General features: G+C 40.7%; 1 pseudogene across 1 annotated transcript; it reads left to right on the top strand.

Annotated features, from left to right (window-relative positions):
* Positions 1–24,788: 24,788 nt before the first annotated feature.
* On the top strand, positions 24,789–41,838 carry LOC147430869 (beta-glucosidase 25-like; annotated as a pseudogene). The gene is made up of 7 exons (XR_015185652.1): positions 24,789–26,157; positions 26,263–26,524; positions 26,622–26,737; positions 39,803–40,023; positions 40,127–40,168; positions 40,241–40,554; positions 40,901–41,838. The product of XR_015185652.1 is annotated as a beta-glucosidase 25-like (transcript).
* The last annotated feature ends 30,251 nt before the right edge of the window (positions 41,839–72,089 follow it).

The raw sequence follows: 72,089 nt of genomic DNA, 5'->3' as shown, positions 1-72,089 counted from the left end.
TATTGTGATAGTCAAAGCGCTATACAATTGGCTCGCAATCCAGTTTATCACTCAAAGACAAAGCATGTGGATGTGAAGTATCATTTCATCAGGGAAATGCTCGAGGATAAGCAACTTCAGCTTGTCAAAGTTCACACCACAGAAAATTCTGATGATCTACTTACAAAAGGACTTCCCTCAGAGAGCTTTGCGCATTTTTGCAAGCAGTTAGGTGTAGGGTAGTACATCACTTCTCTACATCTCTTGTATATTAGCTTGTATAGTAGCTTCTCTCACACTTAAAGTACCACATTGGACTTTAAGTGGGAGGTTGTTGGGGTATAAAGCCCAATGCGGTCGCCCAGGTAAGTGGGCGGGCCGCCAGGTATGTACACATATTCTTTTGTAAAAACCTAATAAGAACTCACTGTGCTCTACACATTACAGAAGAGCGAGTTCACCATATCGTCGTGCTCTTCTTCTCGCACTCTCTCTCGCGTCGCACTTCCGCTCGTACTCCTTCAACTCTGTCAGGCAGCAGGAGAATCCTTCATGTCCAAGCTCTCTGTCTAGAGAGCCTCTACTCGCTCTCTGAGTACAGAGTCCAGCAAGACCCTCTCAGGATATGAAGCATCGTGCTCCCCCTCCTCTGCCTATCTGCCCCACTGTGAGGATGATTGGTACATGGTCCAAGAAGGAGGTCCCTGCCAGAATGCCAGCTGTACCACCCAAGTCATAGAAATAGTCACTAGTGTAGAAGCGATCTATCCGCGATAGATTCACTCCTCCCACTCTACGGTCCGAGCGAGAGAAGGCCAAGCTGTCTAGGGGCCTCACAAAGCTAGAGTGTTGCCACACATCCGAAACCCTCAGAGTCATACAAAACCTCTCCCAAGCTGCCAGCTCAACTCCATGCACAGTAGCATGGCTACCACCAATCCTGTTAGAAGGTTCCTCCAACATGTTGAAGTCACCCCCTATGCACCACTGCTCTACCTACAGTAGAGACTCAACAATCTGTGACCAAAACTCTGCTCGTGCACTCGCCACATTGGGCGCATATATGCTCAGGAAGCCCACAAGGCAACCCTGAACCTGCATAGTGATCCACTCAGCCCTGCTTGGCACAATAATCCCTCTGCCACAATGGCTTGCTGTAAAGAATCCGCAATAGTCATACACACCCCACCCTAGATACCTCCAGGTCCAAAAGCAATTGACCAAAAAGTATCATATCATCCACGCAAGAGCTGACCACATCGTCTAATGCGGCTCTCACATAAGCATAAGGAGATCAATCTCTCCTCCCACAAGGCAATGTTGAAGCTCTTGATGCAATCGGCCCCTTTGACGCTGAAACTGGGGCCCACCTAATCCCTGCACGTTCCATGAGACGATCCTCATGGAGAGCGAGAGAGAACAAATGCTACTGTAGCAGCTAAACGTGCTATCTTCGAGGCTGGCTTGGATGGGGAGTAATCCGCATCCAAGCGTCCTCTAGATAGGTGTGACTGTAGAGAGTGCTTGGCCCGAGCCCAAGTAGACCGAGCCGTACGTAAACCAACCTCCTCTGTCCAAGAGTCCTCATGAATGTGTACATAGCGTGGCGAGCACTGTGTATCAGCAAAGAAATGAACCACAAAGAAAGTAACGACATCTTCCACCTCACTTGGAAAGCTCTGTCCCCTTTGGCCACTTCAGCAGCATCCTCCTGCGTCGCCGAATCTTCGCGCGACCTTTTGTTCAATGATAGTGCACAAAGGATTGTCGCTAGGTCTTTTTCCACCTGCGTCTTTCTTTGTTTCAGTTCCTCCTTACTCAGATTAGTAAGGGAGATTTGACCCGCTATTATCGGTGCCCGGTTTCGCAAAGTCGCCTGTCGGCTCAATAGCCTTCAGAGCGTCAGGCTGCTCTTTGCCTGCCCCACTGCTTCGTCGTAGAGCCACTTTTTTAAAATAGATAATATGATTTATATTAAAACACAACAAAAATTCCATGTGATTATAGGCACTTATTTTAACTTACTCTCCCCCATCCCCCTTAACTTATCAAGCCTTTGTGCCTCTTCACCTTGTTAGGCGCCTTGATTTCAACCCATCGGATGCAATTTTGTGAGAGCACCCTTTATGGGTACATTTCTCTACGACAACAAACAATAATACAAGGAGACAATTTTTACAAACAGTAGAAGTGGTTTATAAAAGGTCCTTGCAATTAATTTTGAAGATTTGTTTTAGTTATGTCTAGTACTTTTTTTTCACGTTCTAAAAAAAGGACACAAGTGTTTTATTTTGGTACAAGACTAGTGATGATGAGATGGACCCATATGAAGCTCTTAAACGAAAGAATTTTTTTACAAACCAGAATATCATAGGAGATGTCTTCTCCGTCCTACTCGAGCGACACAATGGGGGTTGGGGGGGGGGGGGGGGGGGGGGCGCTTTGGGCGGGTTGTTTAAAGACTTGGTGCTTTGCTCAAGAAGGGATCTAGACGAACTGTAGGTCCAGGAGCTACTGAGGAGGGGTTTGCTTGGCAAGGGGACATGAGCACTTCGGGGATGGGGCTTTTGGCTATCCTCTCCCTCCTTGGTAGCAAGAGTCGGTTCAGCTTCAACCCCATTTCTGGCACTGCGGTTTGGCGGTTGGCTGCCCTCTTCTCGAGGGGAAATCGCTTGCTTGGATCTATTTGGGAGCTGCAATGGGTGGATCTTCTGTTTGGTGCTGGGTCGGCACTTTCAATTTCGGTTGGTGGAGTGGCATGATACTCCTTGGATGAGGCTTGTCTCCCCTACAAAGCCTGCTCTTGATGCGTGATATCCTACCTTGGTTCCAGTCCATCATGCTGCTATGGTAGTCTGATTTTTGCTATGGATGGTGTTTTGACTTTGGTTTCTTCTCCGGTGATGGGGAATATGGGCCCCACCTGTGATGCGGCTATGATATTTGTTTTGGTATGCTCTCTTCTTTTCCTGTTTGGGGGTGTTCTGGTCTTGTGGTAGGGGTCATGATGCCTGTGGCAACCACGCGGGATAATTTAAAGTTTGTGATGTTTATTGTATGTGAGGGTTGGCCTCCCTTGTTCGGGTGTAGGGTATGTTTCGATTACCGGTTGTTGGTATGGGGGAACTATACTATTTTCTCTTTTTGATGTCGATGACACCCTGGCTTGTGTGTGAGCAGGGTTACTTCTGTATTTTTTTGAGGTTCTAGTTTAATTTATCACTCACAGATTGTGAGTTTTGCAAAAGATAAAAATAAACAAGTGAAAGAATCATGGTGGCTTTCTAAAACAATTAAAACGTGATAAAATCATTAAGTTGAGTTTAAGTAGAATCAATGTTCAAAAAAGGATTGCCTCAGCTTAGCCTTGAGTAGGTTGAAAATGGAGACTAACTAGTTGCAAACGATGGTAAAGGGAAGAAAAACTGATGAAATATGTGAGAAAATAGTTCAAAAGTCTTGCACCTTTTAAATTTATGCTAGTTTTTTCGGTTAGCTTCTTCGTGGGGAGGAAACTCACCTGACAGTCGCTTAATAAAAGAGACTTTCCGAAACATTGACTAAAATTAAGTTACAGAATGTAAGAAAAATCAAGCCATGTGAGGTTGTAAAATTACAAAAAACTCATTAATATATATGTGTGTGTATCCATAGGATTTATTAGAATTATAGAAGTGAAATTTCACTTTAACATTCGAAAACAAAATAAATTATAGAATGCAAGAAAAGCCAAGACATGTGTCATGATATGAAATGAAAGTGAAATAAAAAGATCCATTTACTATTTTAAAATTGAAATAACTTTTAATGTAAGTCTCAATGATGGCACTGAAAACAGAAAACATTTAAAGTATGTAATCAAACTCAACTCTAAGACTTCTTTTATAAAGCAAAAATACTTCACATCAAATGTGTATGAGTAACTTCTTTATTCACTAAGGCTTGTTGGCCCTCATAAGGCCATAGGGTGTGGTGCATATTTAAAACCGTTGGATCAAACCAAGCTAGTGAGGACATGTGTGCATTTGAGTCATTTCATTAAATGGGTGCATTTCACTAAAGTTCTTATTGGCCTCTAAAGGCCTTAGTACCCAAGGGGCCAAAGTTCAAATTTGCTTGTTTGACAAGTGTCCCTATGGAGTTTAAAAGTCTTTTTTTTTGTACAAAATTCACAATTGTGAGTGGATAATATTAAGAACATCAGAAATATACACCAACCTCAAGCTCAGATTGAGCCTTGAGGGTCAAAGGGTTATAAGTTTTCTGCTTGATAGAGAAACCACAACTACTCCTAGGCTTTACTTATTACAAGATGTCATCATGACATGTATTGTTCTAAACCAGTCCTCTGAGGTTTGTTTGCCTCCGATCATGTGGATCGTCACTCTGCTCTCTTGTATGATTTCACAAAAGCTTGCCATAGCCAGATCATCCTCAAACACGCAACGGTTCCTTGCTTGCCAAATATGGTGAAAGAAGTAGTACCTGATTATTTGAGTGCAGACAAGAAGAGCAGGACTTCCCAACCTGTTACTACCAAAGAACAAATCATACTTGAAGAACTTAATTTGCCATGTCCTTTGAATCCACTTGCATATTTTCCCTGCCATGCCACTGATTGCCTGGCATCCCACGAAAAAAGGTGGGTTAGGTCTTCACTAGCTATTCTGCACCCCGAGCAACGATCGGACCCGATTCCTCTTTCTTGTATCTTTACGCCCGTCGGCAGAGCACCCCACACCACTTTCCATAGAAATATCTTCATATACTGAGTAGAAAGAGATCCTCGCCTTTTAAATGCTATTCTCCAAAATTCTAAAAGTGCATTCATTATTTGGCTTGTTGCTTGACAAAGGTTTTTAGAGAAGAAATGAATTTATAAGAGTTTGATCCCATGAGGTTTTGATAAAAAGTCCTTTTATTTAAGGTTTCCAAAAAATTATTTTATTAATTTCTATGCTTATCAAATTAACTTTTTTAATAAAAAATATTTGAAAAAAATTGTTTAGATTTTTTTTAAAGAAACTTATTGGAAAGATTAACATTAAAATATTTTTTTGTTTTGATTTTTTTTCCAAGAAACTTATTGAAAAGACTAACAAAAAATTATACCGTACCTTTTTTTTTTGTCAAACTTACAATTGTGAGTGTATTGTCATGAAAAAATGTACACGAGCATCAAACTCATGTCGAGCCTTGAGGGGTTGTTTGAGACATAAAAAGTCTTACATAGTGCCAAGTAATGTTGACTCATTAGCCACGCACCCTTACTCATTGCAAGAGGTAATGACCACTGAAGATGCCTAGCTCCACTCGTTTGAATTCTTCTTTTAACCCATGGAAATAATGAATTCAATGCTTTCGTTGATGTCCTTGAAGCTAGCTACCATGGTGTCATTCTCAAAAATTCGACGGTTCTTGGCTTTCCACATGTGTTGAAATAGCAAAATCTAACAGTTTGAGTACATATCAACAGTGCTTGGCTTTCAATTACAATTGAGAGGCTCAATTTTTACCTTTTTAAAATAGATTTTTAACTCTTACGACTCTTCGATAGTCACTTTTTTGCCTTTTGAAGGCCCTCATGAAGACTTCAGCTTGTTATTTTCTATACTCTATGTTAATTAGACTTACTTTTTGGCCTAAGAAGGCCACATAGGACTGGTGGAGAAAACGTGCAAATCTCTCACCATCAAAAGTATCACTATCACATTAAATGTAATATAACCTTTATTTGCACTTTAGTCTTAAATCTATCACCATCAAAAGTTTCACTATTACATTAAATGTAATATAGCCTTTATTTGCACTTTATTCTTAAATCTATCACCATCAAAAGTTTCACTATCACATTAAACATTACCTTTATTTGCACTTTAGTCTTTTTATTACCATATGATTACCATATGATTAGATACAATATGATTTTCTTCATTTAGTGTTTTTTAAGGTGTCTCTATATTGGTGCTAATGTGAGGCATTAAAAATGTATAAAGAATATCCTCTTCCTCTCCCTCCCTCCGCGGCTAGAAAAATAAATTCTCCCTAACCAGTGAAAACAAGGGTAAACTTGAATTTCTTTTGATTTTTAGGTCAAAATTTGAAGCTTTTGTTGGTAATAACACAAATTTGTGTAAATTTCTCAGTTTTCTTAAAGGCAAGCTCAAAATCTAACCAAGATTTTACAATTTTAGCTGGTTAAAATACATTGGACCTTGGGGGTTTTTTAACACTACCTCCCTCTCTCTCTCTCTCTCTCTCTCTCTCTCTCTCACTCACACTCACACACACACACACACACACACGTGTTCGCAAAAAGTGTGCCTCAGCTTAGCCTTGAGCCGGTTGAAAATCAAAATGAGCCGCCTAAAGGGAAGGGGAGAAGGAGAAAATATGCTTGAAAATTTTATAAAAATAGAATAAAATTGCAAAAAATGCCAATTATTTTGTAAAATTTTCGCTTTGAATCTACTCCAATGGAATTCTTGTATGTTTTTGAAAGTGACTTTTTTCGAATATTGATGTCACACACACACACACACACACAATTTATTACAGCTAAAAATATTGCCTTCTTGAGGCCACCGTAAAAACTTTACCTTGTTTAGATTTTTAAAAAAGGCCTTAAAGAACAAGGGATTAACAACTCAAAGAGTGCATTCACACCAGTTTAATCCATGATATAAAGTATTGACTCAATGAAAATTTCTTTAATATTTTAATTTGTAAAAGAATTTCATTAAATTGTTTTATTATATAATATGCTTATTTGAGCAACATTTTCTTATGAAAACAATAAAATAATATTTTGTTTCAATTTGTCAATGAGTCTCTTTATTTTATTGTTTTTATTTTACTTCCCTTTCATTGTGATTTGTTTTAAAATGCCAAATTGGGTCTTTCACCTTGTTGAGAAAGGGGAAAGAATTATGTGTGTATAATGGACAATACAATTTTATATAAAAACATCACAAAAATGACATGTCATTGTAGGCACTCATTTAGACCTTAGTTCCCTTAACTGTCAACCCCCTTAACTTTAGGAGGCCTTTGTGATTTGTCACCCTGTTGTTACTTGTATCTTTAGAAAAGTTTAGATCGTTTTGGATTTTTGGCCTTCTAAAGGCCCTCGTGTAGTATGAGTGAAGGTCGTACAATTTTTGGGCTTTCAACACCTATCACGATTTGTCAAGTATTTGATTTTCCTTGCCATAAAGGACTTTCTTGTAGGCACATACTGGTAAGTGCCAAAAGAAATTCATTTGCTGGAAGATTCCATAGAATCTTCCTCCACATTCCCATGGTCCCCACCCTAATCCATCCACCTTCTCTACGCCCATCTCCTCGACCCTCTGTACCAACCTCCACCAATCCCTACTTCCTTCCTTTCTACCAACACAGACGCATAGCATGCCTTCCCTTGCCCCTGCAAATTTGACACACACACATACACACACACACACAAAGACACACACACACACACACACACACACACACAGAGAGAGAGAGAGAGAGAGAGAGAGAGAGAGAGAGAGAGAGGGATGTCTTCGTAGACCAAGCCAGCTCTTGTGCATGCGTGCCGCACACACATGCGCGCGCGCACGCACACACACACAGAGCTCTGCGTCTTTACAACAGGACCTGAGTGGCGATATTCCCGCCCACCTACTGTACACAGAGAGAGAAAAGGAAAGCTTGTTTGAGACAGCAGTCTAAACTTTGAGCCATGTAGACTCTAGAGGCCACGAATGTATTAGTGAAGGGAATCTTTTTGACTTATGCAGACTCCAAGAGAATCTATGTTGATTCTGCTTTTCTTTTTATTTTCCAAAATCGTTGGTACATACTCGTAAGCAAGAGATGATTCAATGCAGTGTTCGGGAAAAATCATTTTCCCAAACATACAAAATGCCTTTCCTTGAATTTGCCAAGAGGAAAATTTAGAAAATCAGGTTACTTTTCAATGTTTACTCACTTCTCCATTATTATTGTGCATCGTCGTCCACATGTGTGCTGTCGTACATGCTTATTCCGCTGCACATGATTACTAGCTTCCCCATTTATTGATGCCACCATCCTCATTCAATGCGATTTTACTTTCCATGTGTGCTTATTCCCCATGCATTGTGTGTTGGGCACACAAGACTACAGATGGGCCATGGATGTCTACGCGGCTGCTCGTGGTTCTTTGTACTTGCATTTGTCGATTCCATCTGCCACAAGAGCATTTTAATTCACAATGTTCAATTAAAACAATTTTCCTGGCCATGTTTTTTAAAGGTTTGTGAGAAACAAGGCCAAACAAACTTACGAATGGGATTTTTCATTCCCAACCAGGAAAATTACAATGCAAACCAGGATATGTGATTTCTAACCTAAAAAAAATATTGTATATTTGTTGGAAATCATAACCACTTTTAAAATTTAGGGCTAATGGATTTACTGGCATTTTCAAGTATGTTTTTAAAGGCTTGTAGTTTTTAGATTTGCCTTGAAAATCAAGGCCCAAATTCAATCAAGATTTTCCATTTCCAACTAGGAAAATTACAACACAAACTAGAGCATGTGAGCATTGACCTCAAGAAAAACCATGTCCTTGGCACCGTTTCCCGAAGGCAAGGCGAAATCAAAATCGAGGATATTCGCTGAGAATACAACAGAAAATGCTTTTAATTTGAAAATCAAGGTCCAATGGATTTACAAGCGAGATTTTCCATTTTGAAGCAGGGAAATTACACTATAAAGTGGACGGGCAAGCATACACAAATTCTTCTTTAGGTTTTGAATTTGAAGGTGAGGAAGCCTATAAAATGTAGAGAGCTTGAGTATAACTTAGTTTAGTATACAAAACCTCTAAATTTGCTTGGTTTACTCTGTTGGTGGGCTTGCTAAATTGTGTTTTTAAAAAGCTTGTCTTGAAGAAGGCCATCAATGTTTTACACGTTTTAGTGTAAATATTAGCAAATGCCTTAATATTCTACCTAAAAAGCTAAAAGGCTTTTAAATTTGCCCTTATTTTACTTTATAAGGGAAAATGATTTTGGTGAGCCGTGATTTTGATGTATGAACTGGCCCCTTGGATGTTATTTGACTCACAAAGAATTAAAAACTTTGTTTAAATTTTTTAGTGAGCCCGCAAAATATCTCTTGAAAACTTGGTCCTTTGTCTTTCTCGATGGACTAGAAAGAAACTTCAAAGTTGAGAGCATGTAAAATGCTAATTCCTTGTTTAGCCTTAATTTTTCAATAAATTTCTATTTTTTGTTTTTCTCAAATTATTTTGTTTTAACATGCCAATGTGATCCTTTTACCTTGTTGTTTAAAGTGGGTTGGCCTATAAGGCATTTGTGATCATGTGTGTATTTGGACAATATAAATTTATATTACAACACAACAAAAGTGACATGTAATTGGAAGCACTCATCAAAACTTATTATCCATAGCGCTACCAAGCCACTGTTTGGTTGGGATGGTGTTTCTTGGGTGTACTCATTGGTATTCTTTTCAATGGGGTTTCCCTTGCATTGGCTTGGTGGGCAAGGGGATTGTTGTGGTAGGGCTCTCTCCTTAGTGGCAACCCCAAGCCAACCTCGGCTTTATGTTCTCATGTGTTCTGGGTGTCTCCCATAACAGTTGAACGCTTTGTATCCTTCATCAGAATGGTGCCCTTCATTAGCTAATGTATCTCGCTGTGTGGAATGTGGATGGTGAGAGATGCCATGGCTCATTGGGAGCATGGCTACCATTGTAACTTTTTTGGTTTTCTTAATGTATTTATCCACTCACTATTGTGAGTTTGGCAAAAAAATAAAAAGACTTACTCTAGATAACTCTTGTCCCCCCTTGACTTCAACATGTCTTCGTGACTCTTCACCTCTTTAAAGCGAAGAAGAGAGTTAAGCATACATTTGTTGTAACTTATTGATTAATTGAAAATTTCTTTGATAAAAAAGTCCTTTGATTTAAGAACCTTATATGGTTCTATTTCATTAAATTATATTACTTCATCTTGTTTATGATTTCATGTTTTTTTTTGTTTTTGAAGCATAAGAGTCTCCTCACTTCTCACTTGGTGCAACGGTTTTACATAGGGGGTTAATAAGCATACATATGCTGTGATTAATTGATTTTTAAATATTTAATTAGTATTATATTTTAATAAAAAAACTGGCATGGGTTCATATGATTAAATCTACTTAACATAATATGGTGGAGGGGAGTCTCCTTTACACGTGGCACAAGCTGCGAGATGAAGGTTAGATTTCAAAAGAGAGAGAGAGAGAAAAGGAGAGAGGACACGTGATAAAGAGAGAGAGAGAAAAAGAAAGAGGTCGTCTAAGACGATGGACTGTACTAGTGTTTTAAAATGCCAACGTGATCCTTGTTTATTTATTTTGTACCCCCTTTCCTAAGGCTCGGGAAATAATTTTTTGTGAACCCGGCCTTGGAACCTTTTCAGATGCATAGTACGGCCAGTCGCCTTCGGCGGCCTCTCTCTCTCTCCCCCTCTCTCCCTCTTTATCGTGTGCAAAGGGGCTTGTTTTTGTTTTGAACTTTAACCTTCAAGTCACAGATTGCGATACGTGTAAAAAGCTCCCCCTTCCGCCATATTATGTTAGTAGATATGAGCAAGCTAACACTAAATTTGAGAGGGATAATCACACTAGCATTCCATATAGTGAACGGACTTGAGAACCTTCTTGCAAAATTTGAACTGGCCAAATTTCATTTTGAAGAGGCTTTGGATAAAGCAAATCTATCTTTTCGGCTTTGGACTATCCTCCCCGGCTCCTTCTCCCAAGACGGTCACTTCTCGACTGGTGCAGCACCAGCATGGCGCCTTCCTGCGTAAAGCATTTGTTGAGCCCTTGTTGCTCTGGTTTCCAACAGCGAGCGCTTACTCAAATTCGTCGCAATGACTTCCCTCCCAACTTTGTGTTTGGAGTGGCGACTTCCGCTTATCAGGTGCCGAATTTTATGTATGTGAGAGAGAGAGAGAGAGAGAGAGAGAGAGAGCAGCCTGTCGCAAGGAGGAAGAGCAGCTTGTTGCGCGCCTAGCTGCCTGCTGTGTGCCCTGCCTTCACTTGCCGCGCACCCGAGCCTCCAAGCACCTGCTTTTAAGGGGTGGCCATGGGTGTCTTCATTGCTAGCAATTGTGCCGTCTATTGGTCTTGGCCCTTGCAGCTCTGCTGACTACCGTCAACGGTGGCGCTCTGCTTCACCTCGCCTCCTGCTGCTGCCTTTGTAACCTTCCACATCCAGTTTTGTTTTGCGGTTCTATGTTTTGCTTTATCCTTGTTTGTTGTTTCTTTCTTGTTTTGTGCTGCTGAATCGTACTTGTATGCTGATCGTGTGTGTGTGTGTGTGTTTTAGCATGCAGCTTGTGTTGTTTTTTGTTTCATTTGTCTCCTTTCTTCTGGTTTTCCCATTTTCTTATGTTGCATAAGGGTTAAGTGAGTGTGTGCCTATGTGCGAGATTTTTCTTTTCCATCATTCACCCTCCTATGTAGTACGTCTTTTGATGTTGCCTATGACTTTCTAGTTATGTCCCTTAGCTCCTTGGGGTAGTTTTCCTCTTCACAACAGTTTGGAAGTTCCTATCATCTAGAGGCTTTGGTGGTTACACCTCTCCCTTTTCTTTCTTCTTCCTACAATAGTTTCCATGACACATTTTACCCTCGCTGAGGGGTTTTCTTTCTTGGTGTCTTTTCCAATTTGAGGCTTTAAGCCATTGGTTATCATTTGTAATGTGCAGCGGAAGTGAAAGTGATTTATGGTGAATGCATACTCAAGGTTCCTTTTATTTCATGAGAGAGATGTGCAAAGACGAAGAGAGAAAATAGAGATACTGAGAGCGAAAGTTTTGCGAGTGAGAGAGATAGAGAGAGAAAAGAGACTAACACTAGATGGGGTCTCAAACCCCTCTCCAAGGGCCCCCCTCTCTATCACCAAAGAGGTATTTGCTTTAGATTGCACAAATGTTGATACAATGGTCTTAGATGTTGATGGGATCTTGAAAAAGATGCTTGGATCTGAGAGGCTAAGGGCAAAAATGCAAAACTGCTAGTGGAAGTTTTGGGATCTACAACGGTTGATGGGGCTATGGCTTATTTGCTTTGGCCGACGTCGAGGGTGAGCTGAAAATTGAGAAACATTAAGTGATTCAAGGGTTGAATCTGAAAATGTTGGTGTGAATGTTGGATTTGTGACGGTACGATGAGGTTTTGGGTGAAAATTGTAAACGATAAGGTTAATCTGGTATTGTGCAATGTACATAATGCATCGAACTTGACAACTTATGGATTTCCTTGGGTCATATGCATGAGCCTACACATCTCTTACATCCCAACGAGCTTGCTTAGCCGTAGGCAAAACAATTCTAATAGCAGCAATCCTTGCATCATCCTCAACATTGCTAGTATCCTCAGAACCAAGATTTACATCAATGCCTTGCACAATGTTTCAAATGGCCTTTGACACAAGGACATGTTTGGATCATGTAAGCCCACATAGGGTAATTGTCTCCATCCAATCTATCCTCAGCAATACATGTTATGTCCTGCTCACAGGAGAGGGGATCTAGCCCAGATGCCGTCGGGATGGGCGTCCAGTGTCCGGGCGGACGTAGTGTGAACTGGCCAGTGTGGCCGGCCATTATTATAAAAGAGAGGCCAAGGCCTCATTTGTAGTTATCGACCCCACTGGCAGAGTGCCAGTGGTTAGCCCGCGAGGCTAGGAGTGCGCGAGGTCACCTCGAGGAGGTCAGGCCGGGTGGTATGGGACGCTCGGTTTTACAGGTGCACACCTACCTCGGACGTTGGACCCAGCACGGGGGAGCTGCCGGATGGTGGCTATGGTCGGGTTGTTCGTCTGACGCGTATCTGTAGGCGATCTGTGTAGCCGGGAGATCCTCCCTCCTCGTTTGTTTCATGGTATCAGAGCCGGCTTGGTTGCACGAAGGACCGTGTGCACACCTACGGATTGGTTAGGGTCGGAAAACCTCAATTTCGCGTAATCTTTAGTAATTGATTGCTGAAATCACTTGTTTTCTTTCTCGTAAGCATGTTTGCAGGTGAGGATTAGCGCTCTTTTGCTGATTTAATTAAAAAATAGCAAATTAACAGATGGGAGTGCTGGAAATTGAAAGATTTTCGATAAATTTTACTGATTTTCGATGAAAATCAGAGAATTGTTTGTTAATTTACTGAATTTGGACTAAATTCAACATTCAACGCATTTGAAATCTCTCTCTAATGTCCTCTGTGTGAAGCGCGCAGAGAGAGAGAGAGAGAGAGAGAGAGAGAGAGAGAGAGAGAGAGAGAGAGAGAGAGAGAGAGAGAGAATTACCTCTCTCTATGAGCGCTTAGTTGGTGGGCTGCAGCGTGTTAGAGAACCTTGCACAGGAGCCATGCCACCCTCAATGCTCGTTTTTTTTGCCAGCGTGGGTCAACACGAATTCCATCGCGAGTAATGATGTGACCCAAGTGCAGAACTTCTTTCTTAAAGAATTCACACTTAGAAGTCTTAGCGTAAAGCTTCTCAGTTCTCAGTACTTCGAGAACAGTGCGTATATGCACTAGGTGCTCAGACAAACTTCGGCTGTAGATAAAGATATCATCGAGAAATACAACAACGAAGTTGTCTAAAAATGGTCTCAGTAGATCATTCATCATCTGCTGCTGAAACGTAGCTGGAGCATTGGTCAAACCAAAAGGCAAGACCAAAAACTCGTAGTGACCATAGCGCGTTGTCGTGCTGTGACACGTACATAGTGGGAACGCATGCTACAAGATCTATCTTGTATTTTTTTAGATACATAATTATATTTTCTATAGTGTACATATGCATATTTAAGTATAATAATAAGCCTTCTATCTCATCCTATTATTTTTCTCAAGGGTAACCTATCCTTACTTTACCATCAGAAAATACTATGGGAAAAGCATCAATAGCTCCGTCTCTTTAACTTGGGGCAAAAAGCATTGATTCTTTATTTCTACTATTTCATTATCATCTCACACCCTAGCTAGATCCTATATCTAGGGTAAACTCCAATATATATATATTCTATGTATTTTTTATACTTTTCTTATATTTCTTTTTAAATAGCTACTAGGAGAGAATCAAATCCTAGTGGGACACTAGGTGGCATGATTTCAAAGATACACTTATTTTAATGCATTATTGCAAGCATGATTACAAAACTTTGTCAAGGAGCAATGTCATGCTTTCATATGGCATGAGGTGTCCTTTGGAATTAAATGAAAGTATAGGCTAAGGAGACCACATGAAGACTTTTGCTGCCATAAATGGACCCTATTTTGATGAATTTTTTACTCAAGGTTCCAATCCGAATTAGAAAACGATTTTAAAATGAAAATCGTAGCTAATGAGCTGAAGTTTTTGCCCATATTTTTACTTTTTTATTTGGAGCCACGGTTGAGGAGATATGATCAAAATACTGGACCCCAGTCTGCCCACATCATGCAGGGACAACTCATTTCCAACTTTTCCAATTCCTGTTCACACTGGCTCCTCTCTTCTTGTGTAAACCCTTGTTGGTTCCCTTCACCTATAAAAGGGGACCTCTTCTTCCTTGGAAAGAACTCAAGCATTCAAGCCATTGATGAGAGGAATTCTCAAGGGAGTAAGTAGTAATGCCTAATTGTACTTAGCCATTAACATAAGCCCAAGCCTACACTTTCTCCTAGAGGGAGACTAGCCATTCTTGCAACAAGCTAACCTTGGAAGATTTACTCTAATCAAAGAAGTTCTTGCACTTGGTGTATCAATCAAAGTGGAATTATCCACTCTTCTTCTCTCTCCCATCAATAATGGTGCCGAAGGGTTTCAAGTAAGATGTGTTCTAGATTGATGTTTTCTTGATTTCTTGTTGTTTTCATTTTCATCTCTAATCCAATATATATATATATATATATATATATATCTAATCTCATCTCCTTAACCAAACCTATCTCTCTCATTCTTAGTAATTCATCCTCTCTAGGTTCTCTTGCTACAGGTACATCTCTCTCCGCAGTATCTTTATTGCCTACGGGCAAGAATAGGGCTTGGGAGGGAAACTTCTCATCTCTTCACTTCTCTCATATCTACATTTCTCACATACTATCGTAGATGAATAACCCATATGATGATCATTTCTATCGCTTTCACTCTGTACGATCTATTAGAATTAACGTATGGATTAGCCGTAAAATACACTTTCAACAACGTATAGTGTTTCTCTTCGGCCCTGAAAGGCTCAATAAAATACTTCTATCACCGGATTCCATCATACTACCTCTCATAGACTATAATTTTTCTTTTGATGTAAGCGTAGTTATCTTGCTATGAACCAAGAGGATTTGTACACACAATTAATCCCAATCACTAGACAAAATATATATATTATGGTAAGCACAAAACTACAATTCCAAAGAATAATTCGTAGCCTATTTGGTCAGCCAAGATTGAATGCTATTAACTCATCTATTAACCCTTTCATATTACCCATGATACGATATGACCATAGCCTTGATGTTTTCATCTTCGTATTGTTTTGACATTCTCTTTTGCGTTCTTTCTTTGTGTGTGTGAGTGCAAGAGAGAAAGAGTGAGTCTTCTTTGATTGCACTTCTTTCCAAACCCTAGTCTTCATGGCATCTATGGTTTAACTCCTTCATATAGTTTTTGTTGAGTTCTCTCACAAACTCTCACAGCCATAAGCCCGGTGCTTTCCTGGCAAGACCGCAAATTTCTCGACATATTTTTCGTGAACCCGACGCGAATCTGCTAGGGTGAGAGTTTGTGGGTAACCATGGGTGATCATGTTGAGCAACAGGGTATGCATTTTGACCCAACAACAATGCAAATGTTTCAAGCATTTGCAATGTTCATGCAACAACAACATGCTACTGAAAGAAGGGAGATTTCAGCAACGAAGGCCATACAAGTGGTCGTCAACAGAATGGATCAGTTCAATGGCAAAGATGTAACCAAGTACTTACGCGAGTATGTGAAGGAGATGGAGTTGCATCGCGTGTCAGAAGGTGAGATGATTCAAAGCTTTGAGCTAGTTGTTGCTCCAGAAATTAGAGAGCATGTTAGGGCAATTAAAGATGGGCATCGGAGAAATTGGGAAGAACTCAAAGTAGCTTTAAAGGAGGAATATTTTATGGAGGACTCGGAGAGAGTGACCAAAAGGACATTCTTAGAATGGGTAGTCAAGCCAAAGCAAGGACTATCAATAACAGAGCTACTTAGGGAATTTGAACGGCGCTATGCACAACTCACTAGGACAGAAAGGGCCACACTAGATACAGAGAAGATAGATCTTTTCTTACAAGCTGCAGGTAAAGAGTTTCAAGAAAATGTGGAGCTCCTTCTTGAAGATAAAGATGCTGAGCAAGGACTAAAGACCGACTGGAATGAGGTTGAAGGTGTTGTCTCACTGCTTGCCAAACGACAAAGAAGAAGGGACAAGATGGTAGTAAACACTACAGGTCCTTCCACCTCAACTTCTGACAAAATGGTAAAGCCTACTTTTATCGCTCCTAAGTTTGATGAGTCCATGCTAGATGAGCTTGTGAAGGGAATGCGTGACTTGAAGGTGAAGTTTGTAAAGCTTGAAGAAAAAGGCTAACCATCAGGGCCACTTTCTAGGCAAAGACAACAGCCCAAAGAAGGGTTTGTTAATAGATGTATTTGGTGTGATAGTACAGACCATGTAAGAAGGGATTGTGATGATTTTAGTGATGCTTTGTCAAAAGATGTTGTCTTTTTTAAGGATGGTAAAATACACTTAAGAGAGACAGGTCTACCCTTGAGAACTAACTTTGGGAAGGGGGGAATGCAAACCTCAGTTGAAGATATGGCAACCAAGCATGCCACCTCTTCAGTTGAGGCAGCTACTTATGGAGTAAAAATTGAACATTTTTGTGATGAAGAGGTGAGTGACCATCATGGTCAAATTTGGCCAAATGTCATGCAATTAGCTAAAAAGGAAAAGCTTACAAGAGAGATTCTACATGAAGCAGGTGATTGCATACGTCTAGAAACAGGATGGAATGATCCAGTGGACTCATTGTCAGTGCATGTCTACATTACAAAATGCCAACAAAATGAGGCAATTGTAGAAGAGAAGCGCAGACGTGAGAATGCTGATGAAGGATCATCAAAAAGAGCTTCTAGAAGTGGGGGAAGAAGCGACTCAATGCCTTCTCAAACACCCTCAACACAAGGAGCATCTCCACCTGAAGTACTCATGGAGGAGTCTATAACAGGAAAGAAGAAAGAGCCAACGAAAGGTAAGACAAAAGGCCCAACTTATAAACTACAATCTGATATTGAGGTTGCTACAGATGTAAAGAAAGTCTTGGAGGAAAGGATCTTGAATAGCAAGATTGAGTTTACTTTGGGAGAAGTTCTTGGCATTGCAAAGCGTGAATTCCATGAGGAGATCATTGACATGATCAAGAGAAAGAGGCAAACCCTTGCTGAAGTTTCTTGTCCACAGGTTGAAGGGGAAACCTCAAAGACACAAGGGATGCAACTGTATAATAAGGAGAATGATGGAGCTGTGGTAGGATGCTATCAATCTAGTGGGAGAGTGAAGCAAGTGTATTTCTCAAATGATGATAAAGAAGTTGAAGATATTCCTAGGAGTTACTATTCACGAAGTCATTGGGCAAGGGCTACTACAGAAACTTTGGTCAAGGTAGGTAATCTTGAAGAGCCATTTGTTGCCTTGATTGACCATGGTTCAGAAATAAACATAATGTCAAAGAGTCTCTACAACAAGTGCAAATGGCCGATGGACACAGATCATGGTTGGATGGTAAAAGTGGCAAACAATTTATCCGGTGAATTGTATGTAGCATGTCCAGGTGTGAAGGTAACAATAGGTGATGTAAAGATTGACCAAAACTTCTTTGTACAGGATACATCTTCATATCATCTCATCCTTGGACAACCCTACATTGTGGGAGTTCGAATGGAAACAAAGGTAATGGACGATGGTTCAACATATGCTAGAATACGTAGCAAAGATGGTAAACGAGCTGTCCAATTTCTCACAGTCTGTGTAAACCATGAAAGAAATCGTGACAACCTCAGAGAACATCCTCTACCAAAAGTAAGCAAAGAGTTTCATGATCATAGAGAAATGATGGGTTTTGGCCAAGTACCATTGTAAAGCGGGATTGCAGTGGTACAGAAAGAAAAAGGGTCTCGCTTGATCCAAAAATAGGTGAAACTTTCTCGATGAGCTCCTTGGTAACAAGGAATGGATCAGTATGTTTTACAAAACTTGAAGATTTGAAGAGATATGAGAGGCAATATGTGCATAATGTACAAATAGGCATGAAAAAGAGTGGGTTGCTAAAGCCTACTGAAAATGTTTTGGGTTTGTGTGAACAAGTTTCTTTTGTAGATACTATGGGTGAGCTTGATGCTATAATGAGGTCTAGTTTGCATCTTGAAAATGAAGTTGTGGAAGTTGTCACGATTTCTTTCATGGTTTACACAGACTGTGAGAAATTGGACAGCTCGTTTACCATCTTTGCTACGTATTCTAGCATATGCTGAACCATCGTCCATTACCTTTGTTTCCATTCGAACTCCCACAATGTAGGGTTGTCCAAGAATGAGATGATATGAAGATGTATCCTGTACAAAGAAGTTTTGGTCAATCTTTACATCACCTATTGTTACCTTCACACCTGGACATGCTACATACAATTCACCGGATAAATTGTTTGCCACTTTTACCATCCAACCATGATCTGTGTCCATCGGCCATTTGCACTTGTTGTAGAGACTCTTTGATATTATGTTTATTTCTGAACCATGGTCAATCAAGGCAACAAATGGCTCTTCAAGATCACCTACCTTGACCAAAGTTTCTGTAGTAGCCCTTGCCCAATGACTTCGTGAATAGTAACTCCTAGGAATATCTTCAACTTCTTTATCATCATTTGAGAAATACACTTGCTTCACTCTCCCACTAGATTGGTAGCATCCTACCACAGCTCCATCATTCTCCTTATTTTGCAGTTGCATCCCTTGTGTCTTTGAGGTTTCCCCTTCAACCTGTGGACAAGAAACTTAAGCAAGGGTTTGCCTCTTTCTCTTGATGATGTCAATGATCTCCTCATGGAATTCACGCTTTGCAATGCCAAGAACTTCTCCCAGAGTAAACTCAATCCTGCTATTCAAGATCCTTTCCTCCAAGACTTTCTTTAAATCTGTAGCAACCTCAATATCAGATTGTAGTTTATAAGTTTGGACTTTTGTCTTACTTTTCGTTGGCTCTTTCTTCTTTCTTGTTGTAGACTCCTCCATGAGTACTTCAGGTGGAGATGCTCCTTGTGTTGAGGGTGTTTGAGAAGACATTGAGTCGCTTCTTCCCCCACTTCTAGAAGCTCTTTTTGATGATCCTTCATCAGCATTCTCACGTCTGCGCTTCTCTTCTACAATTGCCTCATTTTGTTGGCATTTTGTAATGTAGGCATGCACTGACAATGAGTCCACTGGATCATTCCATCCTGTTTCTAAACGTATGCAATCACCTGCTTCATGTAGAATCTCTTTTGTAAGCTTTCCCTTTTTAGCTAATTGCATGACATTTGGCCAAATTTGACCATGATGGTCACTCACCTCTTTATCACAAAAATGTTCAATTTTTACTCCATAAGTAGCTGCCTCAACTGAAGAGGTGGCATGCTTGGTTGCCATATCTTCAACTGAGGTTTGCATTCCCCCCTTCCCAAAGTTAGTTCTCAAGGGTAGACCTGTCTCTCTTAAGTGTATTTTACCATCCTTAAAAAAGACAACATCTTTTGACAAAGCATCACTAAAATCATCACAATCCCTTCTTATATGGTCTGTACTATCACACCAAATACATCTATTAACAAACCCTTCTTTGGGCTGTTGTCTTTGCCTAGGAAGTGGCCCTGATGGTTGGCCTTTTTCTTCAAGCTTTGCAAACTTCACCTTCAAGTCACGCATTCCCTTCACAAGCTCATCTAGCATGGACTCATCAAACTTAGGAGCGATAAAAGTAAGCTTTACCATTTTGTCAGAAGTTGAGGTGGAAGGACCTGTAGTGTTTACTACCATCTTGTCCGTTCTTCTTTGTCGTTTCGCAAGCAGTGAGACAACACCTTCAACCTCATTCCAGTCGGTCTTTAGTCTTTGCTCAGCATCTTTATCTTCAAAAAGAAGCTCCAAATTTTCTTGAAACTCTTTACCTGCAGCTTGTAAGAAAAGATCTGTCTTCTTTGTATCTAGTGTGACCCTTTCTGTCCTAGTGAGTTGTGCATAGCGCCGTTCAAATTCCCTAAGTAGCTCTGTTATTGATAGTCCTTGCTTTGGCTTCACTATCCATTCTAAGAATGTCCTTTTGGTCATTCTCTCCGAGTCCTCCATGAAATATTCCTCCTATAAAGCTACTTTGAGTTCTTCCCAATTTCTCCCATGCCCATCTTTAATTGCCCTAACATGCTCCCTAATTTCTGGAGCAACAACTAGGTCAAAGCTTTGAATCATCTCACCTTCTGACACGCGATGCAGCTCCATCTGCTTCACATACTCGCGTAAGTACTTGGTTACATCTTTGCCATTGAACTGATCCATTCTGTTGACGACCGCTTGTATGGCCTTCGTTGCTGAAATCTCCCTTCTTTCAGTAGCATGTTGTTGTTGCATGAACATTGCAAATGCTTGAAACATTTGCATTGTTGTTGGGTCAAACTGCATACCCTGTTGCTCAACATGATCACCCATGGTTACCCACAAACTCTCACCCTAGCAGATTCGCGTCGAGTTCACCAAAAATATGTCGAGAAATTTGCGGTTTTGTCAGGAAAGCACCAGGCTTATGGCTGTGAGAGTTTGTGAGAGAACTCAACAAAAACTATATGAAGGAGTTAAACCATAGATGCCATGAAGACTAGGGTTTGGAAAGAAGTGCAATCAAAGAACACTCACTCTTTCTCTCTTGCACTCACACACACAAAGAAAGAACGCAAAAGAGAATGTCAAAACAATACGAAGATGAAAACATCAAGGCTATGGTCATATCGTATCATGGGTAATATGAAAGGGTTAATGGATGAGTTAATAGCATTCAATCTTGGCTGACCAAATAGGCTACGAATTGTTCTTTGGAATTGTAGTTTTGTGCTTACCATAATATATATATTTTGTCTAGTGATTGGGATTAATTGTGTGTACAAATTCTCTTGGTTCATAGCAAGATAACTACGCTTACATCAAAAGAAAAATTATAGTCTATGAGAGGTAGTATGATGGGATCCGGTGATAGACGTATTTCATTGAGCCTTTCAGGGCCGAAGAGAAATACTATACGTTGTTGAAAGTGTATTTTACGGCTAATCGATACGTTAATTCTAATAGATCGTACAGAGTGAAAGCGATAGAAATGATCATCATATGGGTTATTCATCTACGATAGTATGTGAGAAATGTAGATATGAGAGAAGTGAAGAGATGAGAAGTTTCCCTCTCAAGCCCTATTCTTGCCCGTAGGCAATAAGGATACTGCGGGGAGAGATGTACCTGTAGCAAGAGAACCTAGAGAGGATGAATTACTAAGAATGAGAGAGATAGGTTTGGTTAAGGAGATGAGATTAGATACATATATATATATATATATATATATATATATATATATATATATATATATGTTGGATTAGAGATGAAAATGAAAACAACAAGAAATCAAGAAAACATCAATGTAGAACACATCTTACTTGAAACCCTTCGGCACCATTATTGATGGAAGAGAGAAGAAGAGTGGATAATTCCACTTTGATTGATACACCAAGTGCAAGAACTTCTTTGATTAGAGTAAATCTTCCAAGGTTAGCTTGTTGCAAGAATGGCTAGTCTCCCTCTAGGAGAAAGTGTAGGCTTGGGCTTATGTTAATGGCTAAGTACAATTAGGCATTACTACTTACTCCCTTGAGAATTCCTCTCATCAATGGCTTGAATGCTTGAGTTCTTTCCAAGGAAGAAGAGGTCCCCTTTTATAGGTGAAGGGAACCAACAAGGGTTTACACAAGAAGAGAGGAGCCAGTGTGAACAGGAATTGGAAAAGTTGGAAATGAGTTGTCCCTGCATGATGTGGGCAGACTGGGGTCCAGTATTTTGATCATATCTCCTCAACCGTGGCTCCAAATAAAAAAGTAAAAATATGGGCAAAAACTTCAGCTCATTAGCTACGATTTTCATTTTAAAATCGTTTTCTAATTCGGATTGGAACCTTGAGTAAAAAATTCATCAAAATAGGGTCCATTTATGGCAGCAAAAGTCTTCATGTGGTCTCCTTAGCCTATACTTTCATTTAATTCCAAAGGACACCTCATGCCATATGAAAGCATGACATTGCTCCTTGACAAAGTTTTGTAATCATGCTTGCAATAATGCATTAAAATAAGTGTATCTTTGAAATCATGCCACCTAGTGTCCCACTAGGATTTGATTCTCTCCTAGTAGCTATTTAAAAAGAAATATAAGAAAAGTATAAAAAATACATAGAATATATATATATTGGAGTTTACCCTAGATATAGGATCTAGCTAGGGTGTGAGATGATAATGAAATAGTAGAAATAAAGAATCAATGCTTTTTGCCCCAAGTTAAAGAGACGGAGCTATTGATGCTTTTCCCATAGTATTTTCTGATGGTAAAGTAAGGATAGGTTACCCTTGAGAAAAATAATAGGATGAGATAGAAGGCTTATTATTATACTTAAATATGCATATGTACACTATAGGAAATATAATTATGTATCTAAAAAAATACAAGATAGATCTTGTAGCATGCGTTCCCACTATGTACGTGTCACAGCACGACAACGCGTTATGGTCACTACGAGTTTTTGGTCTTGCCTTTTGGTTTGACCAATGCTCCAGCTACGTTTCAGCAGTAGATGATGAATGATTTGCTGAGACCATTTTTAGACAACTTCGTTGTTGTATTTCTCGATGATATCTTGATCTACAGCCGAAGTTTGTCTGAGCACCTAGTGCATATACGCACTGTTCTCGAAGTACTGAGAACTGAGAAGCTTTACGCTAAGACTTCTAAGTGTGAATTCTTTAAGAAAGAAGTTCTGCACTTGGGTCACATCATTACTCGCGATGGAATTCGTGTTGACCCTGAAAAGTTGGATAACTGTCAAGTTATAGTCTGCTAGGGTTTCCATGGCAAGCATTTCAGGATACCCCACTCTGCCAGACGTTTGCCAGTCTGCTAGGGTTAGGGTTTCCAGAATTAGGGTTTGCAGGTTTTAGGGTTAGGGTTTCTAGAATTAGGGTTTCAGCAGTTCGGATTTCTGGCAGAAATTAGGGTTTAGGCCCCTTGGCTGATATCTGCAAGTTGGCTCCATTCTTTAGGGCTTTGACATGTCAACAGTTTGTTACATCTCCCCTTCTTGAAAGAGAGTAATGGTCCGCGATTACAGCATATCTGCAAAACAACTCAAGTTAGCTAAAAAAAATAAATCCGAGGGACAATCAGTTTGCTCTTTTTATTAAGGAGTTGGCTTCTCCTTTCTGCTCTTTTGATCAAGGAGTTAGCTTCTCCTTTTGTCCAGATCGGAACTCTTGATATTCCGGCGTAGTAAAATTAGCCATCACACCCAAACCGTACTGATCTTCCACGGGTGTCTTGATGCACTAAAAAATTACATATCCAGGCAATCTCATCCAGTTAAGAATATTCAGTAATTGGCACATCACAATGCAACGCAAATGCTCACATATGCATGTGACAAGACATAGAAACATAAAGCCGTCGATGAACACTCGCCCCGCAAATAACCATCCAGGTCTGCGCCATGAGCTGTTCAACGACTCCCTCAGCACTCCTCCCGCAAATAACCTAAAAAGGTCCGGGCCATGAGATATAGAGGCCTTTTATAACCAAACGCCCTCCAGACCGCAGCCTGTGTTGTTTGGAGGTGTTGAGAGTAACCACTGCTCAGACTTCTTAATTCTCCCCCCGTAAATAACCCTGCAGGTCCGGGCCATGAGTAACAACAACAATACTCCCCCCGTAAATAACCACAAGGGTCCGGGCCATGAGTAAAAACAACAATACTTGCCCCGTAAATAACCACAAGGGTCCGGGCCATGAGTAAAAACAACACTTTTCAATCATTCAATACTGCCCCCACAAATAACCACAAGGGTTCGGGCCATGAGTGTGAACAAGCATTCTCAAACATCTTTTCTCACTACTCCACTCGGGAGTAAAATCACCAATCATTGAAACAAGTATTAAAACCAGAGTCAAACAATTTAAATCGGCACCAAAACAGGTTCAAAACAGATACCATCCATTTCAAACAAATTCCAAACAGGATCACCAAACAAGTTCTCAAATAGATCTCAAACTTAAAAGGCAATCTCGACATCAGTCGAGCTCGAAAAGTCGACTGACTTTTCCATCCTGGAACCTGCACCAAAAATTAGGGTTAGGTTCCTTCCATAAGGTCGTAGACAACCACAGCATGGTCCATCAGCTCTTGGACAAACAATGTTCGTCTGGCGGCGATGGTAGTCCCAAGATATAACAATCGAACCAGACCTCCAAGGTCGTCTGCTCGTGAAGAGAGTCGAGACATCTACTAAGAGATGTCAAGAAAATTTCAAGTTATAATCTGCTAGGGTTTCCATGGCAAGCATTTCAGGATACCCCACTCTGCCAGACGTTGCACGCCGAAGGAAGATGTCAGAAACTATATAACTTCGGGCAAAATTTTTCTTGAAAGCTTACCAAGTACTTGGAGTATGCTGCTTGGTAGCTGTAGACATCAACTCTGCATGGCACTGCTTCTGAGAAAAAACAGTGACTTGAAACAAATCTAAATCCTTCTCTTGCAAGTGATCTTAATTGGCTTATGCCCTGTAAGACACTACGATGAAGACGGGAGCACGAGTGGCTAATAAGTCCAGGTTTGAGGGCGAAGATACCCCCAATAAAATTCCAATAGCTCTGTCTGCTCTTTTGTAGGACCGGTGGGCTTTCAGAAAAGCTCACGCCTGATGCTCTGATACCACTGTCACAAGGCGGGCACCACGTGCCAATAGAAAAGAACAGACTGAACAACTTTAAGCACTTCAAATAACAACTGAACTGAAATGGAGAGAGAGAGACGACACACGACACGGAGTGGCGGAATTCCACCCCAGAGAGTATTGGCCCCAAACCTTGGCGCCCCTTTCGGTATTTCTTTATATTGCATCAACACAGTACAAGCCGGTACTCCAGACTCTGCACCTTCGTACTGAAGCATGCCAGAGAATGAGCCCTAACCTCATATATTAAAGGCCCTTGGCCAAAAAAGCAATTACAGTGAAAAGCCTTCAAACTCAAAAGCTTCAGGTCCAAAAGCAAAGCCAAAAAGCTGCCAGCATAAATCACGGAAACTCCGTAAAAGCCTGCCACGTCATCAGTCAACACAAAACGCGGAAATCTGCCTGCTGCCATTAGGGTTAGGGTTTCTGCAGTTTTAGGGTTAGGGTTTCCAGAATTAGGGTTTGCAGGTTTTAGGGTTAGGGTTTCCAGAATTAGGGTTTCAGCAGTTCGGATTTCTGGCAGAAATTAGGGTTTAGGCCCCTCGGCCGATATCTGCAAGTTGGCTCCATTCTTTAGGGCTTGGACATCTCAACAGTTTGTTACAGCATGAGTACGTGGGACTCTTTCTCCCATGTTCCAGGCAAGTTCACATCCTTAGACATTTCTTGCCCGGATGGGAACTGAAAGCTTGCCCGGATGGGAACTTAAAGCATAAGCAACAACTTTATTACAGAAAAGCAAAAAGCACATCACCTTCATGTGGATGACCTCATTCTCATGGGTTACATTCTGCCAATGCAGCTGATTTCTTTCAACATCAGCTGATCACATGCTCTTTGTAGATGATACTGGTGCCATAAATCACGCAGGAGTCGCATTCTATAATAGTGTTCTCAATGAGCTTGTTCACCAAGGTACTTTGCCAATGCTCTTTTATGTGTGCAATTCCTATTGTTCTACTTGTGGACTTACAGGCATTGAACCATATGTAACATTGTACCATTGGGATATGCCCCTACACTTGGAGAATGACCCTCAAGTTAAGGGATGGCGCACAAAGGAGATCATGTAAGCTGAGAAGTAGAATTTCATTTTATCATTCTTCATAGTTGTACAGTAAGGAAACCAAGGCAAAAGACATGCATCATATTTTGGTATGCATTGATGTTGCAGAACCCACTTTGTATACTTTGCGGAGACATGCTTCAAGCTCTTTGGTGATAGAGTCAAGAACTGGGTGACGTTTAATGAGATATATCTCTTTGCAGTCAATTGGTATGGTTATGGCACTGAAGCACCTGGTCGCTGCTCTGCCTTGAGTGGCACAACGAAGAATGTATACATTGGTGATTCAAGTACTGAACCCTACTTGGTTGCCCATATGGCTCTTCTGTCACATGCAGCTGCTGTAAAGATTTACAGGGAGAAATTTCAAGTAAGAACAATTCTATTTGAGCATGATGTAGGAATCTAATTGTGAGAGGAGGTTGACATGTCAATTTGACAGTCTAATCATTGGAGGTGACATATAGTTGGAGCAAAAGGGTCGTATAGGGGTGGTTGCCTGTTCAAAGTGGTATGAGCCATATTCCAAGGAGAAAGAGGATTATCAAGCAGCACAAAGGAGTTTGGAATTCAGCTTAGCCTGGTTAGTACCCTTTGACACACACACACACACACACACACACACACACACACACACACACAGAGTAGCGCGCACGCGTGCGCGCACACACACTTTTTTTTTTTTATAATGTCATTTTGATTTACCCATGGGAAACCTCAAGACGAGGAAAACCCATAAAAAATACTACAAACGGGAAATCGGAAACAGTCAAATAAAGCTCGTAATGATTGAGAATAATCTCATCCAAGTCATAAGCCACTCGGAGAGACCGCAACAGAGCTGTCTTGAAGAAGAAAACATAATCGACTCGCATCTGCTGAAACATGAGGGAATTACGTACTCTCCACACCGTCCAAAGCGCCCAGAATCTGGCCCAGCCAAAAAAGTATGCATACGGCCGAAGCAATGGCGGAAGTACTCCAAAGATCCAGAAAGATTTACCAAAAAGCATGCCAGGAAAACGCGTGCAAAGAGCAGTAGAGATGCAATCCACAAACTGCAGCATATGAGAACAAGACCACAGTAAATGCGGAATGGTCTCAATTGTTGCACCACATCTAACACATCGTGAAGAGGCCAATCTCCTAGAACGTAGAAATTTGCCAATCGAGAGAATCCCAAGTATGCATCTCCACATAAACAGTCTCTCCTTCAGAGGAAATTTCGCATGCCACACCTTCATGACCTTACTCCGCCACCAAATATCACTCTTGTTCATATTCCATACCTTATTATAGTGTTCGTACATCCAAGAAAACGATTGCAAATGACCATACACTTTCTTTGCAGAAATCAAAGAGGCCGAAGAACCATCATAGTGCCAATCACACATTCAGTTTTCTGCAACCAGCGGCGGTGGAACAGGAGATATGGAATCAACGAGATTTTTAATGTTGTCCCACATACGCCTATAATGCATCCCAAGCCCAAAGATATGAGCAGCCTGTCTGAACGAAAGCATCCGTCCATCAGCATCCAGCACATCAAGTACGCTGCAAATACCTTTTTGCGAGAGAAAATAAGCCTGTCTTGGAGAGCATTGAACAAGAGTTTGATCAAAAACCCGACTCCAATGTAAACTTTCTAACCGAAGGGAGTTGCCACATACGTCATCTCTACCATGCCACAACAAGTCCTGTGTGACTACTTTCCAATCCGCTACAAGACTAGAGGCAAAAGGACATCCAGGTATCGTGGCCTGAAACTTACCAAAAACCACATCCCAATACGATGGCTGCCAAGCCGATGTAGAAACCGCATGAGAGCACAAAAACGCAAACATTTGCGTCCAAGGCTGCTTTTGCTCAACCAACACCAACAACAATGTGGCCTTTCTTGCTATAACATGAGAACCCAAATGCAGAATATTCAAAACACCACAACGCTTCGGAGTACATAATTTATCCATCGCAAGCAAACGTAGACCCTTTTTCTGAGAAGAAGTAGACCAAAAGTGCTCCAGTATCCGAAACATCAAAGCTCGAATACGACGAGGTGGCCAATGCAACATAGGCAAGAAAAATTGCACATATGTCACCAATATGGACTGTACTATTCTGAGTCTTACATGTAGCGGCCAAGTGGATAATTTCGAATAGTGTAATTTAGACCTCAATTTGTTCTTAACCCAATCCAATAATTTTGCATTATTAACCGACCAATCTAGCGGGTATCCAAGATGTCTCACAATTTGGTCAGGCTTTACTATCTCCCCTGGTCATAATACTGAGTGCCAATCCATTTGATGCAACGGTAATAATTTAGATTTTCTAAAGTTTACTTGCAATCCTGCAGCTTGTTCATAAAGATGCAATGCTTCCATTATACATTTAACATTCTCCGGTGTATTTCTAGGCCAAAACATGGAGTCATCCGCATATGCTTGCGCCACAAAATGATCTCTAGATGGCAATTCCAACCCATGTAAACGCCCAGACACAGTCAAGGATTTCAAGTACAACAAAAGAGGTGCGTAGCAATAGCATACAACATAGCACTCAAAGGGCAACCTTGCCTAACCGATCTACCAAGATCCCATAATTGAGTCAACTCACCATCAATGATTCCAGCAGATTGACTATTCTCATATAGGAAGTAGACCACTTGACACATCTTGGAACCAAAGCCCAAAGCCGTTATAGTCTGAGCGATGGAATCCCATTGAATCGTGTCAAATGCTTTCTGTATATCAACCTGCATGATAAGTACATCCTGTCCAATATATTTTGCATACTCAATCCCAACAAAAGCATTAGCAATATTATCCATAATTTGCCTGCGAGGAATGAATCCATATTGAGCAGGATGTATGCCTGAGAACAAACGATCTTTAAGACGAGAAGCTATCATTTCGATAACAATTTATAAACAACCGGCATAAGCGTGATCGGACGCCAGTGCGAGAAGTATTCACATAATGTCTGCTTAGGCAATAGTTTCACCAATCCTTCTTTCCATGATTGCGGCAATGACTGTTTAACCCATGCCTGATTAATCATGAAGAGTAGAGGCTGCTTAAGGGACTCCCAAAAGCGAAGGAAAATTCAACTGTAAGACCGTCCCATCGAGGGGATTTCCAATGCCCAAGATGCAACAAGCTGTCATGCAGCTCAGCCTCAGTAAAACTATCCTCAAGGATAGCTGCATCATTCCTCGTCAATATAGGATGCACATATGACAACAGTAGCTGTCTGGCTTACAAAGCTTCACTTGAAGGAACCCCAGTCCCAGCAAAAACCTGTTGAAAATCATCAACCATGCAATCCGCCAATTGACCTTTATTGGCCGTCCATTGCTCAGTATCAATCTTAACCCTTTTAATAGACATAGATAACCTCGAATGATGCTAATGCTTAAAGAACTGCTTCTATGAACAACCTTTATCCATAAAAGCATATTGTCTTGATCTTACTTTCCATTTTTCAAGTTTTCTTCTGTTATTATGCATTAAAGAGGCTTTAGCTGCACATAATTCATCTTGTTCTGACCGAGTAAGCCGTCTAATATCTGCAATACTTTCCAAAGTTTGAGTAGTCATCTTATCTTCCTGTACTTTATCTCTTATCCGGTGCATGTATCACGAACCATAATCCTTTATGACTGCTTGAATCCGCATGACAAAACGGTATCAAGCCATATCCACATCTATAAACATATGAGAGACAAATGGCGGAATCACTGCTTCAATCAATGTTTGAAATGCCTCGTGCGAGAGATAAGCATTATTAATATGCAACAATCGCTTAGCAGGAAGCGAGGAATTTATATCCAATGTCTCAGTATGGATCAAGAGGCAAAGAGGAAAATGATCAGATAGAGTAAAGGAGCGATCAAGCCTCATATCACATGCAAGCATATCATATTGCTCAGAGCCAAGTACGTACCACCGATCCAATCTAGCTCTATATTTCGAACGAGCATTATGAGCAAAAGTGTAGCCTCGCTCCAAATAATGAGAGCTAGCCCATAGATCCAACACTCCTGTACCACTAATCAAAGCATCCCACGAAGAACGTTTCAAGTTTAACATATGCGAATGGCCAATTGTATTATCCAAATCCAACCAAGAGCCATGCTTCAATGCTTAAGCTTGCCATCTTCTTCATCTCCATTACTATGCTATTATGCTACGCTAAGCAAGAAGAGTGATGAGTGAGGAACTATTTCTTTCTCCTATGGAATGTTTCTTCTTCCTCTTCCCTACCCTCATTCCCCGCTAGCTCTCTCCACCTTCGAAGGTGTTTGAGGCCTTGGGACTGAGGCTTGGGATAGTTAATGCTTTTTGCAAAGTTTATGTTAAGCTCGTGATGCATGGAGCTTTCCATCTTCATAGCATCACCAAGGTTACAAAGAACACAAAGATTGTATTGTGACAAAGTCTCTCTTGATGGGAGAATCTATAATTCAAACGCCTTTTGGAGGGGGGACTGGCTTTAAGTAAATCCGATCCTCAACTATTGTCATGTTCTCTAATACTCTCTCTCTTGCAAACGTATTGTTCATGCCAAGTTAATTAAGTACTATGTTCATGTTGCTACCATCAATTAAGTTCACCCTCTATATTCTCAAAGTAATCTCACAAAAATGTTCACTCTAATTCTCTTAATTCCGCTATTCTCAAAGTTCAAAGACCATTTCCATTACATTGGTATCAGAGCATTTGGTTTCTTTTTTCTTGCTTAAGAATAAAGGTCCTTAAGTAGCTTATTAATGGTTGATTTTGTTAATTATATTAGGGTAAGTGGGACTGGGATCTATTATCGGTTTTGTTGAGCCCACTATGTGGGATATGGTGCACACCTTGGGAGATTTGGTCTTAATAATGGTGTCTTTTTAGACTTGCCTACGGCTTTACCATTATTTAGCCATAAGAAGTCCGAAAAGAGCTATCCCTCGGCAATTCTGCTATGTTAGACCCACCTCACTACTCTCAATAATTAACCAATCCGAGCCGTGTGTGTAGATGCTTAAGTGCTTATTTTCAAAGGCTAAGAGGAGTAGCAACTAAGGTTTTGAGTTGCCAAAGAATACACTAAGTAAACACATAAGTATTATTAGCATGACTAACAATAACCAAGAGAGTAGAATGAACATTGATAACTTTGATTTTGCACATCAAGGTGCTAATAATGATGCCCCCATGTTTATTAATTATCTTGTTACTAGGTTGCATCAAGCTAGGGGCAATCCTACTTTGCAAGCTGAAGTCACTCAATAACTTCGTGTTTATGGAATTTTCCTTCCTCTCCAAGAGGAGAGCGAGCTTACGAGGCCTCTTGATGAGACCCCCAAAAGAAGACTCTCTCCCATACGAGAGGAGGAATCCAAAGAACAAGAAAGTAATGAATCCCTAAGTTCCTTTGAAGATGTGGCTCCACGAAGACGGCGGTTTAGACGATCACTGACTTCTTCCATGAGGAAACGGTCAACACACAATCCTTCTCCTGGTCACTCTGAAAGGGAAGAGAGGAAACAAGGGAAGAAAAGGTCAAGAAAGAGGTCATCCTCTTCTCCTTCTTCTTCACCTTCCTCCTCTCTTAACGAAATCTATGGCTATTCTCCTAGAGAATACAAGAGGGGAGGACATCGCAAATCATACCCTGCATGGCGAAGATCACAAAAGCTCAAGAAGTTCAAAGAGGGAGGAAAGAATATCTCTTTTCTCACCTATGATGGCACCAAAGGTGCCACCGACAAAGTATTGGCCTTTATTCAACAATTTGATGCGGCCTTTGGAGACGAGGGCTTCACGTAGTCCTCCAAGCTACGCGATGTAGCTATGCACTTCCAAAAATCAGCTCGTCAATGGTGGGCTAACCTTCGTGGCAACGGTGAAGCCCCTCATGGAAAACTCTACGAGTTTCCATCATGAAGCAATTCCTAGCCAGCGATGCAAAGGACAAAGTACTTACCAAATGGCGCAATTTGAAGCTTCTCTCACATGAGTCTATTCACAAATATGTGGACAAGTTTTGGAATTTACATCTCAAGGCTACTGTCTTCCAAAAGATAGACTTCGCCTTGCAAAAGCAACAATTTTGTGCGGGATTACCTGAAGAAATGACCGAGTATGTCAACTCCCAATGGCCTGGTTCTATCACCGAAGTAATCCACCACACCATGGTTGCTTTCCGCATCAATTTCCAACAAGGGGCTAGACGGAATGTCAAACCCATGGAAAACAAAGAAAAAATGATGCAAAGGGAAAAACCAATGCCCAAAATTCTTTCCAGAGCACTTTCTACAACAACAACAACAATAGGTCCAAGAAGAACAAACTCTCTCATGAAGAGCTTCCATTATGAAGCAATTCCTTGCAAGCAAGGCAAAGGACAAAGTGCTCACCGAATGGTGCAGTTTGAAGCTTCTCTCTCAAGAGTCTATCTAGAAATATGTAGACAAGTTTTGGGATTTACTTCTCAAGGCTACTGTCTTCCAAAAGATAGACTTTGCCGAGTAAAAGAAACAATTTTGTGTGGATTACCTGAAGAGATGTCCAAGTACGTCAACTCTCAACGACCTGGTTCTATCAATGAAGCAATCCACCACACCATGATTGCTTCCGGCATCAAGTTCCAACAAGGGGCTAGACGGAATGTCAAGCCCATGGAAAACAAAGACAAAAATGATGCAAGGGGAAAACCAATGCCCAAAATTCTTCTCAAGGCAATTCCAACAATTATAACAATCGGTTCAAGGAGAAGGAAGTTTACAAAGGTAAAAACAAACTCTCTTGAAGATATTGTAACGGCTGACACTGCTTTCAAGGGACAGCAAGCCTCCGTTACTCCCTTGATCGGGAAGTTGAGGCTTCATGTCCAAAGAAGCAGATGCACTTTGATTATGATGCAGAGGGTGGAGAAATTGAAGCTGAGCTAGCCACAAGGCAAACTCAGAAAGTAGTACCGCTCATTGGTGCTCTTCCAGTGACTATTCAAGATTATCATGGAAAAGCTGATTTTCACATCATGAAGTTGGGCAATTGTGACGTTCTATTAGGCATACCTTGGCATGACAAGAATGATGCGACTCTCCAAGTCCGGAACCGAACCATCACCGTGATGCAGAAGGGCAAGCAAGTCGTCCTCAAAGTTCGGTTGTCCGAACAAAAGTCTGAATAAACTCTCTAGTTGTTTTATAGTTAGATACTTTTGAACTTTGTTTAAGAAAGTATTGTTTGAAACTTTGTTTGAAATGGATGGTATCTGTTTTGAACTTGTTTTGGTGCCGATTTGAATTGTTTGACTCTGGTTTGATACTGGTTTCAATGATTGGTGATTTTACTCCCGGGTGGAGAAGTCGTAAATACTGTTTTGGTATTGTTTAAACCTCCAAACGACGCAGGCTGATGCCTGGGGAGCGTTTGGTTGTATGCTTGTAAAATAATTGTTGTTGTGACTCCCGGCCCGGACCTGGATGGTTATGCGGGAGGAGTATTAAGAAGTCTGAGCAGTGGTTACTCTCAGCACCTCCAAACGACGCAGGCTGCGGTCTAGGGGGCGTTTAGTTGTAAAAGGCCTCTATATCTCCCGGCCCAGACCTTTTTAGGTTATGCGGGAGGAGTGATGAGGGAGTCGTTGAATATCTCCCGGCCCAGACCTTTTTAGGTTATGCGGGAGGAGTGATGAGGGAGTCGTTGAATATCTCCCGGCCCGGACCTTGTTAGGTTATGCGGGAGGAGTGTTCATCGGCGGCTTTATGTTTCTATGTCTTGTAACATGCATATGTGAGCATTTGTGTTGCATTGTGATGTGCCAACCACTGAATATTCCTAATTGGATGAGATTGCATGGGTATGTAATTTTAGTGCATCAAGACACCCGAGGAAGATCAGTATGGTCTGGGTGTGATGGCTAATTTTACTACGCCGGAATATCAAGAGTTCCGATCTGGACGAAAGGAGAAGCTAACTCCTTGATCAAAACAACCGATAGGAGCAGCTAACTCCTTGATCAAAAAAGCAGAAAGGAGAAGCTAACTCCTTAATAAAAAGAGCAAACTGATTGTCCCTCGGAAAATTTTTGAGCTAACTTGAGTTGTTTTGCAGATATGCTGTAATCGCGGACGATTACTCTCTTCAAGAAGGGGAGATGTAACAAACTGCTGACGTGTCGAAGCCTAAAGAATGGAGCCAACTTACAGATGCGGGCTGAGGGGCCTAAACCCTAAGAAGAACAAGTAACAGAAGAAGTGTCACAGAGTGAGGACGTGGTTGCCCGAGTGCAAAAAACCCTAACCCTAATTTCTGCCAGAAACCCTAATTCTGAAAACCCTAATTGCTGAAACCCTAATTTTGGAAACCCTAACCCTAAAACCTGCAAATACTAATTTCTGCCAGAAACCCTAATCCTAAGGCAGCAGACAAATTCCGAAAATTGCGCTGACATGATGACATGGCAGGCTATACGGATTTCCGTAAATTGCTCTAGCAGCTTTTGGCATTGCTTTTTGGACCAGAAACTTTTGAAAACTTTTTATGCTTTTTGGACCAGAAGCTTTTGAGTTTGAAAGTTTTTCATATAAACTGCTTTTCAGGCCAAGGGCCTTTAAATATGAGACTAGGGCTCATTCTCTGGCATGCTTCCTGGAGAAGGTGCAGAGTCTGGAGTACCGGCTTGTACTTTGATGATGCAATATAAAGAAATACCGAAAGGGGCGCCAAGGTTTGGGGCCAATACTCTCTGGGGTGGAATTCCGCCACTCCGTGTCGCGTGTCGTCTCTCTTTCAGTTCAGTTGTTATTGAAGTGCTAAAAGTCTGTTCAGTCTGTTCTTTTCTATTGGCACGTGGTGCCCGCCTTGTGACAGAGGCTCTGCTTTTGGCATTCTTTGTAATCTTTAAATATGCAGGCAGGGCCTCATAACTCAGAGCATCTGGACGCAGAGTATGAGTGTGAGCGCCTGCCCGTACTCTTGTACTTTGAACACAGATTAATACAAAAAGAAATATCGAAAGGGGCGCCAGTCGATCTTCGAGGCCAATAACTCTAGGTACGGAACTCCGCCAGGCCAGTGTCGAATTAATTGTGAACTGTGAAGTGTTTTGAAGTGGTTATTTGTGCTGTCGTGGTAGGTTCTTGACTTGGAGTGTCCAAGTTTGTTACACTCTCTCCACCTTCGAAGTTGTTTGAGGCCTTGGGACTGAGGCTTGGGATAGTTAATGCTTTTTGCAAAGTTTATGTTAAGCTCGTGATGCATGGAGCTTTCCATCTTCATAGCATCACCAAGGTCAGAAGGAACACAAAGATTGTATTGTAACAAAGTCTCTCTTGATGGGAGAATCTATAATACAAATGCCTTTTGGAGGGGGAACCGGTTCCAAGTAAATCCGGTCCTCAACTATTTTCATGTTCTCTAATACTCTCTCTCTTTCAAAAGTATTATTCATGCCAAGTTAATTAAATACTATGTTCATGTTGCTACCATCAATTAAGTTCACCCTCTATGTTCTCAAAGTAATCTCACAAAAATGTTCACTCTAATTCTCTTAATTCCGCTATTCTTAAAGTTCATAGGCCATTTCCATTACAGTACTACTGCCACGTGGCATCCTTCCCTTCGCCACTGTGTATGTGTCTGGAAGCCTGCCACGTCACCAATTTGTGACATCCTGTCTGTTTAATCATTTCCGGCTTGATATATTAAAGTGACCAACTTTTCAAGCCCGCCACACACATCCTCAAGACAAAAAAACGAGGGTATACATGGGAGTGAACCATAAAATGGCATCTTTCCAATATTTGGTTGCTCGTATAGTTGCCTACAATATGTGTACATAACCATAGGACTCAAGTTACTAAAACTCTCAGTCTGCTTTTCTTTCAAGTTTCTCCAAAATCTTCCACATGCGCGTGTCTTTCTTTGGATTTGTAAAAATTGATGCTTGGTTTCTCATGTTCTTCTCTTCTATTGAATCAATGCCTTCTATGTATGCAAATGACTTTGACAGTTGTCTTTGTCCATAGCTGCACCTTTTGCGTGATCTACCTTGGTTGATGCTTTATGGCAAAGCATTTTTCGGCACAAGAACAAGTTTCCAATGGTGCGTTATATTGAAGCTTTGTCATCCATGACTTTTGCTCAACCATTTCAATATACATAGGCGTCCGTTTGAAATCCATACAAAGAGATAACTTCTCTTCCCTTTGGTTGAGATTATCATGCTTAGTTGTTTCTCCATATGTAAGGTCAATACTTGAGAGAGAGAGAGAGAGAGAGAGAGAGAGAGAAATGAAATGAAATGAAATGTTATGTTATATTAACGTCTTCAAAAGGCCAAAGTGACCTATGAGACCAGAAAGTTACAATGTGGTGGATCTGATACAAAGTCAGAGTAACAAGATGACAAAATGAGATAATGACAAAATAAAATACTGTAGAATCGTAAACTGCTAGGTGTGAACTAAGCAGCTAAACAGCTAGCTAGGATAGCTAGATCACAGGAGATCCAGCATTGATCGCTGGCGGATCTCATCAATCTCCTCCATGTCAGTAGTCTCTGACCGAGCGTCGTGCATGTCGAGCCAAAGTGATCCGAATCCTCTGATGCAGCCTCCGTCGACGTTGTGTAGTCCTCCGCAGTCGTGGGCGTCTGGATCTCCCCAGCTCAGTCGCTCGGTCAATCAGTGTGCCTCTCGTGTAAGGCGACGAGCTCTGCTGTGGTAGTAACTCCTCCGGGTGTCCAGTGGCAGCTCTAAAGAAGTCTGTGATTTGTCTCTGAGATTGGCTAGTCTCTCCTCTCATCAGGCTCTCTCTGTGTCTGCGCAGCTCGAGCAAAAACAAACCCAGGCATCTCTGATCCTCGTACCGCATGACTCTAGAGAATGGTCCAAATCCCTCTCTGAACCAGCAATGGAAGCGGCCTCGTATCTCGTAGTAGACGGGGCGGTGGCATGTGTAGTGCAACTCTGTCTCAGGCTCGATGTCCTGGCCTCTGCTGGTACTCCGCTGTATCTCCCAGTCTCGATCCGCAACTGGTGTGAAGATGTGCGTATCTGGTCAATAGCACATCGTATCCCATGAGATAAGTGGGTGTCCATGTATCTGGGCCTCGTCACAAAACCATCCTCCGTAAGCTGGAGGAGATGCTCTCTGTAGAAAGCCATCTTCGTGCCCAGCTCCTGTGCTGGCTGTATCCATGTCCTCTTGGTATCTAACTGGGTCAAGTCTTGGCGAATGAGCCTGGTGATCTCGGATTGTGTAAGAGTCAGAGAGGGCGCATCCAATGAGTACGGGAAGGGAGGCAATCTGTCTATGCTGAACCCATGCGCTTGAAACCATGATGTCATCTCCCCATACCAGCATGCTGTATCTCCTTGCATGGCTAACTGTCGAGAGGACTCATGTGCAAGGCGTGCATATCTGTCTCTGGGAAGTTCCCACATGCAGTGTATGAAGGAGACAGATCTGGTGAGCGCCTCAACCACTAGTGGGGGGGCAGCTAGCTCTGCTCGTACAATAGCACGTGGTACTGAAGCCTTGGCTCTCATGAGCCGCGAGATCATAGAGACCAGAGGCTTCTCCATGTTCCCCCATCCATCACTGCGGCCTGTCCTCCCGTGATGATCCAATGAAGGTCCCCAAATCTCAGCTCCATAGAGCAATGTAGAAGCCACGAAAGTTTCAAAGAGCCAAAGCTTCGTCCGAGGCTCCTGAAACTGAACCTATGAACACATCCTTTCCAATCTACCCAATGCTGCATGGGCTCTGGTCAATCTAGTCTTTGCTGCCCTCCTCAATGAAAATGCTGGCCCACTAAAAACCACTCCAAGGTAAGTGTAAGCATCTGTATACTCCACCTTCTCCTGGCCATATGTGAATGCGGGCGCTGACCTCCTGATCCACTGTGGGGTGGTATTAAATACCATGACCTTGGTTTTGCCAAGGTTGACGGACAAACCACTTTCCTGGGCAAACCTATGCAAAGCATCCAAGTGACGTTGCATCCCCTCCGGAGAGTCGGAGATCAACACAATATCATCAGCATATAACAATAGTGGAATCCATGTCCCTGCCAGCTGTGCACCTCTATCACCATCTCTCTCAATGTAGTCAGAAACCTCATCCACATACATACCAAATAGAGTAGGAGAGAGCGGGCAGCCCTGCTTCACCCCAATAGTGGAGTAAACCGGTGTGGATAGACCCTCTGGGGTGCGTACATGCCCCACTACTGACTTGTATAATGCCATGACCCCCCCAAATGAGCTCTGTGGGTACTCCCATCTGCTGTAATCTGCACATCAATCTAGCTCTGGGCACTGTGTCAAATGCTTTGCGGAAATCCACAAAGCTACAATAGATCCGTCTCCCACGCGATCTGCCCTCCTCAATGATGGCTCTGAGTGTCAAGATATGGTCAAGAGTAGAAAAACCCCTCTTGAAACCTGCCTGCCCGGCTGTGCGTATCCCCTCCCTCTCTGCCCATCTACTCAGTTGCTGCTCAAGAATAGATGCGTACAACCGTGCCAATGTGTGTCCAATCATGATAGTGCGATAATTCCCAGGCTCCATAGGGTCTCCCGACTTGAAGATAGGTACAATAGTAGATAGGCTCCAAGTATTAGGCAAGCCCTCACACATGGCACTGCTAAACATAACTGCTAGAAGTTCTGCTAGTAAATCTCTGGCATGCATGAAATGCTCAGCCACTAAGCCATCATGATCATATGCTCTCCCAGTCCTCATCCTGTCAATGGCCTTCCTCACCATCTCAGCGGCGGTGAAAAGAGCACGTGTGTGGGCATGGATTGGGGGGGTCGGGAAGGGGGGGCTGCTCAAGAACAGTGTACAGAGATGATGCATACTGGCCCTAGGCCTCTGTAGAAGTGATGGTAGGGGGGGGGGGGGTGCTCATGAAAGAGCCGCCATGCCTCACGTGAGTCCTGACTCAAGAATAGCTGGTATAGATCCTGCTCTAGGCGAGCCAAAAATGCCCTCTTCTTCCGCCGCACTAGACGTCGGAAGTCAATCTGTGACTGTCTGTTAGTGATGTCCCCCAAAAGCACCTCCCTTTGAAGTCTAGCTCTAGTGTCTCGGCATTCCTCATCATACCAAATGTTTTGGGGCATGCTCCCTGAATGGCGTCTCTGCTCAGGCTGGGTATGTGGGTATGCCTCTGCTGTTGCATCATGTAGTGTTTGTGCCAGTATAGTAGTAAGCTCCTCCAGAGGTCGTAAAGATCTAGCCGACGAGGAGTTGAACTCAAGACCTGTTATGCAAGAGGGAAATGGCATAACCAATCTACCACACTTGGTGATAGAAAGGTTATACCATTTTCCTCGTTTTATTAAAACACACACACACACACACACACACACACACACCTGTGAAGAGAAGAGTTTTAATGTCATAGGAAACTATGCCAAGAGACCTTAAATATCTGCCGACGAGGAGTTGGACTCAAGACCTGTTATTCAAGAGGGAAATGGCATAACCAATCTATCACACTTGGGTCATAGAAAGGTTATACCATTTTCCCCTTTTTATTAGCACGCACACACACACACACACACACACACACCCGAGAGAGAGAGAGAGAGAGAGAGAGAGAGAGAGAGAGAGAGAGAGTCTGTTTGTCTCATTGATAGGATCTTGGATCCCATACTTTTGGGGGATTATCCTGCGTCAATGAGGATTTCTGCTGGATCTTGATTGCCATATTTTACTGAAGAAGAGTCCAAGGAGCTGAAAGGGAGTATAGACTTTGTGGGCATTAACTATTACACTTCAAATTATGCAAGAAAAATAGAGGAAGAAGTAAATCCAGATCTGAGGTGGTACGCAACAGATCGACAGACTGCGTTTGAGTGTATGGCTGTTTCCAGCAGTGACTTTGATTGTGATTTGACAAGAAACCAAATCATCTTTATTACAGTATGTTATAAGCTGGTTGTTTGCATTTTGTTTGTTAGATATTGGGCAAGATGGAGAGCTGATCGGACAAGCGACGGTTGGTATGAGCTATACAAAGTTTTGAGGGAGTAACCATAGAAAGGGTCTTATTGTGCTTGTTTGCATTCATGCAGGGCCCGGCTGATATTGGGTGGATTTACTTCTGCCCTTGGGGTTTACCGAAACTTCTTGGATGGATGGAGACCAGATATGGCAAGAAGGAATTTCAAGCGCATCCAATAATTATAACTGAGAACAGTAACCCCATTTTTGCCATTTCTATGTGATTGAGTACTGATTTAAATCAATGCTACATGCTGCTTTGCTGAGGTGTTGGTTCAGGTTGCACTGATAGTGAGCTTAATCTTAGCTTGAAGAAAGCTCTGAATGATGAGAGGAGGGTTCATTATCTCCATGGAATGCTCGAGCACCTACAAGATGCAATAAAGTATGTATGCTTATCTGTCTGTCAACAGCATTCAGAGATGCCTGGACATGCTTGTGTTTCACTTCGTATCAGAATGTATGTGTGTGCGTGCCTGTGTGTGCAGGATGTGTGTAAAGGGTGCATGTGCAGCATGTGTTTGGAAGGATATATCCATGCCTAGCTATACATGGACTATGAGCCAGTGACAGTGTTAGTTGGAACGATGTAGTCTATAGTGAATGTTTTGCATATAGAGCTGCTGGTTTCATCATCTTCTGGATGGCTACTACAACTCGCACTGTGTAGCTTTGAGAATTCATCTAGACTCATGTATTTGTGTCGATGTGTCCCATCCACTCTTTTGTAGCAATGAGGGATACAATGTGCAAGGATACTTTGTCTGGTCACTTCTTGACAATTTCGAATGGGCTAAGGGGTTCATATGCGGACTTGGCCTTCATTATGTTGACCATCGGAGAAATCGACGATGTCATCCCAAGCTGTCAGCCACATGGTACCGATGATTTCTGACCAAAGAGAAGGGCTCTTCTTGCCACAGGACTAGTGAGGATGGTCTAGGAGAGGGAACCCTCACAAGGAAATGAGATCAAAGGTCTAATAAATAATATCAGTGGTTGAAGTCACTGCTATGATCGATGTTCAGGTTGGGTTCAGTGATTACCAACCAAAGCCTGTCTATGAAAATACGACATAACTACCAAAGTCCGATGTTCAGGTTGGGTTCAGTGATTACCAATCAAAGCCTGTCTATGAAAATACGACATAACTACCAAAGTTGAAGTGATATTAACTTCTCAATTGCTCCACTTACTGAATTGCTTCAACCATTAATGAAGGCCAGCTTCTTGATGGTATGACTTGAGACACCGAATAAAGCGAGCACCGTACAAGTCGGTCCAATGAGCTTCAGGACTAGTTGTATTGAGGTGAAGAAGAGATCAACATGGTAGCTGCCAATTCACGTCTACTACATTCATTTCTCAACTTGATTTCTCCACTGGAAAAAGTCCTTTGAATATAATTGGTCCAGCAACCAGCAAATTTGGCCCTTTCTAAAAGGTATCTATCACAAACACAGTGCCCTCGCAGAAAACAAAAAGCAAAGTCTCTAGCATATGTAGCTTGGTCTCAGGCTCAAACCGTCATCAAATTCTTTGGTAATTATTGTCCGGTTTTGGACCATTAGGCAAAGCTTGTTATTTACATGTCAAAGTCAATCATGCTAAACATTTTATTCTCATTTCTTTTAAGAGGAGTATTAATCAAAGCCCACATTTGCATGGATGTGTGGGTATGGGTTAGTGCACGGAAAAAACCTAGGTTTAGTGTAGTCCCACCTACAAATTTTGAGATTTATCTTTAAGATTTAAATTCTAAGGTGAGCAACCTACAAAATATAGAGAAATTTAGTGTAAATACCTATCAATAAAGTCAACTTTCCTCTACTAAATCCATGTAAGTTTTCCAAGTTTTAAATTTTTCCTTTTTTTAAAAGCACTGGTACTACTACGGATGAATAAGAAGAGGAAATTAGATTAGTCGTTCTACCACCTAATATGACATTAAAACTCTTCTTCTTTTGCCATCTTATGTAAGTTGTTTTAATATGTTTTTTTCTCTTATTTGCCAAGAGAGATGAGTGACCTCCTAGGAAGTTTGTCTTTGTGGATATTCTGCATAGTTTTCTACAAAACACACCCACGCTCACACAAACCCATGTGAGGAGGGTTTTTATCGTCATAGGAACATTCCCAAGATACCTCGTAGATCTATCCAACGAGTCTTGCAATCAAGCTTTGTTAAGGGAAACATGATAACCAATCTACCACACTTGGGCGATAAAATATTATTATGTTTCCTTATTCTCACACACACATAGGGACAGACATGCAAATAAGAGGAAATCTAACATTGTATCAACATTTTCAAGAGACCTCATAGATCTTTGATAAATCTTGAACTCAAATTCTATTACTCCCTATGAAAATTGGATAACCAATCCACCACACTTGGGTGATAGAACAATTATTACGTTTTCGCGTTCTTAACTTCGTATAGACACATTCCCAAGAGACCTCATAGATCTTACTCTAGAGGGAAATGGGATAACCAATCTATGAACTTCGGTGCTAGAAAGCTTATTGTGCTTTGCTCTTCTCTCTCTCTCTCTCTCTCTCTCACACACACACACACACACACACACACACACACACACACACACACACACACACACACACACACTTTATAGACTAGACAATCACTCTACTTGCCCTTAAGCCAACTATAGCTAAGCCTGTTCTGCCTTCCTTTCGAAAGAAATCTAAAACAAACATGACCTATGATCTTTGTCCCACTCAAGGACATATTAATCTATGCATTTCTGCCTCCCTTCCCCAAGAATTCTATGCCATATTTTTTGATCAAGTACTCTAATTTGCCAGCAACTCTGCAACCTCGGATCCTTGTCCCACTAAATGATGCATCAAATTATGTCTCGTGTCTTGAGTTGAGCATGGTTCATAGCTCATATCTTGATACAATCCCTCATCTTACAAGTCTCAATGACAACTAGTGGGCATTATCTGTCTTTGAACTACTTTCGAAGCCCCTTCTCTCTCCCCACACACATGCACGATCGATATAGAGAATAATAACAATGATTAAGCGGTGGATATGTCTCTACCTACTCAACACATGGATGTTGCTCAATAAATAGGAGCCTTCACATACCTGTGGTGAACATCATAGAGCATAGACATCATTTACTCGGAATTTTTTGGAAAAGATTGATCATTGGTTGATTTTTGTGATCGACAGGTAGTCCTTGTATGTTCTATGACTCATACTCACACTTGCCATTTATGACCGTTCATTTTTATGCACCGTCTCAGATTACTTAAATCCACACAAACACACAGTGGCTGGGTTCATGGAGCTACAAGCCGAAGGACATTGCATGACATGTAGCATTGCCTTAAAAAATTCTGCACATTTTCAACAGTTCCGTCTGTTTACTTTTAGACATGCAGATCTTCTCCTCTTTGTGCCGAAAACCATTTTTCTGCTTATGAATATAGGTATGAACACTCATTAAAACCACATGCTAAGGCTCTTATCTGCTCGCATGTTCCAAATTTTCAAAAGCACCTAACTTCCTCACCTACCTATTCTACTCACACTTAACCCCCTCTTTCTTGCTGACCTGGCTCTTCCCGCCATTCGTTTAAAACATCACCCGTTCGGGCTGTATACCTTCTCTACCTTTCTCAGCTCGCGTCGATCTAGTTATGGGTTTGCCTCTTACTCGCCAGACGTTGGCTGGATCGTACGTTCATCGTTACGTTTTTTTCCAGAGTGTTACACACACACACACACACACACACACACACACACACACACACACACACACACACACACACACACACACACACACACACACACACACACACACACACACACACACACATGATAGCGTGTGTATGTCTCCTCGCCATACCCTGGTGCCGTGCTTGCATATCATGGACAGTTCTCGCAGGATCACGGACAGTCCTCGCATGAACACAATCAATTACCAATGGCAGACATACTGTGACGGACATGCTGGCTCTTTGCCTCGATATGCTATTGCAGATTGTGCACTTTATCAACCTGTCTCAGGTAGAACTTTTCTCTCTTTTTGGGATCGAGAAGTGATGTTTATTGCTTGTCCTTTTTAGCATGAATACCCACAATTCCTCTAGCTCACCTGCACATCATGTTCGCCCTCAAAGCGTGAGTAAGAACCTTGAGTAATGGGCTGAAAACACACACACACACACACACACACACACACACACACACACACACACACACACACACACCATCTTTCCCACATCTTCATTATTTTTTACTTCACTAAGCTTGCCTAAATGATGAGGCTCTCTCTTACTCATGAAACACCAGACACAAATACACAGAGTACATCACGTACGATATATGACCGAGATTACTTGGATAATCGACTAATGATGTGTAAAACATATCTTAACATACTCAAACTATGCTTTGAATTACAGTATGTCAATGGCATGTTGGTAATCTAAAATGTGATGCATGATTCTTCGATAGCAAGATAGAAATCCTTAAAACTTTGGCGCAGAAATTCTCATTGAGATGACTCATCATTGTTACTAACCTTTAAATAGTACAATCTTGTTGCTAACTACATTAGTCATTTGGTTAATGAAAGACCTTGAGCAAGAGCTTACTAGCTGGTTCATACTTCTTAGTACTACATGGTTTTTTGCAATTGATGCTGGCCTTTTTCCACCTTTTTTTGTAGTAGGTGTATGACTATAGCTGTAAGGCCGTAGCTGAGTATATTCACTTTAGGAATTCAGTACTGGGAACTGCTTTTCAACACTTTTTTTTCTTTGTTGAATAGATGCATAACTTTCAAAATTAATGTTAGTGTTTTACTTTGAACATACTCCAATGTTTTTTAAAGAGCCATAATCCTCAAGTGATGGTTTCGGATGAGATGGCATTGGATTGGACTTTTGAAAATTGATTCAAATTACAAAGGAGATGTTGTCCGATTTTTTCTAGAATTTAATGATGTATACATTATCGTAAATAAATGGCTCGTTCTTTAAACTTAATATTTGATCTATGTTATGGTGTTAGTTTTTGTTGTAATTTTTGACACCAATAACAAGGGGAGGGAGTCGTTGACACCTGTCTTCCCAAGTAATGCCAATTCTGACAGACTTGTGTTTCTTGGATGGTGACAGGTAAGAGATTATTTTCTTGGGATTACAATGACAACTGTAGCAGTAATAGAAGATCATCCAGTGTTCGGTTATAGATAACCCTTATATATGATTCTTTGATAATAACATGTAAAACACTATATGTCAGTATCAATGTCAATTGTAATCTTAATTGTATCTAATGTATACATAAGGTTTTGTTATCACTTTGACTGGTCTCTAGTCCCATTGTATGGTTCAATAGTTTGTGAAATCAAACTATTGTTAGATAAATCATTCGTAAACACACACACCTTTGTTTCTAGCTAGCCTTTGGTGAGGTTAGCACCATACAATGGGCCTAGACCTACTATATTTTTTTTGAGTTGACCCACCATGGCTCCTAATTTGGTCCAGCACATATATCATATAGTTCGATTACCTTAGACTGGTAGATTCTCTTTGACTTTGACGAAGTATACTTAATCAGAAGGCTGTTTTAGGAATGTGAAACATATATTATTTAGCCCTATTGGCACCACTTTTACCAATATGGTAACCTCTTTCCATATGATAAATAACTCTTTGGACACTTCATGCTGATTGTTTCGTTATCTTTGTCGCTAAACTGTTCTTATTTGGTTGGGGGTAGGGTTCCACATGGTGGGCCCTACCTCCCGCCATGTGGATCCTCTCCTTAGAGATGGGGGTGGGCCACACACACACACACTTTATAAACTAGACAATCACTCTACTTGCCCTTAGCCAACTATAGCTAAGCCTATTCTGCCTTCCTTTCGAAGGAAATCTAAGACAAACATTACCTATAATCCTTGTCCCATTCAAAGACACATTATCTACGCATTTCTGCCTCCCTTCCTCAAGAATTCTATGCCACATTTTTTGATCAGGTACTCTAATTTGCTGGAAACTCTGCAACCTAGGATCCTTGTCCCACTAAAGGATGCATCAATTTATGTCTCGTGTCTTGAGTTGAGCATGGTTCATAGCTCATATCTTGATACAATCCCTCATCTTATAAGTCTCAATGACAACTAGTGGGAATTATCTATTTTTGAATTGCTTTCGAAGCCCCTTCTCTCTCCCCACACACATGCATGATCGATATAGCGAATAATAACAATGACTAAGCGGTGGATATGTCTCTACCTGCTCAACACATGGATGCTGCCTTCACATATCTGTGGTGAACATCATAGAGCATAGGCATCATTTAATCGAATTTTTTTATATCATTGGTTGATTTTTATGATCGACAGATACTCCTTGTATGATCTATGACTCATACTCACACTTGCCATTTATGACCGTTCATGTTTATGTAGTGTCTCAGATTACTTAAATCCACACAAACACACAGTGGCTGGGTTCATGGAGCTACAAGCCGAAGGACATTGCATGACATGCAGGATTGCCTTAAAAAACTCCACACATTTTCAACAGTTTCATCTGTTTACTTTTAGACATGCAGATCTTCTCCTCTCTATGCCGAAATCCATTTTTCTACTTATGAATATAGGCATGAAGACTCACTAAAACCACATGCTAAGGCTCTTATTTGCTCGCATGTTCCAAAATTTTAAAAGCACCTAACTTTCTGGCTCACCTACCTATTCTACTCACACTTAACCCACTCTTTTTCGCTGACCTGGCTCCTTATGCCATTCGTTTAAAACATCACCCTTTTGGGCTGTATGCCTCCTCTACCTCTCTCAGCTCACATCGATCTGGTTATGGGTTTGCCTCTTACTCGCCAGACGTTGGCTAGATCATACGTTCATCGTTATGCTTTTCCCCAGAGTGTTACACACACACACACACACACACACACACACACACACACACACACACACACACACACACACACACACACACACACACACACACACACACACACACACACACATGATAGTGTGTGTATGTCTCCTCGTCATACCCTGGTGCCCTGCTTGCATATCATGGACAGTCCTCACAGGATCATGGACAATCCTTGCATGCACACAATCAATTAGCAATGGCAGACATACTGTGACAGACATGCTAGCTCTTTGCCTTGATTTTCTCTTGCAGATTGCGCATTTTATCAACCCTTATCATGTAGAACTTTTCTCTCTTTCTGGGATCGAGGACTGATGTTTATCGCTTGTCCTTTTCAGCATGAATACCCACAATTCCTCTAGCTCACTTGCACATCATGTTCGCCCTTGAACCCTGAGTACGAACCTTGAGTAATGGGCTGAAACACACACACACACACACACACACACACACACACACACACACACACACACACACACACACACACACACACACACACACACACACAAACATAAGAGAGCTACTGGCAGGATTGAACACACACTTATTTCCGCTTATGCATAAACTTCTAGAATTTCAGACACACAATTATGTCGGCATCACAATTATCTCGGATCACAGTAACCCACATTAGGGATCCCATCTTCGTTCTCAAAATATTGTAACCAGTGGCTAGAGTGTCATGGTGTGCTTGCATAGATGACAAAATGTCAACATATCTTCATCTGGTAGATGATCCTTAAACACATCAGGATCGACAAACAGGTAGGTGCTTATGCACCTACTCAATACTTTTGAAATTTTGCATTTACATTTACATAAGTTGCATACACGTATATTAGAAAATGGCTTGTATAAGACATATAGATGTTTATGTGATTCTGATTTTTAAAACAATTCTACACTAAAGTCAATAGAATATATGGGTTTTTGTATACTTTTGATCTAATTGCCGTAAACCTCAAGTGAGGATCTCCGAGGAGATGGAAATGACTGCACTTTTGAAAATAAGGCCAAAATGCAAACATAACTCCGGGGAAATTTTTATAGGAAATATTAGCGGCAGAAGTTGACCCTTCAGCTTCATTATTTGGGCTTCCGTGTTATCATTTGATAGGCTGGCAATTGATTGAATCTGGACTGAAATTTGTTGATGAAATATTCTGACCTTTTTTGCGTAGTTAACCAAAAAACCATGGTTAGAGGTTGGTTTGAACCATCCTTCCCACATCTTTATTATTTTTGACTTCACTATGCTTGCCTAAATGATGAGGCTCTCTCTTACTCACGAAACACCAGACACAAATACACAGAGTACATCACGTATGATAGATGATTGAGATTACTCATCACACGTATGTCAGTGGCATGTTGGTAATCTAAAATGTGATGCATGATTCATCAATAGCAAGATAGAAATCCTCAAAACTTGGCGGAGAAATTCTCGTTGAGATGACTCATCATTGTTACTAACCTTCAAATAGTATGATCTTGTTGCTAACTACATTATTCATTTGGTTGATGAAAGACCTTGAGCAAGAGGTTACTACCTGGTTCATACTTCTTGGTACTACATGGTTTTTTTCAGTTGATGCTGGCCTTTTTCCACATTTTTTTTAGTAGGTGTATGACTATAGCTGTATGGCTATAGCTAAGTATATTCACTTTAATAAATTCAGTACTGGGAACTGCTTTTCAACACTTTTTTGTTTGTTGAATAGATGCATAACTTTTGAAATTAGTGTTAGTGTTTTACTTTGAACATACTCCAATGTTGTTTTAAGAGCCTCAATCCTCACGTGAGGGTCTCGGATGAGATGGCATTGGATTGGATTTTTGAAAATTGATTCAAATTACAAGGAGATGTTGTCCAAATTTTTCTAGAATTTAATGATGTTAACATTATCAGAAATAAATGGCTCATTCTTTAAACTTAATATTTGATCTATGTTATGGTGTTAGTTTTTGTTGTAATTTTTGACACCAATAACAAGGGGAGGGAGTCGTTGACACCTGTCTTCCCAAGTAATGCCAGTTCTGACAGACTTGTGTTTCTTGGATGGTGACAGGTAAGAGATTCTTTCCTTGGGATTACAATGACAACTGCAGCAATAATAGAAGATCATCCAGCGTTCGGTTATAGATAACCCTTATATATGATTCTTTGATAATAACATGTAAAACACTATATGTCAGTATCAATGTCAGTTGTAATCTTAATTGTATCTAATGTATACATAAGGTTTGGTTATTATCACTTTGATTGGTCTCTAGTCCCATTGTATGGTTCAATAGTTTGTGAAATCAAACTATTGTTAGATAAAACATTCGTAAACACACACACCCTTGTTTCTAGCTACCCTTTGGTCGGGTTAGCACCATACAATGGGCCTAGACCTACTATAATTTTTTTGAGTTGACCCACCTAATCCAAAAAAAGGGATGGGTTGGGGCCATGGCTCCTAATTTGGTCAAGCACATATATCATATAGTTCGGTTACCTTAGAGTGGTAGATTCTCTTTGACTTTGATGAAGTATACTTAATTGGAAGGCTGTTTTAGGAATGTGAAACGTATATTATTTAGCCCTATTGGCACCACTTTTACCAATATGGTAACCTCTTTCCATATGATAAATAACTGTTTTGGACACTTTGTACTGATTGTTTCGTTAGATTTGTCGCTAAAATGTTCTTATTTGGTTGGGGGTAGGGTTCCACATGGTGGGCCCTACCTCTCGCCATGTGGATCCTCTCCTCAGGGATGGGGGTGCCCCCCCCCCCCCCCCCACACACACACACACACACACACACACCCTTTATAAACTAGACAATCACTCTACTTGCCCTTAGCCAACTATAGCTAAGCCTGCTCCGCCTTCCTTTTGAAGAAAATCTAAGACAAACATGATCTATGATCCTTGTCCCACTCAAGGACACATTATCTACGCATTTATGCCTCCCTTCCCCAAGAATTCTATGCCATATTTTTTGATCAGGTACTCTAATTTTTCGGCAACTCTGCAACCTCGGATCCTTGTCCCACTAAAGGATGCATCAAATTATGTCTCGTGTCTTGAGTTGAGCATGGTTCATAGCTCATATCTTGATACAATCCCTCATCTTACAAGTCTCAATGACAACTAGTGGGCATTATCTATTTTTGAATTGCTTTTGAAGCCCCTTCTCTCTCCCCACACCAATGCACGATCGATATAGCGAATAATAACAATGATTAAGCGGTGGATATGTCTCTACTCAACACATGGATGCTGCCAAATGATATGTTTGGTTATAGATAACCCTTATATATGATTCTTTGATAATAACATGTAAAACACTATATGTCAGTATCAACGTCAATTGTAATCTTAATTGTATGTAATGTATATATAAGGTTTGGTTATTTACACTTTGACTGGTATCTAGTCCCATTGTATGCTTCAATATTTTGTGAAATCAAACTATTGCTACATAAATCATTCGTAGACAGACACACACACACACACACACACACGTGGGAAGAGGAATTTTTATATCCTAGGTTTCCAAGAGACCTCATAGATCCATTCAAAGTCAAGTCTTGCAAAAGGAAAAGCTTCAGTCATCCTATTACTCTCCAAAGGGAAAGGAGATAACCAACCTATCACACTTGGGTGATAGAAACATTATTTCATTTTCGTGTTGTTATTCTCTCTCTCTCTCTCTCTCTCTCTCTCTCACACACACACACACACACACACACACACACACACACACACACACACACACACACACACACACACACACACACACACACACACACACACACACACACACACACACCCATGAATTTAGGAATTTTAACATCGTAGAAAAATTACCAAGAGAGCTTATATATTAATTCGAGAAGTCATGAACTCAAGTGTTGTTATGTGTGTGCGAGCGCGCGCGTGAGAGAGAGAGAGAGAGAGAGAGAGAGAGAGAGAGAGAGAGAGAGAGAGAGAGAGAGAGAGAGAGAGAGAGAGAGAGAGAGAGAGAGAGAGAGAGAGAGAGAGATTTGGAGCATGGAGTAAAGATGGAAAGCTTGGAGTTTGCATGAAGCATTTTGAGCCTTCCCCGTACCTCAAGAGACATCTTCTTTTATAGGGCTTTGCTGCCAGGCTTAACAAATCCCTTAAAACAACACTAAATTTTAGAGTGGCTCTTTATGCCCTTGACTCTTCATCAATCACATGATCATATTGCTCCCGACCTTTTCACTATCTATAATCCATTATGATATCGATGGTTGTTGTGAGGAGTGGTTGAAACACTCCGCATGAAAATATTGGAGTCTTGGAGTTCTCTCCACCCACTCATGGGCTAAAAGTTAGCATGCTACCATTTTTGGCTTGGAGGGCCCTCGAGTGGAGATATGCAGTGAAGCACCAACAGAGGAAAATGAATATCCATCGCGTCTCCATATTAGGTGGTGGTCACACGAGGCTCACTTATCAGTAACTCAGGTAGATAATTGAGCCCGCAATGTGGTCATGTATATCCTAATGAGTCAGCTCAGTACTACTGAGTATGGCCTTTTGTAACTATGCCGATTTTGGCAGAGTTGCACTAGGGGGTGTTTGGAATAAATTTAATGCGGACAACTTTCAAAGGAATCAACATTCTCTCTCTATATCCTCTCTTCTCTCTACATGCTAGCAAAGGTAATATCCTCCAGGTAGCTTTTATTGACTGCAACATGCAGGTAATCATTGATAACTGTGCTTGCATGTGACCATGACCATGGCTCAATTATCCCTCATTCAATGCGCAAGAGGCTTAATAGACTTAGTTACCCAAACAGATAACTAAGCCCTCGTGTGACCATAGCCTTTTCACTCATCGATCTCACACAAAAACCTTGCATTTTATGACACGTCGAAGATGAACTCCCATGTCATGATATTGAAGTATAGATAGGCCCCTGTCACATGCAAAATGCAGCCCTGTTGAGATGATGGGTGCGTGAAAGGGAGAAGTTGGCCTCAAAACATTGTTAGAGGGCTGGCCTTACCTCATCCTTAACAAGATGACGTGCAAAAAGGGATGACAAGCATCAAACTCTCACTGTTAGCGAGAGGTGGGGGGGAGACCACCACTTGGCTTCACACAAGTTGGCCTCAAAACATTGTTAGAGGGCTGGCCTTACCTCATCCTCAACAAGATGACGTGCAAAAAGGGATGACAAGCATCAAACTCTCACTGTTAGCGAGAGGTGGGGGGGAGACCACCACTTGGCTTCACACAAGTCACTATTTAAGCTCAGTACAATTGTTGAAAAAGCCCAATGTAGCTACACATCTTCAGGCTTGTACGAACATCCCGAATGGCCTCCCAACTCACATCTATACTTGTATACTATACAAAAGATATAATAGCAATTGGAGAGCCGATGGATATTGATTTCTTTATGTTGGTGTGTCACATCATATACATGGGCAGCTAGCTACACATCTCTAGGGAGCATTTTTAAGGCATGTGCAGACAACCCCGAAAACCTACTTGCAACGGCCTACCTACATGTATCTACACTATAATATATATAATATAATGGCAATGGGAGTTCACGTTCCATGTGTCTTGCAATACGAAACTTTACGTGAGATCAATGGGTAATATGGAAAACGGAGGGATATTGATTTTCTTATGTTGGTGCACAACTCCATCTACATGGGTAGCCCTCGTCTCTAATTGACACCCTCATTTTTTATAGGAGATCTACGATGTAAAATTGGCGTCGCTTTTTGTAAATGGTCACAATCATTGATCTTGAATGTGAACTTGATGTAAACTAGATGTAAACTCGGACAAATGTGAACTCGTTGTGAACTTGCATGTAAACTAGATGTGAACTCTGCAAACTATGTTTACTATAATATTGTGGTGTAAACTCGATGTAAACTCGATGTAAACTCAAAGTAAACTTAGTGTGAACTAAGATCACGACGGGCTAGAACCACACAATATAATGCTACCATTCTCCATGCCTATCAAAACGTGTACAATAGTGAAGTGCTAAAGCAATGGCTTGGGAAAGGGGAGGTTGTGAGTTGGATCCCATCCAACCTTTTTTTCATGCAAATGAATCAAATGGCCCATGATCAACAATCGTTTGGGACCTAGATCCCCTCTAAAAATGTGGGTGTCAAATAGAGATGTGGGTAGTAGTAGCTACACATCTCGGGGTAACTTTTTGATGGCCTATGTAGATATCCCCAACAACCTTCAGCACACTTGATTTTGAAATTTCCCTTCCTCTTGAGCTCACTACTCTAACTCTCTCTGTATGGTTTTCTTTGCCCATTGTGAGAGGAATGAAGGACTGACTCCTGGCTACAAAAACGCAGATCTAACACACACAATGCAGCAAGTCTATCGTGGGAAAGAGGTCTGAAAATGCAAATGATGATGGAGAAAATGATTGATCTCCCATATGAAATCACAGAAAACAAGAAACCCCGACCCTTAATTGGATTGATCTTTGATTTGATACGTGTTCCTATTGTTGACACATCCAATAAGCTATGAAAAGCTATGGGAAAAGTTAAAGATTAAGATGCCCTTATTCTCTTTGATTCAAGTTCTAGACTTTACACTTTCACAAATCTTTGCTTCTTACCTTGCTTGAATGATGGTTACTTTTAGAGAGAGAATGAGAGAGAAAGGTAAAGGTGTGTGTAGAGAGAGAGAGAGAGAGAGAGAGAGAGAGAGAGAGAGAGAGAGAGAGAGAGAGAGAGAGAGAGAGAGAGGAGAATGACACCTGATGGGGTCCCAACTAACCCTCTCAAGGGCCCATTGGATCTATTGCAGACACTATTGACTCAATGGGGAATGTTGCTGCAATAACTCTTTGAAATGAAGTACCTATGGGAATGATTTGATGCACCTTTTGATCCTCTTGATGCAGGGTTACTGATGGCCATCAAGGGCTAGATCTAGGACTGATTTGCACTCTCGATGTGAGAGGAATGAAGGGTGCAATGTTGGATGAAAAAACATAGATCTGGCATGCAAAACATTGCAGAGCTATTGCAAGAACTAGAGCTGAAAATGGAGCTTATGATGGGCAAAAATGGGAGCACTCAATGTGGTGAGAGAATGGCCAAGAGAGAGACTCGATGGGCTGTCATGTTGTTAGGAGGGGATTCTCTACACTTAATCGTATCTTTACACTTAGAGTGATAATTGAGGAGGACATAGCACATGGAAGAAAGATTTATTGTAGCTTTGTGGATTTTGCAAAGCCTTTGACACAGTATCGAGAACCAGGTTGATACACTTGTTAAATGACTTGGGAGTCCCACAAGAGCTTGTATGGGGTATCATGGAACTATATGAGATAGTTATAGGGAGAGTATGGACTGTAGAGGTAAAACATGGATGCCCACTTTCTATGTTTTGTTCTAGATTGTATATTCATGAGATTGTAAACAATATTGAGAATGTATGATAGAGAGGAGTACAACTATTAGATACATGTATACCTCTATTGTTTTATGCCAATGATATTGTGCTTATTTTAGACTCTTCAGAGAGTATGTAGAGACATCTATATGTATTAAATGCTTATGCACATGACAATGGGCTCTCCATTGCCCTTGGCAAAACCATCACCTTGGCAAAACCAAGGTGATGGTATTCAATACCAGTGGGTCAGGAGATTAACACCTATTTTTTTACATATGGATAGTAGATAGTGGAGTATGTAAACTCTAATACATATCTTGGTTTTGTAGTAGTGGACCTAATTTCTCTATGAGAGGTTCTCCACAAGTGAGAATGATGAGGGAATATGAAACATAAGGAGGATTAGAGAGGATACATGCAGTTTCAAGAGCCACACACGAAGATGTGGCTATTTGACACATTGGTCTCTTCCACCATGCTTTATGGAGTGCAGATATAGGGGCCTAGCCTGGATAATTAGGTTAGGGTGCCTAGATCCATATGTAGCCATCTCATCCTTCCAATACTCTTGATGCACTCACAACTGTATACAACCATCTCATCCAGATAGAAATCTCGATGTAATATAATCTTATTGAGTTATCATTTACTTAGCCATCACATCCAGATCTTACTGACCTCTAATAGATTTCTAGATGCATTAAGTTCACATCATTCATAAGATAAAATGCTACAGACATTTCATCTTTCTCTACATGTCTCTAACAATACACACATGAAAGAGCACATGTCTTCAGCTCAATCAAGGAAATTCCCAATTCAATGTACATATATTGATAAAATGATTTTGCAAAATACTATAAATGTGTCAGTATCCATCTCAAAGAGAAATAAGTGACTCTATTCAATCTAGGCAGTATGTGACAAAGGAGTGGAGTGGCTCCCCTCTTGTGCATTCCACACCGCACCAGATTCAACTTGCTAATTCATCGATAAATTTTGCCATAGAGACTTCTAATAATCTAAAATCTTCAAGGTACAACTCTCTTTAAAGAGAATTTCCTCCATCCACTTTGCATCAAGGGCCAAAAGGTACCCTTGACCAAATTATTCGGTGGACCTAGCTTACCTTTTTGTTCTTTTCTTGTGCCCTATGACTATTGGTAGCCTTGCTAGCCTATCTTGTCCAATGGCTCTTTACTCTGAATCATCAAAATTCTATGATGAACCATCAACTAATTCCCCTGTTTTTTCTGATCCCTTGAATGCATTATCATCAAATTCCCTTTCTTATCTGGAATCCTCTGATGAACTTGCATCTGATTCCCTTGGTTTGTTGGAACCCTCAAATGCACTATCATCTGATTTCCTTACTTCTTTAGAATCCTCTGATGAACTTTCATCTGGTTTCCCTGGTCCTTTTACTTCACTAGAAGAATCTTGCCCTGTTGAGGTGGACATTGGCTTGTCCATAGGAGAATTCAATGAGCTGACATGCATTCTAAAACCTTCCTTGGCATGTTCCATAAGTCTTCAAATAGACTCAAACCTTCATTGTAAAAAATACCATCAAATCTCTTTTGGAGAACCAGAGTAAAATTTCTCAATTTGGTCCCTCAAAGTGACCCTCCAAAACAAGGACACTGGAAAATAGGTATCCGAAAACCTCTGCCAGTAGTCATCCAACGTGTCTTTCTTAGTCATTCTTAGATGATGCCAAGCCGTGATGACATCTTTTTCATATTATTTTGTTATCCAGGCAAAAGTGAAAATTCTTTCACTTCTTGGGTGCTTCTCTGCATAACAACAAAGTAGGACACAACTTCTGTGAATTTCCTTTCAAGTAAGATGCTGCCCTTTGCACCTTGGAGCGTTTCAAGAACCGACCTCCCGAGAGAAGGTGATGTCAAACTACTGTATGAACTTAAGGACTTGATGGTTCTTCTAGTAGCCTGAAAACATGTCAAACCTGACTGCTTGCCCCCCATCCTTGGACTTCTTGGTCTTCTTGTCCAGTAGTTCATTTTCAAAAGGTGACAAGATCTCCTTCTTTGAACTGCTAGATGGCCTCCCATGCCTTCTAGACTTTTTAAAATTGCTTTTCTTGCTTTTTGAAATTTTCTCCATTTCTTTTGACTTTTCTCATCCTCTATGAAACTAGAGGACAACAAACCGTCGAAACTCTCTAAAGACAAAGAAAAATATGTGTCATCCTCCTTGAAACAAACACACTTCTTGGATTTGCTCACAACCTCAAAAATCGACTTTCAACCTAGATAACTGGAAAAGATCCATTGGTTTCCTCTTCTTTTGAGAGTTATTTAAGACTTCCTTAGTTGGTTCATCTTATTTTCAAGAGCTCTGTCCTTCTGCAAGTACAATTTTTTCTTTTTGCACTTGACTTTTCTTTCAAATTTCTTACTACCTTGAGAAACGAATCGTCGCCCTCTCGCCATCTCGAGGGAATCTCATCAATGGGGTGATTCTTTAGATGCTTTACATATTTTGGGTCATAGGAGTACTTCATTAATCTTTTCACACGTGTCAACCCACAATTGACATTTGTACTCATCTTTGTGAAGATTTCCCACCAAAAAATTGGCAAAATCTCCGTTGGTTTTTTTGTTCCTGCATTGGGTTTCATCTCCCTGTGACTCATAGTCATGGGGGTGTTGTCTTCGTCGGATTCTCCATAAGAACCCATGTGTACTGCAAAAGGAATAGAATCCTTCGTAGAAGAAGAATTTTTTTTTAGCTTTGATACCATTGTTATAGTCTTGGACACTTCTAGCAAGAAATAAAAAAACAACACACAAAAATAAACTACAAAATCACTGAACTTGGAGAGAGAGAGAGAGAGAGAGAGAGAGAGAGAGAGAGAGAGAGAGAGAGAGAGAGAGAGAGAGAGAGAGAGAGAGAGAGAGAGAGAGAGAGAGAATTGACACGATACGATAGAATTTCAAGCCAAGACGCACTAGCCCCAAAGTTTGGTGCCCCTTTTTGTATTTCTTTATTATTTCTCTTTGCAAAGTACGACTCTTGAGGGTGCAACTCTCTCCAAGACTCTGCATCCAGATGCTCTCTAGAAGAGTGGCCCTCTAGGCTCTTTCTAACTTCCAAGGGATGCCCAAAAGTAGAGTCCCAAAAGCATCAAGTTCACTCACACCCAAAAACACTTGCCTTAAAAGCCTCTACCTATAGATCTTAGAGTAAGGCTTGACCTAAAGGTATGCCCACGACAACCCTTTAGTTCAAGGTTTTAAAGAAAACATTGTTAAGGCCTCAAAATTTCGTTTTTGTTGTCTGAAACTAGCTTTTTGGTAGTTCTACAAGAAAACAGGCAAAGTTTTGGACATAGTTTTGATATTTTTCTATCCTCACAACTTGGGACAACTTAGATAAGACCTTAGGAACAAATCAAAGTTGGCGTTTCCAGCACAACACTGCTTGGAAACATACCATTCGAGCTGGCAATTGCAACTTGAAAGAAGAGCTGATTTTGCGAGACTGGCTTAACATTTTTTATTGTTTGAGAGTATACATATATTTCATGCAAAGGACGTCAAAAGCTTCTAGACAAGTTAAAAATAATTTTATAGCTTTTGGAGAGAGCATTAATAGGTAGCAGGTTGGATTTGTGCAATCACTCAATTTGTTTTTGATTTCATGCTTTTAAGGTCTGGCAACTTGTATAATTGAAAGGCTAGGTCAGAGAGAGAGAGAGAGAGAGAGAGAGAGAGAGAGAGAGAGAGAGAGAGAGAGAGAGAGAGAGAGAGAGAGAGAGAGAGAGAGAGAGAGAGAGAGAGAGAGAGAGAGAGAGAGAGAGAGAGAGAGAGAGTCCCATTAGACAAGAGAATCGATTAGAAACTTATAGAAGAACCTACAAAAGTCCTAGAACCTATCATTGAGGACTACATGTCTGATATGACTTCAAAGTCTTCTGGTTTCTACAAAATGACTTCTGATCTATGTGAGAAAGGACATGAGATATCTAGTTCTAGCAAAGTGCCTTTAAAGGTGGTGAATTATACATGACCTTAGTGAATCAATATGACAATCAGTTTGGGAAAAAGATCTATCCAAGTCTCTATAATAATGTGTTTGTTGAATTGAAGATCATTCAATGGAATTCATTAAAGATCTAGCTAGTGAATTATCTAAATGATAGATATAAGGACTGCACTGGTTTTCCTTTTAAAGTGGTAGAATCAATGATCGTCTGATGAAATTCATTGAAGAGACAGCTATCAATTATCTAAATGATAGACATGTGGACCGCATGGTGTTACTTATAAAGTGGTAGAAGATTCAGACATAGTAGATAACCTAGGATGAGTGGTTTTTGAAAACCAAAGAGATGCAGTGTCTGAATCATGGCCATTGCCATCTTTAGAACATCTTATTCCATTCCTTGAAAACAAGAATTACTTGACAAATGATATGTCCATAGATCTCTATTGAACATCCATAAGAGAAGATAACATGTACGAAGGCAAGTCCATTGGATACGAGGTGGTCATTTTGTTCATTGGGGGTATTAAGAATGAGCACCTCAAGAAGGAAGTGCACTTGAATGTATGTGACATTAGATGAGATCATGAGAGATGCTATCTATTTAATAGACAACTGCATGATCCACGTAGAGATATCACAAGATATTGATATAGCTCTAAATGACTCATGAGCTACAGTTAGTGATGCAAACATAGTGAGGAAAACATTGATACAACAACAAGTGAATATGGATCATCTTGGAGATGAACTTATGAAGAGAATGGATCATACTTCAAGAGTCCAAAACCAAAGAATACCACCATTAAGACATTTCTTGACATGTGAAGGGGATCATCCAATGACAAAACAGTGTCCCATGCTGCCACAACAATATCCTAGATAAAAGTTGTGTGCAATTGAGAATAAGTGGACAAATCATACCATTGAGGAATGCTAGTACAATAGGGGTCAAGTTAGGGAAAGGACTTATTAGCCTAACCCACCAGTGAATCCTTAGTATCAACTAAATACACCAGCAGCAACAGCACCACCACCACCACCAAGACATGCTTCTAGACCAATGAATCCTCATCTAGGATTGAAAGATTGAGACCAGTGTGGGGGCACCAATCACCCCTACTAGGTGGAGACCAAGCATCTGTGAGGTATGTGTATCCAAACCAATACCCAGAAAATGATGTCATAATGCCGGTACACTTGTATTACAAAGAGGAAAGCTGTGGATACCACCATGCATACGGTCCTAACCCACTAGTGATCATGGAGTCGTATGACCATGAGAATATTGCTTTATCCTTTTGTAATCCTCACTTGAAAATGGAGAGAGCATCTTAGAATGAAGGATTTATGTTGAGCCAGTGAACACTAATTTTCATATCCAATCAAAGAGAGACTAATCAAAACACATATCCTCAGAGATCATCTACCCAGACAACCGAGACAACAAAGAACCCTAGAACTTAGTTTCAAATGTCAAGGAGACCATTTGGCTAGGAATTGCCCAACCAACCAAGTTGATGATGTAAACAAAGTTTCTAATGTGACTGGTAGTGATTGTGGACATTATGGTGATTGTGGATGAAAACATTTGTATCAAAATTTTCCTCATAATCTAGATAAGGAAGGAAAAGCGACAGAGAAAATTTGTGGATATTTTAGTGATTGTGGACGAAAACATTTGTATAAGAATTGTCCTCATAATCTAGATAAGGAAGGAAAAGCGATGGTGAAAATTGTAGAGGTCATGCCCGCTTCAAGTGGCTCTAATTCAGATGTGGAAGTGACATTGAAGGTGGTAACAAGACTCAAGAGCACAAGTGAAGAGATAAGTGAGATAAGTAGTGATGACTCTAACAAATCCATGAGTGTAAAATCAGCAAAGAAAGCTACAAGAGATGGAGTTAGAGCTCAATATCATAGGAAGTTGAAGTCTATTACCACTGAGCTGTCACAAGCTCCAGAGCAACTACAATAATCAACAAGATCTTTATCTAGTTTGATACTAAAGAAATACCAAATACCACCAAGTAGAGAAAAGCCTAAGGATGCTAGTTCAGGACGTTTGGTCCTAGTCAACAATAAATTTGAGCCATTGGAAGCAATTCTAAAGGCATGTGAAGTGAGACTGGACAACCACCAGACTATGGAGCATCGGTGGATGACTTATCCTAATGTGGAATTGGATAATCTTAGGTTGGAGACTCAAGCTCTCAAAGAATCTCCACCAAATTATACCAACTTAGGCTACGATACTACCTCAACCACCTATTGAATCTAAAGAAACAAACAAGAGAATGGAAGAGATCATAAATGATGCGGCTGAATAAGAGTGCATGAAGGAAGCTGAGGTTTTAGTTGATGATGGGGTTCACAAAAAGAACTTAGATAAGAGTTGTGAGAAAGACATCAGACTAGAGATCCTACATCCTCAAGGGATTCGGAATGGGACTATCTATGGAGAAAGTGCGGTTGAGCAAGTGGTAGCAAACACAATAGATGAATCCATTTACCATATACCTCATATCGTGCCAAAAGTTAAAGCTGATTGGACTAAAGAACTTTGGGATATAGTTAGGAAGGCTAAAGATGGAAACCATTCATGGGAATTGGAACCAATTGCGTAAGTCAACCTCAACAAAGGCATGAGGGACTTCAAGATGCAATCCATGTATGGTGACCAAGGAATGGAAAGATCAGAGGACAGCAGAGAAGAAACAATTAAGGAGTTGCCTTCCTACTTAGAAACATATGTGGAAAGATATGATGTTATGGTTTTGCCATCTTAGAGAAGAACTCATAAGCCAGTCATAGATTCTCAAGGATTGTAAGAATTTATGTTCACGTCGGTGGAATGTATACTTACGGTGCTTGAAATGTTAAAAGTTAGACCTCAGATGTGTAGGGATTTCAAAAGATGTTTGAGAAAATGGGAATCAAAAATCTTGTTGAGACCATAGGTTGAGAAATGGAGGATGCTAAGGCAATTTTCATAAAAAAAGTTGGTGATTATTGTGAAGTCAAAGATGGAAACACCACATTGGCCATGGAGTATCAAGGAAAAGAAACCATTGCTATTCTAGACAGTGGTGCGGGTGCTGCCATAGCCACCAAATTTGGGAGAAACAAGGAAAGTCTGCCCTTAGACAACCTGCCCTTAGACAAACACGGATGAAATTACAGCTAGAGGACGATCATATTGAGCATGTAGTGATGATTTTTTTTGTGAAATTGAGTATGAGCATACATTTGTAGTAGTAGATTTTGGTATTGAGAATAACTATTATGTTATTCTAAGAATACCATTCATGTGCCAACTAAAAATGGTTCAAGAGTAGGGCTATGACTATATCTACTAACGTCACATGGATACCACTACGTGGATCAGTTTGAGGGACCATAGCTACAAAGATGCACGTAAGACTCCAGTAGAAGAATTTGATTTACCTGCAATTTCAAAATCTGCAATACCATCGTGGTTGAATTCTAAATGTCACCTATGGATGTGTGGAGCTTTTGAATGTGAAAGCCTTACAAAAAAGAATTGTAAAGGGGATATGTTATTTGAAGATTTTGATTATATACCTGAACCTTTCCCGGACTTGTTAAGTTCCTGCTCATGTTGCCCTCATGGTGTGCCTGAAGCCTATTGGTTGGCCACCCAAGGGGTCCAATGATAATTTAGAAGATTTAATTAATTGTTTTAGTATTTATCAAGTCCTCTCTCTCAAAGGGGAAAGGGAGACACTTGTCCCAAGGCTACCTTTGTTGCTTGGTATGACTCCTGCTTATGATTGGTTAAGCTTGGAGGGGTCCAATGAGCTTCAAGCATGAGCTACAAGGGGGGGGTCGACCAAAGCTAGTAGGGGGCTTGCTTAGGGGGTATAATCTCCCACACACACTCACACACACTCCCATTGTGCATTGTGCAAAGTGCAAGAGCTCCCTCTCCTTCTCCAAGCAAGTAGAGGTTGAGAGCCTACACCAACACTCTTGGCGGAGTGCAAATGCAACCAAGAGCCATGCTTCAATGCTTAAGCTTGCCATCTTCTCCATCTTCATTACTATGCTATTCTGTATGGTAGCAAGAAGAGTGATGATAAGTGAGGAACTAGTTCTTTCTCTTATGAAATGTTTCTTCTTCCTCTTCCCTACCCTCATTCCCTGCTAGCTCTCTCCACCTTCGAAGGTGTTTGAGGTCTTGGGACTGAGGCTTGGGATAGTTAATGGTTTCTACAAAGTTTATGTTATGCTTGTGATGCATGAAGCTTTCCATCTTCCTTGCATCACCTAGGTCACAAGGAACACACAGTTTGTATTGTAACAAGTCTCTCTTGATGGGAGAAATCATAATACAAATACCTATTGGAGGGGGGACCGGCTCTACATAAATCTGGTCCTCAACTATTGACATGTTCTCTAAATTCTCTCTCTTGCAAAAGTATTGTTCATGCCAAGTTAACTAATTGCTATGTCTATGTTGCTATCTTCAATTATGATCACCCACTATGCTCACAAAGTAATTTCTCAAAAGTACTCTCATTAATTTCCACTACTCTCAAGTTAATAGGCCAATTCCATTACATAGGTATCAGAGCATTTGGTTTCTCTTTTCTTGCTTAAGGAGAGAGGTCCTTAAGTAGCCTATAAATGGTTGATTTTGTTAATTATAGTAGGGTAAGTGTAACGGGGATCTATTATCGATTTTGTTGAGCCCACTATGTGGGATATGGTGCACAACTCGGGAGCTTTGGACTTCATAATGGAGTCTTGTTAGACTTACCTATGAATTTACCATTATTGATCCATAAGAAGTCCAAAAGGAGCTAGCTCTCAGCAACTCTGCTATGTTAGACCTACTCCACTACTCTCTATAATTAACCACTTTGAGCCGTGGGTGTAGATACTTAAGAGACAATTTTTGAAGGCTAAGAGGAGTGGCAACTAAGGTTTTGAATTGCCAAAGCATACAATACATACATAAGTTTTGTTAACATAGTTGATAATAACCAAGAGAGTAGAATGAACGTTGTTAGCTTTGATTTTGCACATGAAGGTGCTAATGATGATGTCCCCATGTTTGTTAATTATCTTGTTACTAGGTTGCAGCAAGCTATGGGCAACCCTGCTTTGCAAGCCGAAGTTACTCAACAACTTTGCGCTCATGGAATTTCCCTTACTCTCCAAGAAGAGAGAGATATTGAGAGGCCTCTTGAAGAGACCCCCAAAAGAAGCCTCTCTCTCATCTGAGAAGAAGAATCCAAAGAGCAAGAAAGCAATGAAACTTTATGTTCCTCTGAAGATGTGGCTCCATGAAGATGACGGTCTAGAAGATCGCCAACTCCTCCCAAGACGAAAAGATTAACACACATTCCTTCTCCTCGTCGTTTCAAAAGGGAAGAGAGCAAACAAAGGAAGAAAAGGGCTAGAAAGAGGTCACCCTCTTCTCCTTCTTCTTCACCTTCCTCCTCTTTCGACGAAAGCTATGGCTATTCTCCTAGAGAATACAAGAGGGGAGGACATCGTAAATCATACCCTGCATGGAGAAGATCACAAAAGCTAAAGAAGTTCAAGGAGGGAGGAAAGAGTATCTCTTTTCTCACCTATGATGGTAACTTTGGTGCTACCGACAAAGTGTTAGCCTTCATACAACAATTTGATGCAGCCTTTGGAGACAAGGGCTTCACAAAGTCCTCCAAGCTACATCATGTAGCTATGCACTTTCAAAAATCTTCTCGTCAATGGTGGGCTAGCCTTCTTGGCAATGGCGAATCCCCAAAGACATGGAAAACTCTACGAGTTTCCATCAAGAAGAAATTCCTTGCAAGCGATGCAAAGGACAAAGTGCTCACCGAATTGTGCAGCTTGAAGATTCTCTCTCATGAGTCTATCCACAAGTATGTAGACATGTTTTGGGATTTACATATCAAGGCTATTGTCTTCCAAAAGATAGACTTCGTCGAGCAAAAAACAACAATTTTGTACGGGATTACCTGAAGAGACGGCCGAATACGTAAACTCTCAACGGCCTGGTTCTATCACGGAAGTAATCCATCACACCATGGTTGCTTCACTCATCAATTTCCACTAAGGGGCTAGACGAAATGTCAAGCCCATGGTAAACAAAGTTAAAAATGATGCAAAAAATCAATGTTCAAAATTCTTCCCAAGTCACTTTCAACAACAACAACAACAGTCAGTCCAAGGACAAGGGAGTTTACAAAGGCAAAAACAAACTCTCTCCTGAAGAGCTTGAAACTTTTCGCAAGGACCATAAGTGTTTCAAGTGTGGGGAGCAAGGACATGGCTATCGTTCTTGCCCCAAGAAGAATACTTGCAATGAGACTCCTAGGACTTCCACCATCGAAACTCCAAAAGAGGATTCTCATTGCAAAGGATCAGCACTTTCCTATGCTTGGGAAAAGGTTAGAGAGCATGATGCCTTCATCTTGTTTGACCCTGGCTCTACTCACAACTTCATATCAACGGAGTTGGCCACCAAGTTGGACATTCAAGCTTTCGAGATGGGAGATATTGTAATGGATGACATAGCTTTCAAGGGAGAGAAAGCCTCTGTTACTCCCTTGATTGGGAAGTTGAGGCTTCATGTCCAAAGCTATGTCGACAAAGAAGACTTTTTCATCTCTCCTCTTCAACATGAGGATGCTATTCTAGGGGCGCCATGGTTTGATCACATGGTTGCCAATATGAAGTTCTCTGAAAGGAGAATCTACTTCACATACAGGGGAAAGAACATGTATATAGATGCTAGTGAGCGTGGTCGCACTATTCCACTTGTAAATCCTTTTGCTTTTGATAAATCAATGAAGAGCTCATTTTTTGCGAACATGATTTTTGTCAAAGAGTCTCTAAAAGATCATAATGTTTCATCAAATGTAAATGGTAGGAACCTAGAAGAGTTAGACTTGTCTAATTTTCTAAAAGGATTGCAAGATGTGTTCATCGATGATGAGGCAAGTACATGAATTGGTAGACAAAGGGATGGTGAGGCTTAGTTCCTCTCCCTTTTGTTCTCCAATCCTTTTAGTGCAAAAGAAAGATGGTACATATTGTATGTGTGTGGACTATCAAGCACTAAACTATATCACTATCGAAAACAAATTCCCCATGCCTTCGGTAGAAAATCTATTTGATAATCTACAAGGCTCTACCTACTTCAATAGGATTGACCTTAAAAGTGGTTATCATCAAATAATGATAGTGGATGAAGATATCCTAAAGACCGCGTTTCACACAATGTTTAGCCTTTATGAATATCTAGTCACGCCTTTTGGCTTGACTAATGCACCAACTACATTCAATCGTGTAATGGAGAATTTTTTAAGACCTTACCACAAATTCACTGGAGTGATCTTTGAGGATACCATCATCTACTCCAAGTCTTTGGAGGAACATAAGCAACATCTCCAAGTGATTTTTCAAGCATTGAGGGCGAACAAGCTTTTTCTCAACCAAAAGAAAAGCGATTTTTTTCTTCAAGAGATTCAATACCTAGGTCATATTATCTCTCAAGATGGTATCCGTATGGATCCATCGAAGCTAGAGGTAGTAAAAGCATGGCCTAATCCAAGGAATCTACATGAACTAAGAAGCTTTATTAGTACGTGCACATACTATAGATGCTTCATAGAAAAATTCTCTCAAATAGCAGGACCACTACATGACTTAACCCAAGAAGAATGTTAAGTATTTATGGACTACTAAGGAGCAAAATTCTTTTGATAAACTCAAAGAAAAGTTTACCTCCCAACCAGTCCTCATGCTTCCGGATCTCTCAAACCCATTTGAGGTCCAATGTGATGCTTGTGGTGAGCACTTTTGCTTCAAGAAGGGCATGCCACAGCATATGAGAGCTGAAGGGTCAATACTGATGAGGAATGAGTCTTGGGCATTTATGAGAAAGAGCTTTTAGCTATTCTACATGCCCTAGACACATGAAAGCACTACTTATTGGGGACTCCATTTATTCTACGAACCGACCACCAAAGTCTCAAGTATTTCATGACAAAAATCAAGCTTTCCGACAAACAAATGAGGTGGGCAAATTTTCTTTTGCAATTTAATTTCCATATTGTTCACATTGCTGGTAAGCACAATCAAGATGCTAATGCATTTTCACATTGACCAAAAGTTAATGCGATGCTATAGCTACTCACAATGATCTTTCTTCTATGATAGATGAGTATGCTACTGACCCTGACTTTAGAGACATAATGTCAGCCCTTGATTTAGGGAAGAAAGAGGAACCATTCACCTTACAGGATGGTTACCTTCTCCACGGCAATAGGCTATGTGTTACCAATTCCCTTCGTGAGAAAGTTATGTATGAATCCCATGCTCCTCCCTATGCCGGACATAGAGGTATTCAACCTACTCTTTGAGGAGTAGAGATGTATTTCTATTGGCCTACCATGAAAGTGGACATACAAGAGTATGTTTCAAAATGTGTAGTATGCCAAAAGACCAAGTATGATAGAGGGAAGCAACCTGGATTACTCCAGCCATTGCCTATCCCAAATTCACCACGGGAGAGTATATCCATGGATTTCATCTTTGGATTACCCAAGTCTATCCATGGGAATACGGGAATATGGACAATACTCGACAGGTTTAGCAAGCAAGTACACTTTATTCCTGTCAAAAATACTATTAAGGCACACCAAATGGCAACTCTCTTCATATCTCAGATTTTCAAACACCATGGATTACCAACATCCATCATGTCAGATAGTGATCTTAGAATGACCAGTAATTTTTGGAAAGGTCTCTTTGAAATCTAGGAACAAGATTGAATTTCTCTTCGGCTGGCCAAAGTGAGATAGCCAATCTTATGATACTCGATCTACTCAAGATGTATGTTACCGAAGTAGATCAAGCTCACAATGGGAAAAGTACTTACCTCTTATAGAGTATGCCTACAATAATACTGTACATACTTCTACGAAAGAAACACCTTTTGAGATCATTGAGGGAAGACCAAAAAGTCCCTTGTTACTCAAATTACATGGGAAGATCTTCGTTGTTGCCGATGAGTATAGCCGAGACCTACAAGAATCTTTTCAAAAGATTAAGGAGGCTATATCCATCTCTCAACAAAGGTAAAAAGATGCTGCGGACAAGCACAAAAGAGCCTTAACGTTTAAAGAAAATGATTTGGTCTTACTTGAGTTTCCCAAGGCTCGATTAAGGCAAACGACGGGCAAAAGTCCTACGGTCCATCAAAATTATTATGCTAAGTTAGCAAAAAGATACTATGGTCCTTTCGAAATCTTGAAGCCCATCAATGAGACGGCTTACCAACTCAAGTTGCCCAGCCATTGGCTCATACACAATGCCTTTCATGTAAGCCTACTTAAGCCCTACAAAGGAGAGCCACCAAGTGAACCAATTATTGAAGACCCTCCCGAAGTTGAAGACCAAGAAGAGGTGCTACAACCCGAAGCTATCCTTCGGCCTGAAAAGGTACTACGACATGGTAAGATTATCTGACGGTATCTTATTAAGTTCAAAAATTATTATTTTGAAGATGCTAGATGGATGCAAGTAATATAGCTTAAGGATAGTATGAACCTTGTCAATGCTTACAATGCTACATTAGAGTAAGAAAATGTACAAATGTCTTTTAAATGACCCAGGTTTTTGTCTTATAAGACTAGTTCTCTTTTAAATTGTGCACAAATTTAAATAATATGCATGCTTAGAATCATGTTTGTGATGACGACATCTCTCAAACACCAAGTAGAATTTGTCACTCTACTTTGGGAGAATGAAATGGACTAAACAACAGACATGCTTACGACAGCTATGTCTCCCAAGCACCAATTGGATTGGTCATCCATCTTGGAAAGATGTCGTAGGGTAAAAAGAGATCCTCTACCCGCTAAGTAAGATTGAATAATGACTAAGGCTTTATCTCTTCTTCCTCATAGTTGAGGACGACTATGATTTTAAGAGAGAGGTAATTGCACAAAATCTATTATCTAACCAAGCCAAATGACGCAGCTCACATGTGATATTTAACGAGTCTAAGATGCATAAAAAGCTAGTGAAAGACACTGAGTATTACAAAGTATGGTTTGAGGATGTTTCCTCACCACCTGTTACACCAAAATGTTGGACATGCTATTGATGCACCTTCCACTAGTACAGACACACATGTTGCTCCAGAGAGAGTGGAATCCAACAATCAAGCACTTTGGAGATCTACTCGTACATCTTGTGCACTTGAGCGTTTTGAGCCAGGTTTAGACTACTTGCTAGTCACTGATTGCGATGAACCCACTTGCTACAAAGAGGCCATTCAGATGGACGATAGTGTGAAGTGGAAAGAGGCTATGCAATTTGAGTATAACTGAATTATAGCAAATGAAACTTGGGAATTGACAAAGTTACCTATGGGTAAATAGGCATTGCCATGCAAATGGGTGTAGAAGATGATTACATTGTGTCTTGTGCTGGTCTAGTAGCCATTGAGGACTTAGAACTGGTCCAAATGGATGTGAAGACAATGTTTCTTCATGAAGATCTTGAAGAGGATGTCTACATGAACCAACCAGAAGGTTTTGCGATAAAGCCTGAGAAGCCAACACGGACAAAACTGGTGTGTAGACTCAAGAAAGCTTTGTATGGATTAAAGCAAGGCTCACGACAATGGTACATCAAGTTCTATAAGTAAAATCAATCCTAGGGTTACATATGGAGCCAAGAGGGTCCTTCTTGTACACAAAGAGGTTGAAGGATGGTTCCCTCATCATTTTGATTTTGTATGTGGATGATATGCTCATAGCCAGGAGGTCAAAAGATGAGATTGCACCTCTCAAGGATTCCTTAATCAAGCAGTTTTCTATGAAATATTTGGGCGATGCACATCACTTTCTTGGTACGTGTATAAAGAGAGATCGCAAACATGGTATACTTGAACTTTCACAGAAAGTGTATATTCACAAGGTCTTACAATGTTTTAATATGCAAGGGGGAAAAGCATTGAGTACCCCAATGGCAACATACAAAAAACTTAGCAAGAATGATTGTCCCAAATTGGATGTTGAAAAGGCAGAGATGGCAAAGGTGTTGTATTCTTCAACAGTTGGCAGTCTCATGTTTGCCATGGTTAGCACACGGCCATACATTGCATATGTAGTGGGAGTGGTCACAACAGGTTTATGGTGGCACATCCAAGAAAAAGCATTGGGAAGCAGTGAAGCACATCTCGAGATACATCAAGGGCTCAATTGGCAAGTGCTTATGCTTTGAGAACCATGATGCATCCATAGTTGGATACATTAATTCGAATTATGCGGGTTGTGTGGACACTAGGCGATCTGCATCTGGTTATGTTTTCTTGTTTTCTTATTTTCTATAGCGGCAGTTTCTTGGAGATCATATATCCAAAATTGCACTTTGTCTTCCATCACTGAGGTAGAGTATGTTTCAGTTTCTAGTTCTAGTAGAAGGAACCTGTGTGGTTATCTTGTCTAGTGAGAGACCTTGGTATACACCAGAGTCTAGTACTACATTGCAACAGTTAGAGTGCGATTGTGTTAGTAAAGAACCCCATGTTTCACTCCAAGTCAAATCACATAGAGGTCAGGTATGATGTGGTGTGGGATATTTTGGCTAGCAAACACATTGAGTTAGTCAAAGTTCACACAGATAAAACCCAATGGATGCTCTAACAAAGAGCTTAGCCTCAGAGCGGTTTTCACATTGCATACAGATGATGGGCGTAGGGTGAAGCTAGGGTCATGCTTCACGTTTTGTACATTTGCATCTTAAAGAGTCTCAGCATTACCATATGTTTTATCATAAAGCATTAGGACTAGTAAGATCAAGGATAGGATGTAGCCAACCATGTTAAGCAAAATCCAAGAGAGCAGAAGAAGAGTCTATTTCACTTTATAAGTGAAGCAAGATTGTACAATAATCATAATTTATGAATTCTAGCAGCTGCAATTACACCTATACTCGGTCAAATAATCCCAGTATAAACTCAGCAAAGAAAATTCTAGTAAAGTAAAGTAAAGAAAAAGTATAAGCAGAATCTTCAAAGTATATAGCAGAAAAAAATCCAGGTCAACTTCTCCATACTTAGAAAAGCTCCAAAAGTGAGCAACCCATAGTATGCAATAAAAAAACTCAACAGATTATCGATTCATTTCAAATGAGCATAAAACAGTACTATCAGTAGTGTAAGTGATCCCAAGCATTAGTTATGAAATCAATTCTAGCAGTACCAAGTTCAATGTTAGTAGAAAACTTGACATAAAATAACACCAAAATCTAGCATATTCCATGTAATACACGACACTAGCCATATCCAACTTAGATGTGATCCACCATAGCTACCAATATACCAAGACCCGACGGGTTCAAGGTCCCAATCATAATTTACAACATGTTAAGCATTGAGCGTCACCATCTACCACGTATTATCAAGCTTCTCCAAAGGTCAAGCATTCAACCAAAAGTTTTAGCCGAAGTGTTTAAAAATGTGCCATTAGGTATACATTTCAAAAATTGTCCAAAGCAGACAAATTAGTTCAGACATGGTTTTTGGGGCCATTAGGGAAACATTTCAAAAAAAAGTTAACAGGTTACAACCTCATGATTCACTATCACAATGAATAATTTAATCAATTAATGTATTCAAAGTATCACTAGTTTAAAAGCTTTTAAGATGATAATGAGAGAGGACCTGAAAAAGAGCAAGTATTTCCATAAAGACCATGGAAACACAGTTGTTCATCCATAAAGCCATTCAACACACCATCAAACTCATTCATTCAAACAGTGTTGTAGGGCTTTCATCAGCATCAAGACATACACTCTCTCTCACATTCCATTCATAGTATTGCAAACCATAAGAATCATTGCAAGACTAAGTGAGGGTAATAGAGAACCCTCACCTGTTTAAGTAGGCTGCATGTATGCAAGCGGTTTCCAACATCTACCATCAATTTTTGTATTGGAAAATAGCCATGCACAACTACAAAATCTCCAACAAATCTTTGCATGTATGCACCAAGGGTACACAGTCATTCCACGTATGCTCACAAGGAGACAAGGCGTCACATTGGTACAGGGGTGCAAGATTCTCATTAGGCATGGTCTCATGTTGGGTACGAGAGAGAGAGAGAGAGAGAGAGAGAGAGAGAGAGAGAGAGAGAGAGAGAGAGAGAGAGAGAGAGAGAAGAGGTGTTAAGGTAGGAACGGATCTGTAAACAAAGCTAAGGGTGTAGAGGTAGATGTCTCAAAGAGTCACAAGGGTCAATAGAGAGAGGACAACCCATCGTAGACTATGCCAAGAAAAAATCAAGAGTCCATAGTGAATCAAATCTCAATAGAATAATACCTGAGAATGTTCTTAGATAAGACTGTACTCTAGTAGGTTAGTTCAAAGCAAGGAAACCGCTCTCAAGTCTGTCATATATAAATGAGTGGTTTGAATCAAAATGTAAGACATTTATGCAACATGGTCATAAACCACCATCAAAAATGTAATCAGAAC

Source organism: Adiantum capillus-veneris, chromosome 21, assembly GCF_014529385.1.
Source record: "Adiantum capillus-veneris isolate H3 chromosome 21, ASM1452938v2, whole genome shotgun sequence".
In the NCBI taxonomy this organism is placed as follows: domain Eukaryota; kingdom Viridiplantae; phylum Streptophyta; class Polypodiopsida; order Polypodiales; family Pteridaceae; genus Adiantum; species Adiantum capillus-veneris.
Note: the sequence above shows the minus strand (reverse complement) of the source record. Positions and strands in the feature narration are given on the sequence as shown.